The sequence below is a fragment of the Camelina sativa genome, chromosome 19, assembly GCF_030686135.1.
Source record: "Camelina sativa cultivar CO46 ecotype springtype chromosome 19, ASM3068613v1".
NCBI classification, from domain to species: Eukaryota; Viridiplantae; Streptophyta; class Magnoliopsida; order Brassicales; family Brassicaceae; genus Camelina; species Camelina sativa.
The window spans coordinates 18198402-18269168 of record NC_141898.1 but is presented as its reverse complement, the minus strand read 5'-3'; the positions used below and the strand labels follow the sequence as shown (position 1 = coordinate 18269168).

Sequence of the window (70767 nt, the reverse complement as noted above, 5' to 3'; positions counted from 1 at the left end):
TTCCTCAGAGATACATTCCTCATAGGCTTTTAACCTACCAACAATATCCTCGAAGCTTACGGTATTGAGGTTTAACACCTGCTCGAGAGAAGCAACCATATGTATGAACTTCCTTCTTGGAAGACTCGATAAGAATTTCTTAACAAGTTTTGACTCTTCAATAGTTGCTCCGAGAGAAGCTGTTTTTGAGGAGATTGCAGAAAGTTTTTCTGCAAAATCATCAATCTTCTCTGATTCCTTCATCTTGAGTCTGTCGAATTCAGCCATTAAGGTCTGTAATCTCGCCTCTTTGACCCTCTCAGCTCCTACATGTCGATTCTGAATTGTTTCCCAGACTTTCTTTGCTATGCCTAAGCCTCCGACTTGTAGTATAAGAACTTCCGGTATAGATTGCAGAATTAACGCTATGGCTAGGTTGTTCTTATCACTATCGATCAGCTCTGTTTCGACTGCCTCCCAGACCTTGTTAACCTTAAGCACAAAACTCATCTTTATGGCCCAAACCGTGTAGTTAGTTGTGTTCAGCATGGGACATGATATTGAGGACGATGAAGATGTTCCTTCTTTTGGTTTGTCTTCTGTGACTGCAATCTGCTTGTCTTTGTTATCCGAACTCCCGTTGTCTGTCATCTTCTCACAGATTCCTGATCTTCTTGCTCTGCTACCAAATATAGAAGAAAAGATTAAGAACTAAGAACTAAGAAGTTTGAAGAATAACTCTCTTTATTAGCTCAAAGAAAATACCTCAAAACTTTAAGCTCTCACAAACTCTCAAACTTAATCTTTCTTAGGTTCTGCTACATCTCAGCATCCCCTATATATATAAGTTCTTAAGTATATTCTCCTAATCTTAAATGGAAAACATCTTATTCCTATTATATCTAGATATCTCCTAAATATAATCTCCAATTTCCATTTCTCTTTGATTAGCTTAGTCTCCAAGCTTTACTTCAAGCTTACACCAACAATCTCGACATTCGTTCTTACACGTCCGACATGCCTTCTTAAATTTTGGCTATTCGTCTGTTACTGTCTCATAAGCTATTAGTTACCGTGACTTCAAGTTGTGACTCTATATTTGAATCAGGAACCTTGAAAAATATACGTTAGTTTAGAGAGGTTAGAAGAGTATAAAAGGTTATTTGCTTCTTCTTTTTTTTTTTCATTAATCCGTGATTAACTAAGGGGATGTATTTGATCAAGGATTTAAAATAATTTGTATCAAAATGACAAATTTTTCTTTTCTTCTTCTGAAAGCATTAAAATGACAAATTTTATGTTATTCATTTTTAAAAATATTCTTTTAACATTCATTGTTATTGGAGTGATGTTTTAAAAATATGTTACCAATCCACTGTTATTGTAAATATTTTAAGTTGTGGTCTTTACTTAAATTTTGAATGACTTTAAGGTGTTTTGGTGGATTTTCATAGTTTATAATAGGGATATTGAAATCTAAATCTTATGGTTTTTGGTGAGATTGCATGTAATTTTAAACAAATCATAATAACTTTCCTAATTCACCAAAAAATCATTTTTAAAAACACTAAAATTTCAAATCCTTCAACATATTTGCAAATTGGTTCAATACACCACCTAAACATTTCGGCAATAGCAGCAAAAACTTGACAAGGTTATTATGGGTATCTTATTTTGAGGTACTAAGCTATGGACATGATTCGATGGAATAACTGAATAACTGTAGAATAATCATAAAAAAACTGAAAAACATATTTTGATCTTCCAAATTATATTAAACACGCTAATTATATGTAGTAAATCACTTTAAAATCGTAAAACGTTTTCAAAACATTTGTTTAATATTACCAAATCAGTGAAAAATCTTGAATCAGTTTGTTCTTCTTCTTTGGCAATCCAATCCTCGACATGATGACCATTTGCATATATAACCGCCATTTGACATGTTCCTATTAAGTATTCTTTGTTTGGACATGTTCACTAAAAATCAAACTGGTTAAGTGGGGTTTACAAAATTAGAGGAATCGAACACGTTAGTTACTACATAAACAATATTGCAGTCTTGTATCCGGAGACTTTTTTTTTCCACAAATGAAATATATTGATTAAGGTAAATATTTACAGAGAGAGTTATTTAGCCAATCTGGCTTTGAAACAGAGTCAGAGTAATATTCTTTATCAATATTCAATACAACCAAATTTTGCTAAACTATCTATTTACAGAGAGAGTTATTTAGCCAATCTGGCTTTGAAACAGAGTCAGAGTAATATTCTTTATCAATATTCAATACAACCAAATTTTGCTAAACTATCTGCTACACTGTTACATTCTCTTTTTGTAAAAACAAAAAAAAACTTGGTTTAATTTTGAAGACCAGATACGTATATCAAGTAGTAAGTTTGTTAATGAAGCATGTTGCGTTTGACCATTAACCAATTTGATTAGCACCTCAGATTAATATCCTCTTATCCATGCTTGTTGTATTGCAACTAAAAGGCCCTTTGTCTCAGCTTTTAAAGGTGATCCTGTATAACTCAGTCTAGTAGCACCCCATACTTGAGCTTCACCTTGATGATTCCTAAAAATCCAGCCACCTGTTGCCTGTTGGGTATGTATATTATAAGTTGCATCAAAATTACATTTAAGAGTCGGATGCTCTGGAGGTGACCATTTATTTGTACTCGGTCGTGAATGTTGATTGATCACCGGAGGTTTGACATTACTGATCCATTCTTTTGTATTCGACTTTGCCTGTAGAACTGTTTTAGTTACACTTTCACGAAAGTTATTAAAGACCTGATTGTTTCTTGCTTTCCAGATTTGCCAGAGAAGGATAAAAGACATGTTAGAATCGAAAATATTATTAGTTCGTATGGAGAATGATATCAGTTGTGTGATAGTATCCTCTACAGATGGTGGAATATTATTGATATCTAGGGAATGAGTCGCGGCTAGTCGCCAGGCCATTTGAGCGAAGGGACACGAGAACAATGCATGGTGTATTGTTTCCTCTGTTTGGTGACATCTTGGACATAAAGTATCTATATGCATGCCTCTTGTTTGCAATCTTGTTGTAGTCGGTATAGCTCTTGAAATTATACGCTAGAGAAAGTGTTTGATCTTTGGGAGAAGTTTAAGTTTCCAGATTTTGTTTTTGAGTTCCACTGAACCATGTGGTATGTTAGGTATTGCTCCTGGATCAAAGGGAAAGTGAGTGATAAACCAGTATCCGGACTTAACCGAATAACCTCCCGATCGTGTATAGTTCCACATGAGTTTGTCAAGGGTTTTTGAATGAGAGCCTGCTCTTCCATTTGAACCAGAGTGGTTAATTTTTGCGCATCCCATGAACGAACAACACCATTTTGGAGATAACACTATCTAAATGTGTAGCAGAAAGCGGGATTAAAGTGTGAACTGGTCTAGGTGGATTAAAGGGTGTCGGTCGATGCAGAGCCTGGTTTGTTTGTTGATTGTTGTTTGATGGTTAGAGTATCTCTATTGCTTGTGTGTATAGCCCAGGAGATGGGAGGATTGCCTTACTGAGTGTTTATAAAATACTCATGCATTGCAATTTGTGTTTGTGGTGCAGGTAAAGGAAAAATATGATCGTGGAATCAAGGCAATGAAGAGGAGGATGTTCTAGTGGTTCGCTTGGTTGTCTCGCTTCTGTTAGGTGGCTAGAGTTGAGTCCTAGAATATTGTCTAGGATTGCTGGTTCTCTGGTTTATGCTGTTTGGATCATTAGGTTATGATTTGGAATTGATGTTGGTTATTGGTTATTATTTATTGGATATTGGTATCTGTTATTTCCGCTGTTGGTTGTGTTTGTGGTTAGGTGGCTAGTAAGTATGGAACCACTAGTTGTACTTATTTACTATTATTATTTATTATTTATTAATTTAAAAAAAACAGGTCAGGTCGTTTCAGTTTGGTATCAGAGCCCTTACGGTTCTAGGTTTGGGTTCACTAGGTTTCTGTTGTGATGTTTGGGATTGCATGTCTTGATTGATTATGTGAGTTAGTCAATTGTGTGTGGCATCGAGTCCTAGAACATCCTCTTTGAGCCTACAGTGTGATTCCACAGTAGTGCAGATGGTTAGAGAGGATGCTGTTGCTGGTCGTGGTCGTGGTCGTGGACGCGGACGTGGTCGTGGTAGGGAGAGAGCCCTAGTGGTATGACAGCAGAGGGTGTTGACGAGTCGCAGGGTGTCCAGGGGGATTCCGTGAGTGTGGCCCGAGGGGGCGGTTTTGATGCTCCAGTAGCCGGTGATGTTAGGGCCCCAAGTGCGGGTGTCCCAGTGGTTGGAGTCTTGGGTGTCGACCTTGCGGGTTTGCTGGCACAATTATTAGAGCGGTTGCCGCCAGTGGCACCAGCTCAGGCTCAAGTAGTGCCACCAGTGGTGGCGGAGGAGCGGCAGCCAGTGGCTGCGGATGTGGGGGTCCATTCTCGTTATATCAGTATGCTAACAGAGATGGGTTGTATTCGTACCGAGCGGTTTTTGGGAGGTACTGATCCTACCGCTGCGGAAGCGTGGAGGGCGAGTGTGGAATGTAACTTCCATACTCTGAGATGTCCTGAGGAGTTTTGGGTGGACATTGGGGTCCACCATTTGACTGGTGATGCTCAGTTGTGGTGGAGTTCTGTGGCAGCCAGGAGAGTGCAGAGGGAGATGTCTTCGACTGACTTCGTCTTGGAGTTCAACCGCAAGTATTTCCCTAGAGAGGCACTGGATAGGTTGGAGGTGCAGTTCCTTCAGCTAGCTCAGGGAACTCGGTCAGTGCGGGAGCTTGACTTGGAATTCAATCGACTTCTGAGGTATGGGGGTCGGGATATTGAGTCTGAGGAGGCTCAGATCAGGAGGTTTTTGAGGGTCCTACGTGACGATTTGAGGGTTCACTGTAGAGGGCGGAGTTATACTACGCGTGCAGAGCTGGTTGAGACTGCAGCAGGGATTGAGGAGGATATCCGGGCACAACCAGTGGCGGCTAGCCCAGCAGTCCAGCCTAGCAAGGCTCAACATCAGGGAGGTTCTAGCAGGGGCGACAAGCCTGCGCAGGGAACCAAGAGGAGATGGGAGGGTACACAGAGGCCGGGTGGTCCGAATTGCTTCGGGTGTGGAGGCAAGGATCACAAGGTTGCTAGCTGTCCCAAGAGGAGTGCTCCGACGGCAGCAGATCGTGTGTGCTAGCAAGGCTCAGCATCAGGGAGGTTCTAGCAGGGGCGACAAGCCTGCGCAGGGAACCAAGAGGAGATGGGAGGGTACACAGAGGCCGGGTGGTCCGAATTGCTTCGAGTGTGGAGGCAAGGATCACAAGGTTGCTAGCTGTCCCAAGAAGAGTGCTCCGACGGCAGCAGATCGTGTGTGCTATCATTGCAGGGAGCCACAGCACATCAGGCCCTATTGTCCCAAGTTGCAGCCGGTAGCAGTGGCAGCATTGCAGCAGGTGAAGCCGGGAGGGCAGCAGGTGGCATGGATTGAGCAGGCGCCACGGGTTTACACGACTGTAGAGACTGGTGGAACCAGTGTCGGGGTGATCCCAGGTATAAATTCTGGTACTTAGTCTTTGTGAGTTCTTAGTAAGTTCAGATTTTATGTTGTCCTGTGATAAAGTGTTAGGTTCTCAACATATGAGGTTTGTGTAGGGACCTTGTTGGTGGGAGGGTTTAAGTCCCATGTTATGTTTGATTCTGGAGCTTCGCATTGCTTCATTACTCCAGAGTGTGCAGAGAGCGCGGGAATCAGAGGGGATTCCGGAGAGCGTACAAGAGTTGTCAGAGTTGCGGGAGGCAAGTTCCTGAGGGTTATTGGACGAGCCAGAGGAATTGATATTTAGATCGCGGGGGAGTCGTGGCCTGCGGATTTGCTTATCAGCCCAGTGGAGCTGTATGACGTTATCTTGGGGATGGACTGGTTGCATCGACATATGGTTCATCTGGATTGTCATCGGGGTAGAGTGGAGTTTGAGCGGTCAGGAGGGAAGTTGGTTTATCAGGGGATTAGACCGACTTCGGAGAGTCTCGTGATCTCGGCCATTCAGGCTGGGAAGATGATCGAGAAGGGTCGTGAGGCTTATTTGGTTATTATATCTATGCCAGAGTCAGTGGGCAAGTCTACGGTTAGCGATATTCAGGTTGTAGAGGAGTTTGAGGACGTGTTCCTGTCATTGCAGGGATTACCACCTTCTTGGTCTGATCCTTTTATGATTGAAATGGAACCAGAGACGACACCGTTATCCAAGGCTCCTTACAGGATGGCTCCAGCAGAGATGGCAAAGCTGAAGAAGCAGCTAGAGGATTTGTTGAGCAAGGGATTCATCCGTCCTAGTGTATCACCGTGGGGAGCGCCGGTGTTATTCGTTAAGAAAAAGGATGGGAGTTTTCGCTTGTGTATTGATTACAGGGGTCTCAACCGGGTCACTATGAAGAACAAGTACCCTCTGCCGAGGATCGATGAGTTGTTGGATCAGTTGAGGGGTGCTACTTGGTTATCCAAGATAGATCTGGCGTTGGGTTATCATCAGATTCTGATAGATGAGGCGGATGTGAGGAAGACTGCTTTCAGGACGAGGTATGGGCATTATGAGTTTGTGGTGATACCGTTCGGGTTGACTAACGCACCAGCTGCGTTTATGAGATTGATGAACAACGTCTTTCAGGAGTTTCTGGACGTGTCTGTCATCATTTTCATCGACGACATCCTGGTTTATTCTAAGAGTCCTAAGGAGCATGCAGTGCATTTGAGGCCAGTTCTGGAGAAGCTGCAAGAGCAGAAGTTGTTTGCTAAGCTGAGCAAGTGTAGTTTCTGGCAGCGTGAGATGGGTTTTCTGGGTCACATTGTGTCTGCAGATGGGGTTTCTGTAGATCCGGAGAAGATTCAGACTATCAGGGATTGGCCTAGACCGCAGAATGCCACGGAGATCAAGAGTTTTCTCGGGTTGGTAGGGTATTACAGGAGATTTGTGCAGGGGTTTGTGAGCAGAGCACATCCTATGACAAAGTTGACGGGGAAGGATGTTTCTTTTGTTTGGTCACATGAGTGTGAGGAGGGCTTTGCAAGCCTGAAGGAGATGTTGACTACTGCTCCGGTGTTGGCTTTACCTGAGCAGGGAGAACCCTATGTGGTTTATACAGATGCATCCAGAGTGGGTTTGGGATGTGTGTTGATGCAGCATGGGAAGGTGATTGCCTATGCTTTGCGGTAGTTGCGGAAGCATGAGGACAACTATCCTATTCATGACTTGGAGATGGGTGCTGTAGTTTTTGCCCTGAAGATTTGGAGATCTTATAGGTACATGTGTTTACAGATCATAAGAGCCTGAAGTATATATTCACTCAACCCGAGCTGAACTTGAGGCAGAGGCGGTGGATGGAGCTGGTGGCGGATTATGATCTGGAGATAGCCTATCATCCTGGTAAGGCTAACTTGGTTGCAGGTGCTTTGAGTCGGAAGCAGGCGGCTTCGGCTCAGGAGCAGGATATGGATTCTCTGGTAGGAGAGATCAGTGCGTTGAGCTTGTGTGCGGTTTCTCAAGAGCCGTTGGGCTTGGTTGCAGCTGATAGAGTTTGCTTACAACAATAGTTATCAAGCAAGTATTAAGATGACTACTTTTGAGGCTTTATATGGGAGGCTGTGTCATACACCGTTATGCTGGACTAAGGTGGGGGAGAAGAACATTTACGGGGCAGATTTTGTTCAGAAGACCTCAGAGAAGATTCGGGTTCTCAAGCTAACCATGAAGGAGGCTCAGGATCGGCAGAAGAGTTATGCCGATAGGAGGAGGAGGGATCTTGAGTTTCAGGTAGGAGACAGAGTGTACGTCAAGATGGCCATGTTGCGGGATCCGAACAGGTTATTGACTGAGACTAAGTTGAGTCCAAGGTATATGGGTCCGTTCATAGTGATTGAGTGTGTTGGACCAGTGGCTTATAGACTAAAGTTACCTGAGGTTATGCGTGCATTCCATAAGGTTTTCCATGTTTCTATGTTGAGGAAGTGTCTCCGTGAGGATGATCAGATGCTAGCTAAAATTCCTGAGGATCTTCAGCCTAACATGACTTTGGAGGCGAGACCAGTGATGGTCCTCGAGAGGAGGATTAAGGAACTTCGGAAGAAAAAGATTCCTTTGATGAGAGTCCTTTGGGACTGTGATGGTGTTGAGGAGCAGACTTGGGAGCCTAAGGCGAGGATGAAGGCAAGGTTTAAGAAGTGGTATAAGAAGTAAACCGCGACTTGAGCTTGTCTAGCCTGGTCCCATCTTTAATCCATGGCTGGAGCGGGAATTGAGTATTCCAGCCCATCTCTCTTTTTTACTTGGTCGCTTGGGGTGGTTGGTTGTGCGACTAAGTAACAAGATGAGGTGGTGCTCGGGGTACAAAGTTTCCGTGAGGTGGGGTTTTTGGAGGAAAGTTTCCTAAAATGGAAAGTTTCCAAAAGTGGAAAGTGGTAAAAGTGGAAAGTTTTATGTGAGTTAAAATTTGTCCATTTTAGTGGCGGAATTTTTAGTCATTGTGTGGCCTTAGTGGCGGTCTTTCGAGATATTGTGTGGCCTTTGTGGCGGACTGTTTAGCCAGATGTGTGGCCTTTGTGGCGGGCTGTTTAGCCAGAGTGCCTGTTTAGGCGGTCCTTCAGGACAAATGGTTTTTGTGACGGTCCTTCGGGACATTTGTGTGGTCTTTGTGACGGTCCTGTTTAGGACATTTGTTTGGCCTTGTTGGCGGTCCTGTTTAGGACATTTGTTTGGCCTTGGTGGCGGTCCTGTTTAGGACATTTGTTTGGCCTTTGTGGCGGCCCTTGTGGCAGTGAGATGATCCATGTGTGGTCATGAGGTATCCCAGTGAGGGGATATGTGGGTGGTAGGACATTGAGATTTCTTACGCGAGCCACGGGAAGGAAACCTGGATAGGGATAGGACTTAGACGTGTTCAGAATTGTTTGCTCGCGACTCTTGGGGGACTTAGGTTCTCCTAGTACTGCCATATTCTGAGACTTTGTGGCTTGGGAGTATGGTTGGTATATCGACTTCGGATGACGATCCGGGGGCGCATTGTAAGGTGGCAACCCGAGAGACAAATATTGGATTTTTCCTTATATATTATGGCATGCGGGCTTTGGCCCGATGAGGAGCCAACATTATGGCATGCAAAGTTAGGTCTGATGAGGAGCCAATAAAAACTCAAGGTTTAGGCTTATGAGTAAAGGAAAGTCCAAAAGTCGAGAGCAAATAATGCCTGGCGCGTGAGTCTATCGCCTAGAGGTGACCTTTCGTATATCGGTCAGAGGAGTGCGGGCCGTGGAGACGGTAGCACGGGGGTCCTTGGCTGAGTGTTGTTCGAGATTCGAGGACGAATCTAAATTGGTGGGGGAGAATTGTAACATCCGTGAACCGGAATCCCGGTTTGGGATGTGCATTGATCGATGTTGTAGGAGCATCGGTCGATGCTAACTCTTTTTCCTGCGTTTTGACTTAAGTTAAACGTTGCGTTTTGGGCAAAAGGGAAAGGAAAACCCTTAAGTCGTTCCTTTTGTCTCATTAGACGACTTTGGCCGTTTTTGGAGAGAAAAGAAGGGAGAAAAAGTGTTCTTGAGTGTTCTTGGTGATACACCTGTGATACCTGGTGTTTGGAGGCATTTCCTGTAGAGATTTGTAGCTCGGATCGTTGTAGGAGCTTCCTAGGAGCGTGTTCTTGATTGTTTAAGGTTCAGAAACTTCTTGGAAAAGATAAGTGCATAACCATGGCTTATCTAAGCGGGAGATTACTTTGATCTGTTTGTTTTTGTGTTGTTAGGCTTGCTAGTATGTTATGTGAGGCGTTAGGAAACTTTCTTGTGGCTTGGGATCGATTATTGTGGTTGCAGGAACGAAGATCCGGCGAGAAGCTTCGGGGAAAACAATGCTCAGCATGAGCATCGGTCGATGCAATATGTGCTTCGGTCGATGTTAGTGCGAGGACGGCGCGGATTGACCTAGGAGCGTCGGTCGATGCCAGGTGGAGGCGTCGGTCGATGCGATTAGGGTTTCCGCGTGATGTCGAGCATGTGTCGATCGATGCAAGTGGAAGCATCGGTCGATGCAAGTGAACCTGGTGTCGACTGATGCATACCTTGTGTCGGTCGATGCTGGTCCCTGATGGTGTCGGTCGATGCAATCTTTGTGTCGGTCGATGCAGAGCCTGGTTTGTTTGTTGATTGTTGTTTGATGGTTAGAGTATCTCTATTGCTTGTGTGTATAGCCAAGTAGATGTGAGGATTGCCTTACTGAGTGTTTATAAAATACTCATGCATTGCAATTTGTGTTTGTGGTGCAGGTAAAGGCAAAGTGTGATCGTGGAATCAAGGCAATGAAGAGGAGGATGTTCTAGTGGTTCTCTTGGTTGTCTGGCTTCTGTTAGGTGGCTAGAGTTGAGTCCTAGAATATTGTTTAGGATTTCTGGTTCTCTTGTTTATGTTGTTTGGATCGTTAGGTTATGATTTGAATTAATGTTGGTTATAGGTTATTATTTATTGAATTATTTATTAGATATTGGTATCTGTTATTTCCGTTGTTGGTTGTGTTTGTGGTTAGGTGGCTAGTGGGTATGGGACCACTAGCTGTAGTTATTTACTATTATTATTTATTATTTATTTTTTATTTTTTTTAAAACGGGTCAGGTCGTTTCATCTGACCTGTAGAGTTGTTGAAAAATGTGACATTTGGAGATTAAAGACAAACAAATAAGTAAAAAAAAAAAAAAAAACCTAGCGCCGCTCTGAGATAGAGAGAGGAAGAGTCGCCGCCGTTAGTTTCGCCTCTCTGGTTGCCCTTCCGGCGCCGGAGAGGACTCCGTCTATTAGTTTTCTCTTTGTAGCTTATTTCCTGTTTTTCCCTCTCCTTGCTATCCTCTCGCCGTAGGTTGGGTGTTTCTCGATGTGGTGGTTCCGGCGATATCTCGGCGCGTGAAGCGAAGCTCCATCGGGTGGTGGTTGCTGGTGAAGGCTTTGGTGCTGATGGTGAAAGACAGCGTCGAATCTTTGGTCAGATCCGGCGGATCTGGGTTGGCGATTTCGCTTGCCATTTTGTCTCCGGCGGTGTGTTGGCTCCGGTGAGCAATGAGGGATGAAGCTTCTCTTTCAGAGCTTCAGCGGTCGGGTTTGGGGTTTTCTTCAGACCTTAACCCTCATTCCAACCACGGCGGTGTCTTGAAGCAAGGAGCGGTGTCAGTACATGGCGATGTCATTTGGTTTCAATCCGACCAAGGTGTGCCTCGAAACTCGGCGGATGTGATGTAGCTCTTAGAATTTGCACTGTGAGGTGATGATATGCTAATATGTGCCTCAAGTTTTAATCTTTAGATGATTAGCATTCTGGTTATTATATGGTTAGTTCGGAGAAGCATCTATTTTGCCGGTTTTGCTTCATGACTATTGGTCGGTTGCAGTCTGATATATTGTCCGTTTTAGGTTTAAGACCGGAACAGTGAAAGCCAGAGAGACCAAGCTCTTCTGTTGATGCGCCTTTGGGTGTTGAAGCTTTGGGACAAGTTCTACATGTCTATCAAGAGGTTCTCCTAAATGGGATTTGATCTTTTTTTCAGTATTAGTTTTGGACTTCTCTGTGTTAGTATTTGTTTTCGTGTCATTAGGTTAATTTAGGTGGTTTAAGAAATGATTTCATTCCGAGTCGTGGAGTGTTATCTATTTCACTGTGGTTAAAAAATGCAATGGTTATCGATTGGGTAGCGTTGAATCTGCCTAGTGTTTCAAGGTTGTACTTGATCAACTATTGCATTTGTTTTTGGTGCAAATCTATAGAGGTGAATGTAATGTGACTTTGATTTGGTTGTAACTCTTTGGTTAATGATAAGTTGAAAAAAAAATAAATAAATAAATAAAAAAAAAAAAAAGACAAACAAATAAGTGAGAGAGAACAAAAGAGTCATCATCTCATGTGCGAGAAACCGCGTGGAATGAGGTCTTCAGGAGAACATCTCGTTAATTCCCCAAATGTTTTTTTTTTATGGTCTTCTTATATAACACATTTATTTTTCATGTATAATATAGATCTGTCACCAGCCTGTTTCCCTCTTTCTCTTCGTTTCCTATCACAACTTTATTCCTGAAAATATAACAACAATTGAATGATCCAATTAATAATAATTGTAAACATGTGAAACGGTGGCTCAAAAGATAAACTAATCTCTGTAATTTATAAGAAAGAATCATTATTTAACTCGCAATACAGTCTGTATCTTACTTACTTTGTTTTTAATAGATAACATTCGGAATGTATTCTTTTCATTTGTAAAGTACAGATGCAATGCTAGTATATTGATTTATAATTATAACAAATCAAAACGACATTTCTTTTTGCTCAGTGTTGTTGTGACAGATTAAAACTATGTAATTATTATTATGAATAATGAATACATAAAAATGTAAAATGATTGTAAGGAGTAGTGTGAATTTTCGTACGGTATTCTTAGACAAAAACTAAATAGCAATAACTGAACGAGTTGATTTTATTTAATAGTACTAAAACATAATTAAAGGTATGATACTTGATTTCTATTTAAAAAAATAAATGAAGAATTTGGTAGCTTTGCCTATAAAAGGGCAATAGAGAGACCACTAGAACAATAGAAACTTGATACTTGGATAGAAACTAACCATCATCACGACAATTAAAGAAAGGCAAAGAAAAAAAACATGAAGATAATTGTCTCCATCTTGGTTCTAGCTTCACTTCTTCTAGTCACTTCATCTCTTGCTTCTGCTACTGTCTCAGGTTTGTTATAAATCAATTCAAGACTCTTCTCTCTGTGTTTTTCTTTTCTTAAAATTAATTATGACATATTTAGTGTAATCGGTTTAGGTCATAATGTTTCTTTATGTTTTTCTTCTCTCTGTGTTTTTATCATATAACTAGAACATCATACATAACATGCAAATGAAATACAAAAGTTCATTGTTATATGATAAAAAAACAATCATATATGTACACAAATTTGGGATGAACAGTTTCTTGCGATGGTGGTGTAGAAGGATCTAGAAGATGAAGATCCACAATATCCATTAGTGGATCATCTAGATCCTTTTACATTGATAAGTGATGAGATGTTGCTCTTTGATGTTTGTTGTACTAGAAACAATTATATTCATTCTCATAATCATAACCCTTAGGACATTTTTGGTAGAGTGAAGTAGTTTAATTTTTAAAACAATGATAGATACAAAATTACAAATCTAGATATTATATGTACTACTTTTAAAAATGATCTTGTGTGGATCTTGTAGATGCTTTTGGTAGTGGCGCAGCAGCCCCGGCGCCTCAGATCAAAGGTGGACCGGCATTAGAGACATGGTGTGGACAGAAGTGTGAAGCGAGATGCAAAGAAGCGGGGTTGAAAGATCGGTGTTTGAAGTATTGTGGGATATGTTGCAAAGACTGTCAGTGTGTTCCTTCCGGCACTTATGGGAACAAGCATGAATGTCCTTGCTATCGTGACAAGCTCACTAACAAAGGCACTCCTAAATGTCCCTGATTCTACTTCTTTAATTCCAACCAAATTTTTAATTAAATAAATAATCTGAAAGATCCAGTGAAAATAAATGGATCTTTGCATATGAGTTATTTTTAATGTTTTTTTTCTTGTGTTAATTTGGTTTTAGTGATTATAATGTGGAATTATATATTTATCACAACAATCAAAGCTATCTCATGATAGACATGTTATTTAAAATGTTGCTTTCTAAAGAATATTTTTCATAGCTTTAACAAAAATTTCTTTGTTCTTTTGTAGTAAGTTTAAATTAATGAAAAATGTTAAAATTATTTGCCAAGTGATCATGTTAGTGAAGAATATAATATAAAAATGTTAAAGAGAACTTTTTAATTCTAAATAAATAATTTTCTATCTAAAAGTTTGTATTGTACAACGAATGAGATGGTTCTATGAGGACTAGGAAGATAGAGAAAAGAAGATACGTGTTTGGTAAATAATTATGATGGGGCTGAGACTAGAGACAACTTTTACGATGTTCTTAAAAGACTGAGTAACGTGTTAGGTTCACCACGTGCTTCAACTACTTCCTTGTCTGTGTTTTTTTTTTTTTCTTTTTTCTCTACAATAATTTTGGGCATATCAAAGAACCAATTTCTATAAATAACTTAGTTAGGTAACTATTTATCAGAATTCGTTTATTAAAAGTATATTTGTGGGTTCTAATTAAGTGTCAGGAATTTAATGTTAAACCTTTTTATAGTATTAGGAGAAGCTGAAAGTCTTAGGAATAAGAGATTCATGCTTGATGGCTTCAACTTAAAAAATAGAGTTCACACGTAATAACAAGATCACCTATTTCTCTAAAAGTATACAAGGAAGTTTGATATAGTCCAGTTGCAATGTGAGTGTGGAGAGTAGCCGCCAGTCTCTAATCCTACATTCATGAAACTTTTCAAGTAGTCGAGAACTGCTTATGGAGTTAAAATGTGTTTCAAGTGTCATGATTTTGGTTATTTGCAGATTAAGTATCCAGGCTAGAAGGTTTATGATAGTACAAACCTTTAAGAGATTAGAGAGGAGATTAATCAACCATCGATGGTGAAAATTCTATTAAAACTGAAGAAGTCACAAATGTATGCTGATCGAAGTAAACCCTTGTGCTGCAAGTGAGAACCCTAAACAAAGCTCCAAAGGTATTAAACAAAGCTCCAAAGGTCCTAAACAAAGATAGAGATGTACACTATGTTCTCAAATTTGTCAACAAGAAGGTACACTATGTTCTCTAACACAACTGACAACACCAGACGGCTGTTTTCTTCCAACGATTTATTCAAAATACACAAAATTGTACACTTCATGAAAATTGGAAACTCTAGGTTCTAGTTTGAAAAATCATGTTTATCTAAAGGAAATGGTGGGTTTCGTTTATGGGCTCCTGCATTCAAAAACCGGCGAAAAAATAAACGAAGGTAACCTGTTGAGCCAAGTGCAGAAGGGCCAGGTCAAATGAACCCACTTGACACTCCTATTTCTGAGCCAAAAATTGCAGGACGAACTATACTTAATGACCAAACGAGTATATTCCCAATTACAATTACACTTAGCTTTATTGCTTTGGAGGTCCAATCACACATACTGCAATACGAAAAATAATTTTAGCAGAAGTAATTTTCTTATGTTACACTTTACCTCGCACATGATTTTCAGGCCAACTCCAAGTTGCATGTATGTGCAAGAGCTAAAGCCCGAAGGCTGGCCTGTCTCCTAGTCACTTGCACGCTTTGTTGGTTTAAGAATGTCAAGGCCGGTGATATCCATGTAAGACAATGTCGGGATATATGAAGATAGCTTCAAGCAACATTCTCAGTTCCATTTGCATCGCACGTCAAAGAAAGAACCTCCATCAGTTCCATTCGATATTCCAAACCTCTGAGATAATGTCCCAACAGCATGGACCTTTTAATAGAAAGCAGACACCATTGTATAAGATGTCTATGAAAAGAAAAACAAGAACACTATAAAGTTTCTTTTGAGAGGATTTATTTGTGCATCAATGGATTTAGTTATATATATGAAATCCATGTAAAGCGTAGCAAGGGACTGAGAGAGTGAGCAAGGCAGTTCTAACCAGAAAAGGAGACGAGCAAGGTAGTCTCGAGTCAGTGAGATAAGAGGCTGAAACTGCAACGATGTGTTCTCTACAAGTTCAGCACAATCTTCATCACTTTTTGCTTTTACCGTTTCAGTAGGTGGGACTTCTGATGCTGGGAACTTGGAGTGCATCTTCGGTGATAGGGTTGCCAAAAGACCATGAACAACAGAATGAATTGTCTCTTTCACCTCGGGAGCCGCAGGTTCTGACAACTCAGCTACCTGTTTGAAATAATGTTTAGGGGTCAGAGAGAACCAGAAAGAGAAGCAAATATATCTCAAAAAGTTCAAACATGGCTTCAAAGAGTTTTGCACAAACCTTCTCAGGTTGCAAAGATCTTAAGTAGTCCAGCAAATCATTCTTCTCTTCGCCAACAAATTGTTGCATTTGAAGGGCAGCGTTTTTTCGCCTCACTTCTTGTAATTCCTATAACGCAGTGACCAGTGAGATCAAAACCAAACAAGAAAAGTTCCTAGTGAAGAAAGTGACATATCTGCGACAACTCATTTACCATCATGTTGAATAGAAAAAAAATGACTACATTAGAAACTGTACCTTTTTCACAGAAGACAATTGCGACTGTAAACGGAAGATGTATTCTTGAGCTTCAGAAGATACTCTGCCCAAACCTTCTTCATCAATCATTTCAGTAAGGCTCTGAGTTAAGCTATCCCTAGTGGATGAAACATCATTCTCATCAGTCCCTTTCAAATCGTATTCAGTATGTTCCGGTGTGTGGCTTTCCAAGTCTTCTCCATGCATATCAAGATTCTTTTCAAGAAAAAGCCGATACTCAGCATTCCGTAACGTATACCTGCAGATGTGTATCAAAACATCAGAAAAATGTACTCTCGTACTCTCTCATTCGAAGAGACAATCCCTACAACATACAAGATACCACTACTATGTACTTATAAAGCTAATTTGGTATTACCACACCCAGTCAAGCTGCAAATGTGATATCATAAAAGCAGAAACACAATCTAATTCAATTCGAAACAGGCTGCGTAGATTCAGCGCTACAACAAACCGTACACTATGCGAGAACAAACATCACAATGTTCAAAGAGAACATATCCTCTAATCCTAGCTCTTAAACCCATTGTAGTCCACAACTAATAGAAACAAAACAGAGTTGAAACTTAAATTACAAATGAAATAGTATTGATGAGAACATACCCAGTCATCATAGATGAAACCAAAAGCTTAGACAAAGGTTCCCAAAGCGACTCAATATGAACCTGAAACCTATCAGATGGAAGAAGCCCCAACATGCCTGAGATTGTTCTTTTCATTGCATCCAAAGTAGTCACTGGAACATCCTTCTGAATCAAACTCACATCTAATGGTTCAATCTCTTGGATAAGATCAGAAAGGACACATTTTTTGGAAGGATTAGGTGATCGAGAATCAGAATGGACAGTGAAGTCGTCGAGAGAGAAGCCATCGTCGCCACGATTACTACTGAAACTGTTCGAAGAAGTTGCGGAAGAAGCAGTGATAGTTGTGAGAGCTCGGAATCTCCGATTGAATCGAGGTAGAAGGAAGATGAAAGGAAGAGGCTTTGTGGGTTTACGGACAAGTTGAGGAAGAGAAAGAGAGAAGGAAGATATAGTCGTTGTCGCCATTAATGGCGGAATTGTACGAATTTATCTTCTTCTTCTTCCTCTTCCTCTTAGCATCAAAACAAACCCTAATTCCTATTTTGAACTCTCTGTTTTATCGTCAGCCACAAAACTAACCGGAACGTGACAAAAACGATGAATACGATAAAAACAACATCGTCAACGGACACGGTTTGGTCCTGACCGGTTTAGTGTAGTGCCAGCTGCTGGTCCATTGGTGAACCTGTGGGATCGCGGTTTTGTCAGTCCATGTCCGGTTAAATGGTTGCTGTAGTAATTTCTATTTAGAAATGAAGCAGGAACAGCTTGAAGTTGTTCAAAATTGAAAACTTGGGACCGATGTCAACTGAAAGTAAAAAAAAAAAAGGATTGTATTTTTTTTTTTTGAACATATATAGGTTTGTATATGGATGTAACCTTATGGAATCTGTTTGATTTGGTTTTATAAAACAAAAATTTTCTTTCGACGTTTCTTACCAAATTTTAAAACTATCAACCGAAAAATACACTCTTACGACGGTAAATAACAATTTCAGCGATTCATTGAAATTTTCAGCAAAACCTAGTTTTTGTTGTTGTTGTTGCTATGTTTATATTTTCGAATTAAAACTTTAAAACATATTTGTTTTTGACTGTAACAATGGAGTACCAAAACATTCAGATCTTTTATTTTTCTAGTAAGTTGTTCTAGTTGGTTGAGCGACAAATAAGATAACACTCCCTAACTGTAAAATTATTTGTTATAGTTTTTTTTTTTTTTTTTGGTCAAACATTTCATTTTCATTACAATAAAGAGTGTCAACCTCTAGCAGGAGAGGAAATATATCCAAAGCAAAGGAAATAAAGGCAACAGATGCCAAAAAAACACCATCAAAGGGTGGGTAAACAAGGGATAGATAAGATACAAATCATAGGAAGAGAACATAAGAGACCAACAAAAGAGTGCAATCTCAACAGTTTCTTGATAGATCGCATCTATAATAGCCGGAAGGGCTACAAACGCTATGACATAGATAGAAATGATTGCATCAAAGCAATAAGGGTGCTGCAAGAGAGCACTAAAGTAGACACAACAGTATCTAAGCCCGTAACTTCATCCAAATTCCACAAAAACAGAGCCACAAACTCAACCAACATCCAATACCTTCCCATCTCAGAAGAAGATTTAGAGGGCAAAGAGTAAGAGCATACCTGAGGGAACATCTGGTGAGGTAAGATGAGGGCGTCAGCCGGCGACGGAAGACAAGGTGCGGAGGAAAGAGGAACGGCGAACGTGTCACACACTCTGAAGGAAGAGGGACTCAGCAGCTGGGCAAGAGAATCACCAAAGGAGAAGCAGATCTGAAGGTCAGGTGGATCCGGTGGTTCAGGTGGAGTCGGCGGAGTAGGAGGCTCCGGCGGTGGTGCAAGAGGGGGCCTCAAAACGAGGAAGGCGATCGAAGACATCGGTAAGTGACGAGAGTGGCTCGAAATCGACAGAATCAAGGAAGTCATCTACTGTGAATAACTCACTGGAAAATGGTTACGTTACCGGAAGAGGAGATCCACCAGAGAGAGATCCCACCTTAGCAAAGCGAAAAGATCAGGAGGGGAGATTGCCGGAGAAACATCGCTGGTGGAAGAAGCTCATTTTGTGGAAGGAACGGCTCCTTGGGTTTCGTGCCTGAGAGAAAACTAGGGCGAACACATCACAGCCACAATATTTGTTCTAGTTTTGATGTTCCTTACTCCTATTGCAATACAGATATAAGCATGAGATGTTTGAGGGAGTTAGATCCATAACCTATACCAACATTTACAAATCTAGGTCACGTTAAAAAAAAGCTTTGATTACCGATTGACGTTTTAAAATATTTGATAAACAGCGTACATGAAGAGAGGGAGGTATTGCACTTAATATTTTAAAGGATTTTTTTTAAATCTCTTATTATTCAAAATATCACAACTTTTTTTAGAATGCTAATTTGAATGATTTTAAGAGACTTTTTTTCTTCTTTTTAGTTGAAAAATAATGTTCTCAAAATCATACCCTTTAACATAGAATTTCGAAGGATTTCGTCTAATCCAAAACCAGAGAGCGAGAAAAGCTCCTTATCTTCTTCTTCTTCGTTTCCAATGTCGAGAGGACCAGGTCGTTTAGCACAGTTCGCGATTCTCAGTCCAATCAAGCTTCTCTTGTTTCCTTTCACTCTTGCCTTTGACATTGCTGGCTTTGCACCTCGTGGCTTTGGCATCCCTGAATTCGTCTCAAAACTTTCTTATCTCTCTCTTTTTGTGAGTTGTTTTCTCTGTTCTTAGCTATTGTAAAGAAACAAACCATCACCATCTCTATTCTCTCTCTTTTCAGCCATAGAAACCATCATCACAATCAGTAAGCTCTCTCTCTTTTCTCCCTCTAATTTGAAAATCTCTCATGTACTGCAATTTGCAGTCTGTGCAAGAAAAAACATGCTGAAGCTGGAAGGTGGAAGCCATGATGAACGTAAAAGACTCGGCAACACAAAAAACAGTGACCGTGCAGCTTTTTATCTTAATTACTCTGTTTTTGTTTTTGTTTTTGTTCTGGTCTAGATAGAAAGTTCTTCACAAATAAGCGATTAATAAAAATCTATAGCAAAATATTTCAAAATCACACAAAATTTAGTAATAAAATCTCATAGAATCTCATACAATTACATCTCATTTTCTAAAAAAAAAAATATATAAAAAATCTAAAACACAATCAAATCTCCTAAACATCTCCTAAATCTTACAAAATTCTAAAATATTAAAATCTTCCAAAATCCTTATCAAAACAAGTTGAATACCCCCCTCGAAGAATAACTTTATACGAGTTTTTGTGTCTATGCTTTTGATGCTGATTTCATTAGTACGTAATGTCATTTTTAACAGGTAATTTATGTCGTTATTGAAGTCAAACATTATGCCAAGTTCAATGTTTTGAGATAAAACAATATCTTTTGCTGCTATCTTTTAAAATCCACCCTCCAAAACAAAAACTTTTCCTCAATATAATTTTTAGCAATCTCAATAGATTGTTCCATTTATCAATTTATAAACAATGCATATGAAAATGATGTTTTAGAATGTTATCATCATAATCAAATTATATCATGCTCAGATGCATATTATGGCAAACCGTCTATGATCACAGTTTGGTCAAGGATTTCTTGAAGTCCGGTTTTTATGGTCGAATCTGTTATGGTCCCACAAGATTTTTCAGATACTATTCATTTGAAAAACTCATGGAACCACTATCTTTTATTATCTATGTTATTTTTTAGCTTTGGTTTGTATGAACTCCTATCTTTTGAGTTTTTAAGTAATGAAAATTCTTGGTTGCACTAAAAAAAAATGAATGCTGTCAAAGTTATGTATATGCAAATAAATCAATAGTAAAAAAAAGTTGATTATTGTTTCCTTATATAGATACCAAATCTTATATAATATGAGAATGTTTTTCTCAACTTTTGCTAAAGAGATGACATTTGGCTTACTATATTTTTGACACCTTTATTTTTTTGTTTGGATCTAATTAACTATAGTTTAGACCTAATTAACTACAAGCCCATAAAACCAAAAAAAAACATCTACATTTCCTTTCTCCCTTCTTTAATCAGAAACATATGCAGCCCCCAAAATTCTAAAGCCACCTTATATCAGTCTGTGGTTGATTTCATCTCGGAACTATACCAACATTAAATGAAATTTATAGGTTTGAATTCTTGTGTTTACTTTTGTGTTTGAATCTTATATAATTTCACGAGCACAAACAGAATCAAATTTAAGTAAGATGGTGGGTAGGTATTATTTAAGTAAATTAGTTTAAATTTTCAAAAAATTGTTTACATAAAATTAAAATTTTGAGTTTACTTTCTGGAAAATCACGTAAGATTGTGAGATGGTTTTGATCTAATTCTATAATTACTTGGTTCGATTCACAGTTATTCTTTCAAACGTCATGCTATTTTTGAATTACATAAAATTTATAAGTTTTCATATTAGGAATTTCAGAATAAATTATGAACATAATCATCTTGAATATTTTTTCCAAAAATGTAAATTACTTTAGTATTGTTCATCTTTTGATGATTTATGCAATCATTTTAAAATATTAAACTAAAGTATGTTTTATATATAATATCTAAATAACTAAATGAGAATTGAATATATTTTTTTGATAAAGAGATAACTGTATATATTTCTGTTTAAAGAGAGAAGTGAATATATATTTAATTCATGATTTGATTAGCTAAGATGCCCGTTCATAGATCTATATTTATAATATATAACTCTTGAATATATATTTAAAACAATAGACAATAAATGTATTTTTATTAACTTTTCTATTCTGTCTAATCAATCCCATATGTTGTACTAATTAACTCTCATTTTTGTAATTTTCATAATATTTACAGTAATGCAATGAATGGTTAATAATAGTATTTAGAAATATTTCATATATAAGAAAATATATTATATTCTATAACTCTCACAAAGTTTATGTGACTCCTATAACAATGAAATACTCCCTATGTTTTAATTTAGTTGTCGTTTTAGGTATTCAATGAAAATGTTTTGTGAATATTCCAGTTTTCTCCCTATTGTTTTAAAATTTTGACCACTGAAATATTTATAAAATATATTAATAAAGAGTAAGATAATTTAATAGTTTTTTTTATTTGTGTGAGAAAACCTTAAATGACAAGTAAAAAACCGAAGAAAATATAAATTACATTTATCTAATTGATATAAAAATTAGTGCATTTATCCAATTAAATAATAAATTTCCCATATGCTCTTAACTACAATTTCTCTTATAAATAGAAAGATACACATTTTACTAACCCTCATATCTCAAATCTCACATAATATTTTTATTTAATTAATATTGTTTTAACTAACAATCTCCAAAATTACAAAAAAAACGACACAACTACATGTATTGGTTTTTTTTTGTCTGGCTTCGAGCATCCTATCTGGGGCCTAAGAGCAATGCCCTAGCCCTGTTTGTTATCACCTCTTCATGCAGAACTAGAGGCTTTATGTTGGGCCATGGAAAGTGCTCTCTCTATGGGATATGATATGGTTCATTTTGAGACAGATTGTCAAGAGATTTTAAGTGTCATAGATGAGTTAAAAGATTGGCCAGCGTTTGCTTTGGAATTAGATTCTTTTCAGTCTTATCAAGAAGGTTTTCTATTGGATGTATACCTAGATTGAACAATGTCCGTGTCGACCGTCTTGCAAAAGCGGCTTGAACACGAGGATCTTTCTTTTCCTATGTAAGTTCGCAGGTTCCGGAATGGTTAGCTTATGAAGCTATCTTATTTGAACCGGCTTAATAAGATATGGTCTTTTTGAGATAAAAAAAAAGATGCTGATGATCAAAAAAAATATTACAAAAAAAATATCCAAAAACAATGTAAACTAAATCCTATAGTATAAAGATATACAAATGTCTATAAAACACAAAACTGATAATTTCTTGTTCCTGGAACTTTAAACAATTTGAATAACTTGAGCAATCTCCTAGGAAATAATTTCACACATACGATACGATGGTGTTTGACAGTTTGTAGCTTCAAGAGAATATTGATGAACACTAAACAAAACATTAAATTTTCTTAAACAAAGAGAAGCTGTTCGAATTGATTCGCTTTCAAGAAGGTTCACTATGTTCTTTACACTTAACACCCATACATTCTCATTTTAAATTCAATCAAATCAAATAAAAACGTTACTGGTACTTCTTTCTTTTGTTATTTTTTTTCCTAGGAAAGAAAATAATGCTTCTATTAAAAAATGCAGCGGTGGCTAAGGATAAATAAGTCGCACACACTAACAGTTTCTTATAGTTCAATTGATTTGAACTCGACACCAAATTAAAGGAACAAAAAATGAAAGCTCTTTCCTGTATTACTGTTATCATCATAACCAAATTATAAAAGTGCATTACATGGAAGCAATCACGCAAATAATTCCAATAAAATGGCAATAGAAAGTAGAAACAAAAAAAATATCCCGAACCAAATGAAAAAATATAGCAGAAAATCAAATGAAAAAACAAAGCGGAAGAAAAAGAAAAGACAGAGATATAAAAAGATATGAAGTAAAGGTAAGATACGTTGATACGTCGATCTCATATAGCTTATCATTTCTGAAAATAGGAGTTTTGTGTGCGTTTCACGGCTTGGCCCTTTTCTGTACGTAGGCACGTTGCCTAACCTAACTTCTAAACGCCACTTGTAGCTGTCTGCACATTCCATCGAACAAGCGTATACAATAGTTGAATCTGACTCGGAAGTAGCCTTAAGAAACTGAGGGAACATGCATCGGTTTTGGCAAACTATGCATAAAGGTCTAAGCATACCAGTATTTGGAACAAGTTCACCTCCCAAGTACTCTTTCCCTGGCTTGAAGTGATACATGTCTCCAAGTACACACTTGATATGGAGTGTGACCCCACAATCATCACAACCATAAAACCATACATTTGGATCTGTCTTTCCCTCACAAATATCACACCACAACTGACCGCTCGAGTTTCCAGCGCCATGATTCAAAGATAAAGAATGATCGTCGCATCTATGTTTCACTTTTCTTGGTAACGTGGCACACTCCATGCCTAGAGCAAACTCGCAAACAGTACAGCTCAAGACATACTTTGACTCTTCACCACATGCTCCACACATCTTATGCTCTCTCGACGTGCGGTACAAGGGATGGGGATGCAATTCATGATGAAAAGGCTCGCAAATGGTACTGCACCTCAAATCTAATAGAAACCCACTCTTTTTACAATAGTGAGACTGACAATAGTACCTGAAGCCATCAAAATGTTGAAGACAATACGTACATTTGAAAGGCTTATCCGCCTTATCATCAACCAGTAGACTAAGCTTGTGGCTGTGAAAGATATTTCGTTTCATACGAGGAAGTCTAGAACATATTTGATGAATGGAGAACTCACATTGCACGCATTTGAAGAATGGATCAGAATTGATGGGAATGACGCAAGCGTCGCACACCTTTTCAAAATCAGCCGCATCAAAACCAGCATTATCGAAGAGATTATGTTCATGACTGAAATGAATGATTTCGTGGTTGCTATTGATGTATTTGTAAGAACGTTCAATTTCTTTATCTTTCGGCTTATCTTCAAGTTCCTCTCCATCCCACACATCTTCTCTTGTCGCACACTTTGAATGTACAACATATTTCCTACAATACAAGCAAGAGAAAGCTCCAAATGTCCAATCTACCCTTTTGCGACAAACTCCACATTCCCAATCCCCGGGACTAAGACGATACGAGCGACTGATGCGGCATTCGTGACGATTGATGTTCATGACTCGGGGCAGATCGACACAATCTCTGTGCAGCATGAAATCACATTCAATACAAATGTAAGGATTACGGTCACCAATCATCCCACATGCATTACAAGTGAATGAGACCTTTCTCGCTAGAAGGGTGAATTCATGGTGGTGGCTCTTCGGTTGATATATAGTACGCGGTGGCTGAACTATCGAACAGTACAAATCTATACTAAAGTTACATAAGAAACAATGATATATCTGATCACCAAGTTCCTCATCACAAAAATTACATACGTCAACGTTATAGTCAACTGTCTCGGCCAAGACTTTCTCGAGAGGATGTCTAGAGTGGCAGATGAAGTTGACGATGTCTGGGAAGTCGATGCATTCTTCATGTGCCCCAAACTCGCAGCTTGAACAGTAATAGCCAAAGCCAGATACTTTACCGCATCCATCGCATTCGTGTGATCGATTTGCCAATGACCGAATTTGAAACTCTTTGGCATACTTCAATTCTACGACTCTTAACGGATGATTGCAAGGAATCTTGACTCTATGACTTTTTTGATCCATAGTGGGTCTGGAATCAGCTTGATTTTTCTTTGGTTAAGTTGAATAATCGAATATCAAAATGCAGAAGTTTGTATTTTTTTTTTTTTTTTCTCATACTTGGTATTTGAATTTTGTGTTTGAGTTCAAAACATGAACCATGTGACCCGTGCATTGTTGTCAGGTCTTATAATATTTTCATATTATCCAATTGGTCTTACCGATACTTACCGACGTTACCAAGATAACTAGCGGTATTACCGAGAGCTATTGACCTTACCGAGACTAGCTCCTCGTACCTCATGCCAGAATACACATATTTTTAAAACAGTTATAATCTATGTCGAAGTTAAATTTTCCACGGTATGTTCAAATATCAAATTTGCAAGAAATCATTTTCATTGATTGAAAGAAATTTGAAACTTTATAGGAGATATCTTATTAAAATATTTTTAGTAGTTTTTATAAATTATAATATTTCTCTTAAATTTTTTTATTAGTTATTTTAGACTATCTCTAATGTATATTTCTATTTTTTTCTCTAAAATAGAATAACTCAAAAATAGAATATTGAGTTATTGAATTAGTGTAAAAAAATAGAGGTGAAAATAGAGTTCCTCTATATATAAAGTAATCTGGAGCATATGTTGCCTATAATAGAGTTTTGACTCTAAAATAGAGTAGAGTTCGAGATGCCCTTAAATCTATTTTGTTCCATACCATATATTTTTATTGGCATAAATAACCAAACAAAACTTATAATTAAGTTACTAACCGAAAAAACTAATTACATGATATTGTTTTACTGATATTTTTTTCTGTTTCTGAAAGAGTGATTTAAAAAAAAATAATTACTGAATTTCTTTTTTACAATACTAAGTTTTGAACCCACGTTACGCGTGAGTTTATTTGATATATTCAGATTAAATTATATACAATTGATAGTAATTATGAAATATTATCTTATAAAAACTTTAAATTACTATTAAAGCAATCATTTTATTTCAAATACACAATTAAAAAAAATATAAAAATCAATTGTGTTTAAAAATCAAATCTAATCAAAAGAATCATAAACCAATTTTGTTTTCTCACATTCAATTGAATGCCACCATTTATGTCTTTGTGTTTTTCATTTACTCTTCATATTCTTTCTCTTCATCTTCATTGTCAAATTTGCATGATAGTTGTCATCGTTACTTTCATTGTCCGCTTTTTCTTTATCAATTTTGCATGATATTTTGCATGATGGTTGTCATCTTTATTGTCAATAATCATTCAAAACATTTTTTTAAGAATACCACACAACTTACTTTTTGTTTTAAATTACATGCAACTTATTCCCAACAAAGTCCAAGAAAAAAATCGTTGCCTCTTTTCTTGTAACATTTGTGCAATTCATGAAAACCAACATAACCACCACATGTACTTAGTTATTGATTGATACTTTTACTCATACACTCGGTTTTAGATCCACACGTACTGAAACTTCTCAAACCAATAATGATACTTAAAATTTTATAGAGGTTAAATATTTATAGTATTTTAAACTATCTATAGAGTTTAAATTTTTATAGTAGTTTAAACTATCTATAGAGTTTAAATATTTATAATATTTTAAAACATTCTATAAAGTTTAAATATTATAATATTTAAACTTTCTTGATGTTTCAATATTTGTAATATTTTCAATTTTTAAAAACTGAAAAATTATGATATTTTAAAACTTTTAAAGTTTCAATATTTTTAATATTTTATTTAAACTATTTTAAAATTTAAATATTATAATATTATGAAACTTTTTAAAAGTTTTATTTGCTCAAATAAAACATCGGATTAAACCGTTCAATTTGGATGCTTGCTAAATCAAGCTTTCATGCTCATTCGTAATTGGAAACATATTAATTTTATTTATATTGGTTATGATCATTGTCTAAACTTTTCTAGCCGATGTGGGATATTGTACATATTTATATTGATTTAAGTTTTTTTTTTAAACATCTTAATAATATTTAAAACTACTATATTTTCAAAATATTAATTAGTAAGATGTCTAATTCCGATTAGTTATTTTAAATCTCATTTGGATATCCTTAGAGGTTTTATAGCTTCAACTTTTTATTAGTATAGATGTCATTAGTATAAGTAGAGATATCCGTAAAAAGCCTAGTTACGATTAGGAGTATCAAAATGAGCAATTAGCTCACGAGCAGGCTTAGTTCAACTCAATTTTTCATGCGCGCGAGCTCTATTTTTATGGATAAGCTAATGAATGAGTTATATGATCGAGCTTAATTTAGATCACGAGTTATATGAGAGAGCTTTAATGAACATGAGCTAGCTCATGAGCTTGACAATTTTTAACAACTAAAATAATATATATATATATATATTGTAAATATATAGAAAAATTGTAGCATATATATATATTTTCCATTAAATTAAACAAAAATAGACACAAAATAGTTTTTGATCGCATTATTATTTTTAATTAATTTTAGCTTAAGTTTTAGTAGTCGGTTTTATTTTAATATTTAAGAATTGAAGCTAATTTTATTTGGATTTATTTTCAATATTTGACTTTTGCTGAAACGACCTGACCATTTTTTGTTTTAATTTGGGTTGATTACTCACTAACAACCTAACCACATTCAAACCAAACAGAAGAAATAATCAACATTAAACCAATAAATTAAATAATCAATAACGAATAAAACAATAACATTCATCCAACAATGCCAATAATATGAACCAAGTCATAGAACAAGGAACCGACAACCTAAACAATCGTTCTAGATCACTACATTCCTATCAACAATATAGAACAAAACATCTGAGCCTCTAGAACATCCTGCTCTTCATCGCCTTGATTTTACAATCACACTTTGCCTTTACCTGCACCACAACACAAATGAGATACTTGAGTATTATCATAAATACTTTATGAGGCGATCCTCCCATCTATTGGGCTATACACATAAGTGAAAAGACAAACACAAGCAATCCACAAAAAAAAACAAGTAAACCAGACAACTCTGAACACACGCATCGACTCTGCGCACTTGCGTCGACCAATGGACCATCCTTGCATCAACCGATGCACACCTTGCATTGACCAATGCAATTCTTCCAAATCCCTATATGCATTAACCGATGCACTCCTTGCATCGATCGATGCAGTCACGCGGAGCATCACCGCAAATCGATCTTCCTCGACTCCTCTTGGCTAGGTGAAGCCATAAACATCCTCCAAAGTCCACAAAACTCATGACAAACACTCACTCATGAGCACATAAGCATTTAACAACCAAAATAACACAAAACAAGTATCTAATCGCTTAGATCAGTCATGGTGACGCACTCACCTTTGAGAATGACGAATCTGAATCTAAAACACACGAAATAACCTCCTAGCAAGCTCCTCTCTCGTCCTCGGCCTCAGATATCCACTCCCACAGACAGATCTCTCATAAACAGGAAAGAAACGTCACCGAAACTCATAGGAAATACTTTATGGAACTTTTAAAGCTGTAGGGACGAAAAGTGACTGAACCCCTACAAGAACATTGAGTTTCCACTTAAATACACGAGCCTTAGGTTCCCAAAACCCAAAACGCGTCAACCCGTGCGTTTCACTTAAGTCGTCCCGCAAAAACAGACCTTGCATCGCCGATGCACAATCTGCATCGATCGATACACATCCCAAACCGGGATTTTGGTTCACGGGCGTTACATCTGTATTATGTTATTAGATTTTTTTTTGTTTTTTTTAAAAGTTTTGAATTGTTGTTATTAGCTCATATAATAAATAAGCTGAGTTGAGGTAGCTCATAAATTATATGAGTTTATCATGAATTGAGTCAAGCCGAGCCGAGCAAGCTGGCTCATTTTGACACCCTTAGTTACGACTGTTTCTTTCTACAAGTGTACGAAGGTTGTAGATTAGTTGAGAAGTATGCCATGGGATTGAGACAGTGGCTTAATGTTAGTTTGAAGAAGGTAAAAATATTTGTAGTGATAGATCATAATAACACAAAATTGGGAGGGAGAAACAAACAAAAACACAAACGTTTAACTGTGTAATTAAGGTATTTATCTCAATAAACAGTAAAATTTCATTCATTATTTAGTTTTACAAATAATAAAAAAATGAAAATAGGTCACAATTACATCAGTTTCTTACAAAAATAACTCTAAATAAATTTAATTTTTGGTACTGTAATAAACTTGTATTTTTTTTTCTATACATGAATATATCATTTGATTAGATACCATATATTTACCTATTTCGGAAATATAATTAACAAAGATGGAAAAGAGAGTTAAAATTCAATACTATAGCTAGATGAAGCAAAATTTCTCCAAATTCCTGTAAAACATATTTAAATTTTTTTAATTCATTTGTGATATGGTTTGAAAAACATATTAAAGATTTGCAAGCTTTTTGGAATTTGTAAAGCATACAATAAGTTTTTTTGCTGCTTTTGAGAATCTGGTGGTGCAAAGTCATGTAAGTGACATTATTAACTCTATTCGTACATCGTACATGTTACATGGATTTTTTTAGTTTAAGTACATAACATCTACTGATGTACCTCTGAAACAGAGATTCCGGTTCGCGGATGTTACCATAATAATTATTAAAATATGTACGTACATATGAACACATAAATTATTAGTTATTATTGTGTACGTACATATGTATGATTGTTTGTCTTGCCTCCTTATTTGGGCTCAAACAAGATTGAATGACATCATTTTAACTATACATATATATAATGTTCTACAATAAATATAGATATTTAGAATATTTATTTTAAATTTTAAAATTTTTATTCCCCTATCATCTCTTTTTTATTTTAAATTTTAAATATAATGAATCATCATATAATACATAAAGTTAATAAAAATGTATATTTTCTGCATATATCATGATTTGAATTTTTTAAAACAAACATATATTACTCAATTAATACAAATTGTATGTTCAAAATACATATATAGTAAATTTATCGCATATAGTAAATTATAAAATTTTAAGAACTTTATAAATTGCATATATCTAAAGTAAATAAAAATTTTAAATTATGATTATTTAAACATATGAAAATTTTAAAATAACACAAACGAATTATATATTACATGACGGGTTATATATGACATAACATGATTAAATTGATAATACTAAAAAATAAAGTATCGTTAATATGATACTTTAATACGGGTTAAATCCTCATTTACTATTTTAACAACACTAATATAAAATATGTCGAATCAAACTAATTTAATTAAGATTGTATTAAACAAAAATAGTTGTACGGTATACCGCGGATTATATACTAAATCACTAAAATTAACAAAAAGTACATTAACAAAATTAGTATTACAATAGTACATTAACAAAACAAAAAAAAATTTGCCCCGCAGTATACCCGGGTCATAATATAGTTATTAATACAAATAATAATTATTAAAATGTGTACGTACACATGAACACATAAATTATTAGTTCTTACTATGTACATACATATGTGTATGATTGTTTGTCTTCCCTCCTTATTTGGCCTCAAACAAGATTGAATGACATTATTTTCCCTATCATGATCATATTATCTTGTTTTTCACATACACTGTACTCTTGTAAGTTACTATTTTGAATGTTTTGATTGTATGTTTATTGTATATTTGTAAACAAACATGTTATAAAAATTGTTAATACAGATAATAATTAATAAAATGTGTACGCACACATAAATTATTAGTTATTACTGTATACGTACATGGTAAATCTAATAAAAAATAGTAAAATAGATCTTAAAAGATAGACCAAAAAAAAATTAAGACTCTAACTGTAAAAAAAAAAATTTATCGTCATAGTATAAAAGAGAAAAATTAGAAAATATAAAATGGTAAAAATACTAAAATTACATTTTTTAAAACATTTAGTTCTCTTTCACTAGTCATATACAATCTCATCTAACTGAGTCTTAACTAAACAATACACGATCACAATCCCATTAAAGGATATTTTTGTCAAAAATATTCATGTGGCTATTGAGTGAAAACTGTATCTCACTTTATCCACATGCACATAGGCTATTCTATACAAATTACCTTTTTTTATCTTCTTTTTGAAGAATTAAAATCAAACTTCTTGCAATACAAGAAAACAGGTCATTTGCCACTCCTACTATAGTCGCTCTTTAGTCGCAAATAAGGGTTTTGCGACTCCTTCGCGACTCTTCCTGATGGTCGCAAAATATGTTGGTCGCAACATGGTCGCTTATTTGCAACTGATTACGGACTCTTTTATATAGTCGTATATTTGCGACAAAACTGTGACTAGAGTTGGTAGTTGTACATTTCCGACTAAACCGCAACGAAGTCTACTTAGGGACAATTTTGTGACTATATATAACAGTCCTATGTTTACGACCGTTTTGGGATTAACGGTAGAGTCTGGGTTTAGCGACTGATTAAGGACGACCTATTAGTCCCAAAAGAGTTGCAAAGTCTGTTTTTAGTTTAGTAGCAGTTGAGTCGCAAATTAATCGTTTATTATTTGCGACTATGTTAAGACTCTGTTTTTGTAGTCGCTAAGGAGTTCGTGTTTAGTAACTATTGTGCCACTACTTTGTGAATTGGTTTAGTCACAAAATAGTCACATTATTTGAATTGATTTAGTCACAAAATAGTAACATTATTTGAATTGGTTTAGTCACTAAATAGTCACATTATTTGAATTGGTTTAGTCACTAAATAATCACATTTTTTTAATTGGTTTAGTCACAAATACGTTTTAGCAATCCTAAATCGGAATTTCAAATGCTAATAATCAAAAGGAATGATGATTTAAAGTACCACACAAGCAAACTTACCATCCTAAACAAAAAGATCATCCTAAACATCCAAGAAACAGTATTCAAAAGCAAGTTCATACATAGAGAAAAGGGGAATTAGAAGTTTAGTTGGAAGAAGTATTAGAGGTAGGGGAATTGGCATCTGGTGTTGTGCTTCCATCGGTGGGTTGTGCAGCTGGACTGGAGGCTGGTGTGGTGCCTCTATCGATGGGTTGTGCAGTGGTTGTAGGCGCCGTAGCTGGTTGGAAGGCTGCAGGAGTAGAAACCATAAATTCTGAGTATTCAGGAATTTTTTCAGAGATGAAGAAGACAAGCTTGTTGATCACAGCTTGAGACTCTCGGTGTTCCTGATCACGTCGTGCATTCTCAGACTCATGTTCAGATATCTTGCGCTGAAGTTGATCTTGAAGCTCCGCAAGAGTTGCTGCAGAAGAGCTCGCATAACTCTCTTTCCTTTTTCCTTTCCTTAGTGTCTCAGCAAGTGATCCAAGGCCAAATGGGTTACCTTTGGTATCTGTTTGAGTACACTAAACCAAAAGATAAACATTCGGTAATCAGCACAAACCAGAAAACCAAATGCAGAATCAACATCAAATATTCTAGGTTCCTAAGCATAGTGAGTTAAACAATTTTAAGAAAACCAGGATACTGTTAATCTAAGAATCAACATCAATCATCATTCACATTAAGAAACCAAAATTGACAAAGAAAAATCACACACAAAAAACATAAACGAATTACCTGAAAGAAGATTTCATTTCTTTCTTCAAGGGAAAGAGTTCGATGTGTTGAACTCTCTGAACCATCTGGACCATCATCGTCCGTTTCAGTTTGTCTCTCTTCTATGGTCTTCTCATAGGTCTCAGCAACTTGTTTGGCTTTTTGATCCACAAATGATCCATCGGGCCGAGTGTGTGTTTTAAGAAACACTTCGACCATTGATACAGGACGCCCCAGCTCTTCCTCCTACAATGATAGTGAAACACATTAAATGATGGAAATTTTAGAAAAACTTTGAGGTGAAGTGGATGGAAAGAGTAGTGTTACCATTTCTTGATGAATTTGTACATATGATTTCTGACCAGATAAGTGTTTGTGCACTCCAAGGCCTCCACGGTCCGAGTTTCTACAATGTGAAGCATTCTCACTCCTCTCAATGGCATCAGGGGTGTTCCAATATTCGCACATGATAGGCCATAATTTATCACCAATCCATGGTGGTTGTACACCACTCCTCCTAACTTGACTGACAATGCCTTTCATCATGGTGTTTGCTATCTTCAAGAAACCTTCTTTAACAAGCTCAGTAATCCCGATATCCCAATTATACTTCCGCTACAATAACACAAAACAGTTTAGTTAGCAAATTGACCAATTCATATATATATATATATAGTTAAGTGTTTAAAGCATTGTCAAAACTATAATTTGACTTACCGCAAATGTCCTGAAGTATCGCTCTTGAATGCGTTGTGGAGTAACCTTCCAACTGTAGTAAGGCCCATCAAACTTTCTCCTTAAGATTCCAGCAATGACTCGAGAAAGCTTTCCTTTGTGCCGGTTAAACCTGTTACATTAACTGAGTAAGTCTACTTGAAAATATGAACCAATGACCTATTGAAACTATTGTTGAATATCAAATAACAACCAATTAGTGAACCGCAAACTATTACCGCAAACTAGTGAACACATTCATGGTTTCAGTTTCTATTTTTTGCAAAACCGAGTTTGAAATTTGACATACACTTATAGACACTTAAAGCGGTTTAGACTTAAAGCAAAGACAATTTAAACTAAACTTACAAAAGGAGAGAGTTTTTATACCATAACGTTTCGACTCCAGGGATAGGATGCTGAGACAGGAGTGGTAGATGTTCTCGGCCTGGAAGAGCTAGCAAACCATCCAACAGTTCTTGGTAGTAATCGACATTTGGATTAGGGTTTTGCTGCTCTTCGTTTTCTTCTTCTTCGCCATTAGCTTCCTCTGGAACATGCTCCGGTTGAGGTTGAGGATGAGGAACAGGTAGAGGCACTTGTTGAGGAATCGGAGGCGGGGTAAGTATCCTCCGCGGTGGAGGTGGAGGTGTACTCGACTCTGGATTTGTCCTCGACGGTGGAATTCTTCTCGACGGTGGATCTGTAGTCGGCGATGGACTCCTTATCGGCGTTGGATTTGTAGTTGGCGGAAACTGTGAAGGACGGCTCTAATGTGAATGGCTTCCAGACTGAGTCGCAGAGTGTGTCGGTTCAGAAGGATTCGACGAATGAGAAGAGGATCTAGGGTTAGCAGTGAAGATTCGGACACCGATGGCTGTTCTGGCACTGCGACCTCTGGAAGAAATCTTACCCTTAGGAGGCATTAGATCGAGAAAGAGGAAAACGATTGAGAGAGAGAAAAAGTGAGGGTTGAGAGAAATCGATTGAAGATTGAGAGAGAAGGAGAAATCGATTTAGAGAAGGAAAAAGATTTAGGGAAAGGGGAGGATTGAGGATAGATTTCTCTGATTTGTTTGAGAGAGAACTGATAGATGTTTGTGAGAGTAAACCCTAGAGGGAAGACGAAGAAAAAGAAATATCGATGTTAAGTGTTTGTGAGAGTGAAGAAAAGAAATATCGTTTAAGTGTTTGCTTAGTTATTAACGAAATTGAGTCGCTAAGTAGTCGCAAATGAATCGCAGATTATTTGACTTTGGGGAAAAAAAACGCGAAACCAAATGATTCTCAAATTTCAGTAAATTTGTGGTGGGAACATAAACCGCCAAAATACCAAATTGTTACTCTTTTGTGACTATTTGAGAATAGTAGCAACCAAAAGTTTGATTTTCACACATTATGATCTGATTTGCAGCATAAATCACTCATCTTAGTAGTAAAAAGTATATACAATAGGAAGAGTTAGTAAAGCTTAGGTTTTAAAACACAATATTTACATTTATGTAAAGATCTACACATTATACCATTGGTAACATGTATTAGTTAAGATAGGTTTTGAACATATGCATGTTTGTATTGTAAACATTGAAATTTAAACTTTGAAAAAGTATTAGTGAATAGATTCAAGCAAATACAAGGATAAATGTATAACTAAGGATGAAAATACATCTCAAATATGATATTTAAGATACAAAAATATCAAGAGTGGGAAAAACGTCGTAGAGTAGTGGCTAATTCAGGTGTTAGTCGCTAAGTCATCGGAAACTAGTGGCAAAGTAGTCTCAAATTGTTACTCTTTTGTGACTATTTGAGAATAGTAGCAACCCAAAAGTTTGATTTTCACACATTATGATCTAATTTGCAGCATAAATCACTCATCTTAGTAGTAAAAAGTATATACAATAGGAAGAGTTAGTAAAGCTTAGGTTTTAAAACACAATATTTACATTTATGTAAAGATCTACACATTATACCATTGGTAACATGTATTAGTTAAGATAGGTTTGGAACATATGCATGTTTGTATTGTAAACATTGAAATTTAAACCTTGAAAAAGTATTAGTGAATAGATTCAAGCAAATACAAGGATAAATGTATAACTAAGGATGAAAATACATCTCAAATATGATATTTGAGATACAAAAATATCAAGAGTGGGAAAAACGTCGTAGAGTAGTGGCTAATTCAGGTGTTAGTCGCTAAGTCATCGGAAACTAGTGGCAAAGTAGTCTCAAATTGTTACTCGTTTGTGACTATTTGAGAATAGTCGCAAACTGTTACTCTTTTGTGACTGTGTTTTTAATGATGGATATTAATCTTGCTCACTAATCGAAATGGAGGCCTTTGATTTTCAGAGTAGATGTACGGTACCAAATTGCCAGATTAATCAATCAAGTAAAGGTTACGATAATTTAAATAAGTGTCAAACTAAAAATGTTTATTTTATTGTACATGACACAAAGAGACAATATTTTACAAATTAAACCTCAAACACATTTAGTCTTCATATGCAAGTTCTTCATCTTCATTTTCATCATCAGATGTTGACAAGTTACATTGAAATTCGTCTTCTCCTTCAGCATCTTCGATCTCAAAATCGATTGGTTCATCTTGATGACTCTCGTCTACTAAACTCTCAATGATGATTTCTTCAACCAAAGTCGGAGTGACATCAATAACAGTTTGTTGCAATATAACCAAGTCATTTTCGTTAAACTTCCCTTCAACAACATTCCTCGGATTGACTTTGCACACTGTAAGCCATGATTTACGAGGTCGTTTAGTGTATGGATATGATAGATAACACACTTGATCAGCCTGAGAACCTGTATAAAGAAACTTTAAAATTAAATTAATATATATTTAATAATCCGTATACGTACTTAGGTAAATTGAATATTTAGTGGAAGAAATTTAACCTAAAATAATGGTTCATAATTTCGGTATTTTCTTGATGGAAGCACGTCTACAATGCCTCCGTTTGTCATGCGGATACCTTTGCCAACCGTTGGATCAAACCAGTCACAATAGAAAAGTGTGATCTTTAGGTTAATAATGCCAGGATACTCGAGCTCGTATGTTTTCCACGGTCCCATAAAAATCATCCTCTATAGATGCTTCAGAATAATTTTGGCCTCGGACACATACCCCATAATTCATTGTCTTTTTGGTCTGCCCGTGTTCCCGCGTGTGAAACATGTAACCTCTTGTAAAATACATGGGCCACGACTTGACTTTGTTTTCTGGACCTTCAACCACTTCATGAACCCAAGGAGGAAAACTTTGAACACGGCTCATTGTATACACCTACATAACAAAAAAAATTATAAATAAGTGAATTGAACCCATTCAGTAAAATATTTGTTTTATAATAATTTATTTACATATACTTACATATTGGCGAACCCAATCGCTAAAATCTTCATCTCTTTTCGATGTGACTTGATCATCGGTGAGTTCCGGATATTCATTCCGTATTTGAGCGTCTAACACACTATTTTTCCAACATATATAAGACAATTAATCCATAAGATATATTGAAGATAAATCGCTATAAAAATAAATCAGAAATATATACCTCTCAAGGGGACGAAAGTAGTCACAATTCCGCAAAACATATGCATGTGCGCATTTATGATCTTTGTCAGATAGCCAAAACTCTGTAATTTGGCCACTAGGACGACCGACTTGAGTGAATATATCTGGTACGGGTACTGGATACACAGGAACTTCTTCCGCATCATATCGCAATGACTTGAATAATATATAAAAGTTTAGTTAGCTTTTCATTTTAGTTTAAAAGACCCTTATATATTATTACTGTAAGTATGAAATACCTCATTCTACTAGCTGTAGAAATGTTTGAAGCAAAGTAGTGTTCTGAGAAGTAAGATATCTCATCATTAATATATGATTGAACGATTGAACCCGCTGGATATCTTTTGTTCTTCGCCTTCCCTTTCAAACGTTTAAAAAACCTTTCGAAGGGATACATCCACCTATTGAACTGGACCACCAAGTTCGGCTTCATATGGTAGGTGTACAGGGAGGTGCTCCATGACATCAAAGAACGAAGGTGGGAATATTTTCTCTAAATTGCACAAAATCATCACAATATTCGCTTTCACCAATTGGACATGACTTAGCTCCAACGATCGACTACTTAAGTCACAGAAAAATGATCCGATCCCTACAATAAATGAAATCATTAATTAATTTGACATATATATAAAATTAAATTGCCATATATATATATATATATATCAAATTTTTACCTGATATTGCAAGATGGACGTTACGTGGTAACAACTCTGCAAACACAAATGGAAGCAATCGTTCCATAAAGACATGGCAATCGTGGCTTTTCATTCCTGAAAACTTCCCATCCTTGATGTCTACACAACTAGCTAAATCAGCTACATACCCATCTGGAAATTTAACATCTTCTTTGACCCATTGAAGTAGGCTTTTTTTCCCTTTCGCACTCAATCTCCAAATAGGAAAAGGAGCTGTCCCACGAGCATCAACATGTAATTGACTTCGATCACAAAATCTTGCAACATCCAAGCGGGACCTCACATTGTCTTTTGATCTGTCTTTCACATTCATAACAGTGTACATGAGATTATCGAGAATATTCTTCTCAATATGCATCACATCAAGATTATGTCGTAAGTTAAGATCGGTCCAATACGGGAGCTTCCACAAGATGCTTTCTTTGTGCCAATTATGCCAACTTCCATAGCCATCCACTTTATTTTCATGCCCATTTCCTCCGCAGTCAGAAGTCTTTGGCGGCTCGGCATTTCTTATACGCTCATGTAAGACCTGTTCACCCGTCAAATCTTGCGGTGGATAGTCGTTGACTGCGTGTTTACCTTTGAGAAAGTGTTTTTTATCCTTTCGCATTGGATGATTAGCAGGAAGAAATCTCCTGTGGCAATTAAACCAACATGTCTTCCTACCAGCTGGCAATTGAAATGCATTTGTATCGTCCATACAAATTGGGCAAGCTAATCTTCCGTGTGTTGTCCATCCTGACAACATGCCATATGCTGGGAAATCGCTGATAGTCCACAAAAGGACAGCTTTAAGGTTGAAATTTTGATCTAAGGACACATCATATGCCTCCACTCCATTATACCATAACTCTGTTAACTCATCGACCAATGGTTGGAGAAAAACGTCAAGACTAGCTTGTGGATGATTCGGTCCTGAATTCAAAATCGTCAGAAACAAATACTCCGTGTTCATGCACATCCCAGGAGGCAAGTTGTATGGAGTCAATATCACTGGCCATAACGAATGGTGTTTCGACATCCCAAAAGGATTGAAACCATCTGTACATAATCCAAGATAAACATTGCGCGGTTCTGCTACAAATGAGGGATGCGATTGCTGAAAATTCTTCCACTCAGCCGCATCTGAAGGATGACACATTAATCCCTCCTCAGAGCTGTGCTCAGCGTGCCATCTCATAAAAGCTGCAGTCTTCTCAAATTGGTACATTCTCTTCAGCCTTTCCGCAATGGGTAAATACCACATCTTACTGAACGGTATTCTTGTTCTTCCTTCACTAGCCTTATACCTTGGTTTGCCGCAGAACTTGCAATGCTCCAACTTCTCATCATCTTTCCAAAAGAGCATACAGTTATCTATACATACATCATATGTACGACACGGTAATCCTAGCTTTCGCATCAAAGTCTCCGTCTCATAGTATGAACCGGTTGCCTGATTACCCTCTGGTAAATACTCCGTAAACAGTCCTGTCCATGAATCCATACAATTTTCAGACAAATTGTAGTCGACCTTATTGTTCATGAACCGAGCTGCCAACGATAACTGCGACTGCCCTTCCCGACATCCATCATACAATGGAGTGTTTGCAGCAGCTAGCATATCATAAAACCGTTTTGCTTCTTGGGTGGGTTGTTCATGAACATGATCATTTCCACTTTCATGTTCATGATACTCGTTATATGGTACAAAACCATGAAATGCATCATTCACCATCCCAGCATATACATTCTCCCCAGCATATACATTTTCCCCATCAAATCCTATTGGTTCACTAGCACTAGCATAATCTGTATTATTAACATTATGACTACTAGTTCCTTCCCCAACAACATCATAATCTTCACCATGTTCATACCATACATAATAGTTAGGCGTAAATCCTCTACTTAGCAAATGACTAGAAACTGAGACAGCTTTCAACGACTTCGAATTCCCACATACTACACAAGGGCAGTAAAACCTACCAATGCTATTTTGTGCATGACTACTAGCAAAAGCGATGAACTCTTCCACACCCGCCGAATAATCCAATAAGATATGATTAGTGAATGGATCGATCCGGTTGTACATCCATGCTCTTGATTGATTGTTCCACATTGTTTTTTCTTCTTTTTTTTTTAAATCTTTTTTTTTCTTTGTTCTTTCCTTCTTCTCTCGTTTTTTTTTCTTTGATGTCGATGTGAACTAGAGAAGAAGTGTGGTTGCATATATATAGGAGATATTTTGCCACTCTTTTGCAACTAATTCAGAAAGAGTCACAAAATATCAGTACACTAACCCACATTGATCACGTTTTTTTGCCGACATGGAGCGACTCTTTTGTCACTAATTCAGAAAGAGTCACAAAATATCAGTACACTAAGCCACATTGATCACATTTTTTGCCGACATGGAGCGACTCTTTTTCGACTGTTTTTCATGGAGTCCCAAAAGTTGGGTAAATCTACCTTTCACATTCTCAACGTTTTTTGCCGACATGCCGCTACTACTTTGCGACTAAAAGATACTCGAAAACATTGTTGCAAATTGTCGCCATATTGCGACTAATTTGCGACGACTCTTACAGACCAGATAGGCAGTTGCAAAGTGGTCACAAAATATATCTTTTTTGTGACGAAATAATTTCAGTCACAAAAGAATACGTATTCAGTCGCTAAATTGAGACGAATTTGCGTCTGTTTTGTTTAGTCGTTAATAAGCGACGCTTTTCCTTCCATTTTTCCCGTAGTCGTTAATCAGTAGTAAAACAATCACAAAGTCGTCGCAAATATTTGCGACTATTTAATCAGTCACAAATGGTAGTCCCAAAATGCATGTTTTCTTGTAGTGTTAGTTTATAACATCTCTTGAAAATAAAAAAGTTTAAAACCAAATAAATTATTTAAAAGTGTACCAAATAAAACATAAAATCACAAGACTTCAAACTATATTATGTTGTTGAGCCAAAATATGAATCTGCTTCAATGCATAAAAGTATTTCCTTGCCTCAGTATCTGCTTAATTTTTTCTGTTCATCAAGATAAATGTGCAACACGAAAAGATGTATGAGATTAGGAAGAACTTGAGGGAAGAAGGAAAGATGGATATGAAGATATTAGGTTGTTCAAGGAGATAAGTGATGGAATTATACAAAATTTTAAGTATCATAAACATCATATGAGACTTGACGAGAAGACCGGTACAACATTTGACGAAAAACATTTTCAAGCATACACACTTTCAGATAAAATGAGGAAATTGTATAAGTCAATGATCAAAATTGTAACCATACATTAATGATTAAGCCAATTAGGCTACTGGAGATTTATGGAAAAAAAAACAGCGAGACAAATATATATTATATCAAGGGCCACAAGAATGAGCTTCACCAGCTTGTTGCCATGGCTGATTTTAGATACATGTTGTACTTCAATAGTTTAGCCATTGGTTTATCAGTGTATGTCTTACATTTAAACCCCAATTTGAAAAAATCTGTTCAGTTTACTATAAATCTCAAGAAGTTGTGGAGAATGTCGTTTTGTTGTGTGTTTTGGATGTGCCACTTTACCTAATAAGCTAAGGGACAAACATGATGAACATCTTCTCATCTTTTCTTATGAAGAAGATGTAAGTGGTCAATATTTGTGTGAAGTTTGTGAAAAAGAATCCAAAAAATGGAATTTATATGCGCAGAGACTGCAACGTTTCACACTTACACTGCCTATTCAATGTTTACTTGGAGAGATAACATGTATATGATGCTTATGGAATAGTCGACATTGTTTTTCTTTTTAATAATCGTATTACCCGCAACTTATGTACGGATGGCAATCGTTGAGTGGAGAAAATAGTCATTGAAACATATAATAGAGAGTTATAATAACCAAATCTCTTTGGTCCGGTGGTAAAATGAGGTAATTTCTGCTACCTGGGTTTGAGTAACATTGGCCGCATGATTCAAAATTTAACATGGTTTCTCCTATACCCATGAGATTAGTTTTTGGGTCTATATGGAAAAAAAAATATATATATATATATATTGCTCTTTAAAGTAGATTGGTAGTGTAAATAAATAGTAGTGTTCTTTGTGTTCTTTATTTCCCTTTTCTCATCTCGTTCTTTGCTATCTCTTCATAGTTCCTAACAAATGTTTAGTTGGAGCATATAGGAACTATTTACATATTACAATAATTTTCAAAATCTTTTTTTAAGGAAAATTGAACGATTGCACAATGTCCTATAGCACAAGAGGGCTTCGAACAGACCTAGTAAATCATACTATAATTGTATTTAAATTCGACATGAGCTTTATGAAATTTACAAAATGAATTGTATTAATCAGAAACAAAGTACATCTGTACTATCTTTGCAATTCCAGAACTTATCCACATAGGGACTACCAACTACATTACAAGATACCGAATTAGCTTGTAAAATACAGGGCTGTAGCCAAATCGATGCATAAAGTGTCAGAAATGGTTCCTCAACGTTATTCTGGTACAACATGTGGTCGCCAATGGGTAGGCTAATTGAAGTGACAGGGACAAGGGGAGTCATCGGCTTGGGTACCTCACTCCAAGCAATTGTTGGAGAAGTATTGCAAACGCATCAGATAAGGAGGCATCATACTAATTCACTAAATGCCATTGAGGCAGAGATTCAGGCAATCTATCACCGTCCCAGATCAGAGGCAGAAGATACCCCACTTTGGAGATCTTCGGGAGACAAGTACAGGAAAATCTTCACCACCAAACACACTTAGCCAAATCTGAGAGTTGCTTGGTATAAAGGGGTATGATTTACCTACTCCACTCCAAAATATTCGTTTATGATGTGGCTTGCGTTACATAACCAGCTGTCCACAGGCGACAGAATAAAACAATGGCACTCTGGACAGCAAGTGCAAGTGGCATGTAGCTTCTGTGACAATGAGGAAGAGTCCACTGATCACTTATTTTTCTCTTGCCCGTTTGCTGAAGGAGTGTTAAGGGACTTAGCACTGCCTCTCCTTAATGCAAACTACTGGATAGAGTGGAGCCAATTGGTTGCGTTACTCACAAGCCAGTCAATCCCATGACTCCAACTATTTCTGTTCAGATACTTGTTTCACTCCACCCTGTACCATCTGTGGCAGCAGACGACATGGTGAAATCCGAGATCCGAAAGCTTTACTCATCAAGTGCATCGACAAGAATATCCGAAACCGTCTCAGCTCAATCACAACCATAGTAGACCAACGGTATGCCGACGACCTACAACTTTGGTTCTCCACTCGACACACTTCGTAGGCAATATTTTGATTTATTTTCCAACTATTCTCATCACTCAATGTTTCTCTCAAACCAAATTCAAACAAACTGAAGCATTCATTGTACAAAAATGTTTTTTGATTGAATACAATTTTACATTCAATTCAAAAAAAAAAAAAAAAATGAGCACACTTGCCTGAAACTCAACAGTCTGTCATTATTTTTCCTTGCCAATAACTCAACAAGGGCACTAAAAATCATTGATTGGTTGGTTCGCTTCTCTGTTCAGCAACTAAGTAGCAACTTGGGCGAAGTTCAACTAATATTTTGCTATATAGGTCGCAGTCATATCAATTAACTATGCAGTTATAGAGTACATCATAACGCAAATCTTCCAACAAATTTACTAATTGAATGACAATATTGATTTCCATCAAAGTAGACATGGTCTCTGGGAATATAAAAACTTCTCTAGTAAGGATTTCTTGTCCCAACTAGAGAAAAAAAACAAATTACACACAGAGATTCCACAATGAAAAGAAAAAAAAACGAGAAGAAAAGAAACACTAAGAAGAAGAAAATAATGAAAAAAAAAAAAAAAACTAAATCACCAGGGTGGAATCTAAATATATTACAAGACCAAAGTGCTAATTAATTTTAAGCCTTTGACTTCACGAGATCTCCAAGGAAAAAACATGTGCCTGTCCTTATCTTCTCCTCCTCTCCGGCGTCCAATGCGGTAAGGCTGGGCTAAAATGCGCCGACACAACCCTAGAATCTAGTAACTCCACAATAGGTGTGAAGTTCACGCACCTTGGTACCTTGTACTGGTTAATTGATGCGCCTCTTGAGATTGCGTAATCCATCAGTTCCTCAAACGTTCCGTTTCTCACCACCCTAATCTCCAACGGTCCAACCGAGTTGTCCGCGACTCTGCTTTGCCTGTAAACCGAGTTTAACGACTCTTCCATCTCAAGGCAGCAACGAGTCAGGGTCTCATGACTTGGCTGCCTTGCCCCGTCCCTCACTAACAACTCCCAGTATAAGACGTAGTGGCCTGGGATCGTGCTTGTGTCTGCGTAGCTAGTGTACTCGGCTACGCGGCTCCCGCACTCTTCATGAAGCAGCCTCGATGCGTTCTCCACGGCCTTTTGAAGCTCTGACTCGTCGGTCTTGTCCGAGTCGATGCTGAGGAGAACGTTTTTCCTCCTCACGAAATGAAACTGAGGTGCGGAGTTGTGGAAACCTGTGACTCTGAGGATGTCACCGACTCGGTATCGACAAAGACCCGCATAAGTGGTAACAACAAGTTCATACTCTTTACCAATCTTTACATCAACGAGTTCAACAGCCTTGGTGCCCCCGAGAGGGATGAACTCGAAGTAGGCCATGTTGGGCATGATGGTGTAAGAGACTTCTGACGGTTTGCTCAATGGGTTAAGGTTCAAACCAAAGTAACACTCGGAGGAGGCGTACATGGTGCAAGCCATTGGGAGACCTCCGCTATAGTATTCCAACGTTGGAATATACTGAGCCATGGCTCCAGTTACGATGACGTCAATGTACTTAGTGTTGGGCCATATTCTGGTGATGATTCGTTCCCAATATTCCGACTTGCACTCCTGACGGATGAACTCCGCCAGGGCAGGATCCGGTTTAATAATTCCGGACATGCATTGTCTTATAGACCGGTCAGTTATCTCGAAGTCGAGACATCCAAACTCGATGTCATGGGCGAAACGAGACCAGTGGAGCTGGAGAAAGCGAATTGCACGGAGTAGACCAGAGGCAAAGACTGCGCCAACGCGGACGACAGAGAGGCGGTCAAGGAGGCCACAGAGCATCTGAGTGTACATGCTTTGAAATGAGTCGGGACAAAGTATTGCTTCGTTGGGACTTGTGTACACGTTATATGGGTCGTATGGTCGAGACCGGAAGTGTTCACTCTTGTAGTAACTAGTCAAGACTGGTCGAGCCGGTAGCCCACCCGGTGTCTTTGTTTCGGACTTAACGAACAAGAAGTACAATCCTTTTCCTTTGTCTAAACCTGGCACATACCTGTTACAGAAATGAGACAAAATTGTCAACGCTTGGAAAAATGATAAATAATGTAATTAACAAACTCATACGTCACCACATATATTTTTTTAGTTATATTAGAATTGGTCTTCTGTTCCGCATTCTAACCAAGCAATATTTGAGTTGGCTAACCCAATGATTGAGCTAGGTTCTAATCCATTTCAATCTCACAGTAACTTGTTTTTAATGGAAACCAAAAAAAAAATTAATGGTAAAAATGTTTTAGCAATGGGAATAACTTACAAATTCATGACAGGCATGAGGAGACTGTAAAGAAGTTGACGACGATCAAGCTCTTCTCTGATGGTCGGCATGAGCTTCCTCTCTCCGGCTGAGGTTCCAGAGCTGGAAAAATTATAAGCAAAATTAATACCAATTCTAAAGTTTTACGAGTGTTATCGGTATATGGATTTGAATGATTTAGAAATCGAAAAAGGTAAAAATATGAAGCAAAGTATGGTGAATGAACCTAGTGAGGAACTCAGAGATGGGGTGGGCAGATAAGATGGGAGAGCGGTCTCCATCAGCAATGCGTTGGATTTCCGGCTGAAGATCTTCGTAGGTAATGATTGGAATCTTCGTTTTAAAGGTATCACGGTCGGTGGCGCCGCCTAGGTTGAAGCGGCGTAGGTACTCGGTGTTTGAGTTACGAGCAAGAATCTCGGCGAGAAGGTTTTCTTGAACGGTGTCTGCGTTTCGGGTCATTTCCTCGATGAAGCGGAGGGCTTTTGCGTCCTTTTCACACGCTGGAGGTCCTAACGGCGAAGAGAGGTTGGAATCTACTGCCATTTTTCAGTCTTTTTGTTTCTCTTTGTTTTCTTTTGGAGGGGAAAAAACAAATAAGGAAAGAGATATTTTGGATGAGAGGAAAGAGACAGAGAATGAGTTTATGTTTTGTACTTTGGTAATGGAATGGATATGTTTTGGAATGAAGAGCCTGTTGGGGTATTTATATAGAGGAAGGTGAATAAGCTCCTTAAGTTACTTCTTAAGTGCCACGTCATACGGCCAAACAAACGTTGGCTTCTGACAATAACATCAAATAATCTAATAAGTTTATTACTTTCCAATCTCAACTAAACACTTTGAGTTATTACAATTCAACGCATTGAATACATTTTTATGTGCAATTGATGTCATCATCCTAAGTTATATAGTACAATTTCACGACTTGGAGTTACCATAGTAACCTATATATTGTTTCTCAATATGATAGAAACGATACATTACATAGAAGATTGGAACAAATTAAGAAGTAAACTTGACGAGGAAAATATTGGCTGAACTAGAATATAGTAAAGAAAGTAGCTTTGTTAGCGTCTTCACATTTTAATCGTGATTGTAATAATATTTGTATAAAAATTGATAGGGTGGACTGCGGACCGTGGTAAAAAGAAACTGCAAAAAAAAAGGTATATATGTGTTATATGGTGAATGTATTATTTTAATAGAATAAAAAGTTATCTTGGATATTATTGCGTAAGACAGTGGCCGTGAAACTCAAATATGACATGTGGAAACATAAATAAGATATACATAATTATGAATTAAAGTCGGTCTTTTGACAGAAAGGAGACTGGAAAGATACTTGCTGGAGAATTTTGTTGTGGAGGAAATATAAAAACTAAAATAAGTTTGAAGTAATATTAAAAGAAGAACACAAGAAATGAGGCAAGAAAGGAGGGGATGTTGAAGATGAAGGGGACATGTAGGACCAAGAGAGAACGTCAACATGGCACGATAGGAGGAGGTCGCATGTGGGGTTAGGCCGTAGCATGTAAAGCTTATACCACCTTACCACCTTTGGTCTACGCGTTTCCCATCTCTCCCAAACTTCTGCTTTATTTGTTTATGTATTTATTTGTTTTTGTTTAGGAGAATATGGTAGTGGCGGCTGTTTTACTCTGAGTTACCGTGGTTTGTTGAAGGGCTTATTACGCTTTATTTGTTCTTCTTGAGAATTAAGATTACAAAATCTTATAAATTGTAATATTCCTTTTATAGGTTCGAGTCTTTTATCATTCTCGGCCAAGCATTATGTTGAGTCTTTTTATAATTTTCTGAAAAATAGCACAAAGCCGTATATATTTATCCGGAGTCTACAAAATTATTCGAACTCTATTTCTGATAAGCTTGGAAAATGTTTTTGAGTTCTCAGAAAATCTAAAAAAATTGGTTTAAAACGATACTTTTGGGATGGAATATTAGACCTCAATTTTTTTTGCATTTGAGGGTGGGTGTTTCTCACTGAGTCGAATCATGCCTTGTGCATACGGAATTTATTTCTGAAGGTCTCAAGAGGTAACTCTCTTATATGGTGTGGTGCGATCATGCACATGTATTTAAAGCAAATATATATGTATAGTAAGGCTTAATCTATGAAGAGACAATTGTAACTTCAATCCTAATCACTTCATCATTATTCGCCTAACGTTCCAAACAACAATCCACCACATGTAAATGAGATTAACAAAAAGGATTCACCAAAGCGTGTATTTTCACCGTAAATCTTGTGCACCAAATCGACAAGCTAGTACAAAACAGATTGAGCTTTCCTTAATACAAATGTCAAATCCGTGTGGTAATCATCCGTATGCCTAGGCCACTAGGCGTGATTTAATCTGTTAACAGTGTTACATCTATGGTTAACTAACTATTCTTTATTAAAAAAAAGGATAATAAATTAAAGAGAGTGAAGAGAAACGAGAAACAAAGCAGCCTGACAAAAGGGATGTGTGTTGCCGTGTTGGTGGTCGAAAGCAATGGTCTAATGGGCACGTGAGACAAATGCCTAAATTCCATGCATGCATGCTTTCTTGCCTCGCCATTTCCACTAATAAAGATAGATTAGTTCTCTATAGTTTGGAGGAATATGTTTTGCTTCACTATACTCAATAGTTCCCGCTTCCAACAAGTTCTTCACAGCATTAACACCTACTTTTTCAATTTAAAAATTAGATAACATTAGGTCTTCCTTTACTCATTTTGGTGGCCTTTGGAAATTAACAAGTTTGTAATGGTTGTAAATCTATATCACAAAATTTTGAGAACCAAAAAATATCCACATACAGTCTTCGTGTTACATTATTTTCTTGTACTTTCCTTAAAAACATACTATTAACTGACCCGCACGTACATGCACGGTGTATTTATTTATTTTTGTTTATTTTTTAATTTTATATATTGTAAGTTTTGATGAAATAAAATTTTTATTATTCAATATTTGGCAATGGTCGAAAAAATTAATGGGCCAAAAATATTGAATTGAAAATTATATAGTTGATAGGTTTCCAGGTCCATTGGCATTCTATTATAATTCCCTAAAACAATGTATGTTTGCGGAAAAAAAGACAAAAACAAATAAAGAACGTGAAGCGACAAAAAGAGTGGTCTCCAAACCAAAAGTCAAGTCAGACAAAATCGATAAGATTCAGCTGATAATCTCTCAGACAATTCCGATTTTCCAGTTCGAAAACTCCGTTTAAGATCAATCATCAATCTGTTTTTTTGGATTTTTCGATTTCATCTTGAATTGATAAGGAAAGTAATACTTAGATATGTTCTTTCTATTTATGATTATAGTTATGTAACATCCGTGAACCAAATTGTAGATAGTGGAGATGGGTGTCGATAGTAGTGTCGATCGACACCAACAATTTCTGGTTTGACCAGATTATTTTAAATTGTCGAATTGGAGCGGTTTGATTTAAGTGAAATCTCCAAATCAAAGTATTTAAAGGGAAAGTCGACCTAGGGTCGTGGGTTTTAAGAGTTTAGCCGTTCCTGAGAGTTTGTGAAAAGGAGAAAAAGTGTTGGAGAGTATTCTTGAGAGTTTTGGGAGTTTCTTGGCTTGGATTGAGAAATCTGTTGCTGTGGAGTGAAGATCTTGTGCTAGAAATAAAGGAGAAGCCTTCTAAGGGTTGGATTCGTCGTTGTTGGGTCAGAACTTTCTGCAAAAGAGGTGAGTGCATGACCATGACTGATCTAAACCTGAGAATCCTTTGTTTTTCTTGATTTATGGCTGTTTGTGGTGTTTTCTTGTATGTGTTTGGTTAGGTTGTGGTTCCCATGAGTTACCTGGTCAGGGTTAAATTACTTTCAATAAGACAATCATTTGACACAACAATTGGATTAAAGTTTGACTTATAAGAAACCAAAGTTTTGGATTTCTTTTGCCTTACAAGTAGTTTCCAAATTAAAGATAAGATACCAAATCTTTGTTTAGTTTAATAAAAGTTGTATTTTTCATTTGAATAAAGTCTAATGTCAAACTTGTTTTTTTTCTGTTAGGGTAATTCCTGTTTTAAGTATAGATAATCTATACTTTCAAAATAGAAATGGAATTACAAAGAAATCTATTCTATATCCCGGTAAGTTATTCAAATTCAATAGATCTTTCTTTATATTTTTTGCTTTTCCTATTCTATGTTATTTGACAGATTACTACCGTAAACTTATTTTAAAAAAATAAGTAGTTTCTATTACCAATTTCTCAAATATTACCAAAGTCTACATTTTAAATTTAAACAAAGGCTATTTTAAATAGTATGGAAAAAAGTTTGAAACTAAACCATAAGATGATACTTTAGGTTTAGTTCAAACATGTAACATCCGCGACCGGAATTCCGGTTTAGGGGATGCATCGATCGATGCAAGGTCGGTTATGTGCGGTTAACCATAAGTTTAACGCTGCGTTTTGGGGTTAAGGAAACTCTTGAGTCGATTATAAAAGGGAGACTTGTCGTTTTGTGGCCAAGTTTGGCCGCTTTTGAGAGAAAATAAACAGAGAAAAGAAGTTTTTGCTGTTTTTGAGAATTTTTGGGAGATTTGAAGCTGTTCCTGTAGAGATCTGTAGCAGGGATCGTTGTAGGAGCTTCCTAGGAGTGTAGATCTTCTTGTTTGAGGTTCAGAATCTTCTTGGCAAAGGTGAGTGCATGACCATGACTTATCTAAGATTGAGATTTCTCTGATCTGCTTGTTTATGTGTTGTTTGGCTTGTTAGAATGTTATTTGGGGATTTGTGAAGCTTTCTTGTGGCTTGGGATCAAGTTTTGTTGGTGTAGGAACGGAGATCCGGCGAGAAGCTTCGGGGAAAAACGATGCTCGGCATGTGCGTCGGTCGATGCACTTTGTGTGTCGGTCGATTCATTGCGAGGACGTCGCATTTTGACCTAGGAGCCCATGTCGAGCATGTGTCGGTCGATGCAATGTAAGTGTCGGTCAATGTGAGTGGCGATGTCGAGCATGCCCTGGTTTGTTGTTTGTTTGTTGATTGTTGCTTGATGGTTAGAGTTATCTTAATTGTTTGTGTGTATAGCCAAGTAGATGGGAGGATTGCTCATTGAGTGTTTATCAAATACTCATGGATCTCAATTTGTGTTTGTGGTACAGGTAAAGACAAAGTGTGATAATGAAATTAAGGAAATGAAGAGGATGATGTTTTAGTGGCTCGATTGGTTGTTGTCTGGCTTCTGTTAGGATGCTAGAGTTGAGTCCTAGAATGTTGTTTAGGATTACTGGTTCTTTGGTTTTATGATGTTTGGATTATTAGTTTATTGTTATGAATTAATATTGGTGGTATATTGGTTTAATGGTATTGGTTATGTTATCCGCTGTTGTGTGTTTGTGGTTAGGTGGCTAGTGGATACGGGACCACTAGTTTAAAATATTTATTATTATTTATTAAAGATTATTTTTTTAAAAACGTTCGGGTCGTTTCAAAACATAAAAAACCATACTAAATTATTACAACATAATCCTTATTATCAATCCACGATACTCCTTCCAAACAAAGTTCCTGTGCAATAACTTTCTCATCCTCAGAATCATCGACAGTGTTTTCATCCTTTCTAAACATCCTATAATTAGACCAGAAATTGAATAATGTATACACAAATATTGAGAAATTTTAAACCATTGCTCTAGTCAATACGCATAAAAGAAAGAAAATAATAGTTACCTTGCCAAAACATTTCTCTTATCTTAAGCGACTCATTTCAACTTCTGAAACACTTCTTTGAAAACCACATTCATGATTTCCTTCTGAGGTTTTCCTTCTTTATCCACAATCAAAACCTTTAAACCTTTTTTAGAAGTCACTCTTGAAACTGCAACATAAAGCTGACCATGTGAAAAACATGGCCTAGGCAAACACAATCCAACATAATTTATTGAGTGTCCATGACTTTTGTTAATAGTCATTGCAAAAGCAACAACTAAAGGTAGGTCTTCGACGCATTTTAAAAGGTAATTTAGTATCTGAAGGAGTAAGCAATATCCTTGGTATGAGCACTTTGTCGCCTACTCTAACTCCTGTAATCACAATAGCTTCCAAAACAAACTCAGCCAATTGTGTGATCTGAAATATTGTACCATTCATTAGACCTCCCCTTGGATCTAAATTCCTTAACAACATTACTAGACAACCAACCTTCAGTCTTATCCTATGATTTGGGATTCCAGATACCTTTAAACTATTCAAGAAATCAGGTGTTAGCACTGGATTGTTTTCAAAATGTTTATAAGCTGGATCTATAGAATTTGAACTTAGGTATGTCCTTTTCTCACCTACAAACAGATTTAAAATGTTTTTTTTTTAAATTTAACTATATAATTACATATTTTCGAAGCATGGCTTTATTGGACAAAAGGAATTTAAAAAACAACGAAAAATACTAACCTTCTAGCTGATCAATCATATATTCATTGATAATGCCAACATCCTCATTGGTCGGACATAAGATTGCTCTTTCTTGAAAGAACAGAGGATCTTTTTTATCATTCAATAGGATTGTCTGCTGATATGATTAAAAACTCCCGTGGATATCTATCATCACTTCGCCTTCATTTGGTTCTGCAATATTTCCATCACCAACTTTCAGTATCCAATCTGAGAATTCCTTGATTTCCTTTGCAGCCGTGGGATTCAAATTCTTCGCAAGAAGCCTCATATTCTTTGTCAACCTCAATACTTTACAATGGTCCCATAAATAAGAAGTATTTAGTGCACTCATACATATTTCTGCTCTTCCAGCATTCGGGATGATGGGTACCACTTGTCTGAAATCTCCTCCAAATACAACAACTTTCCCACCAAAAGGTCGATTACCTTCTCCTTTTATAATATCCGACAAAATTCTATCTAACGGTTCAAAACAGTGTTTGCTCATCATTTGAGCTTCATCCCATATAAACAAAGATGCTTTGGTCACCAGTTGTGCTTGATCTGATCCATGAGTCATTGTACATTCAATATTTTCATGAGGATTAATTAGAATTTCGAACCTAGAATGTGATGTCCGTCCTCCTGCTAGCAACAGAGAAGCAATGCCACTGAAGGCAACGTTTAAGACAATGGATCCTCACGCTCGTAATGCTGCTGAAAGAGTCTTGTAAAGAAAGGTTTTACCAGTTCCTCCAAAATGATAAACAAAGGACACCCCTCCTATGTCATTAACCACTGCTTCCATGATCTCAGCATATATTTGTTTTTGCTCGTCTGTCATAGACTTTATCCATGTATCATGTTTTTCTTGCTGCTCAGCCCGATCATAGTCTTTCTCATCAACAATCAGTAGATTAGTATCATCCATGATATCGTCTGGTAGCTTAGGCTTTGTTGTAAAAGCTGACAAAGATGTTCCATTGCTTTTTAATATGCTGTCTATATCTTGTAAGCCAAACTTCTGTTTATCCTTATCAGATAGAGTGAGATATTTAAATATATATATATATATATATATATATATATCATAAAGATTAACTTATTCAACACAATCAATATAGACTTTATTATATAAAACGAATGATGTTTTACTTGGTCGGTTAAAGTAATCTCTTTGTCTCTTCTCAATATCTTCCGTTAGTAGTTCCCATGTTTTCCCCCAAAATACTTCTAGTTGAGATAAACTAAAAGATTGTAGCATGACCACGAAGAGACGACGTAAGAAGTTACCTGTACTCCAAAAAACTTGTTCTGACTATATCATCAATATATTCCTGATCATTGTCAAACAACCCAAAAGCAAAGCATGCCTCTTTGTAAGTTTCACAAACGACCCCTTTAACAGTTTTTATGTCATCAAATCATTCGGGACATGTTTGACTGTTAAGAATGTAACATCCGCGAACCAGAATCCCGGTCTAGGATGTGCATCGATCGATGCTGGAGGAGCATCGGTCAATGCTAACTCTTTTTCCTACGTTTTGACTTAAGTTAAACGCTGCGTTTTGGGCAAAAGGGAAAGGAAAACCCTTAAGTCGTTCCTTTTGTCTCATTAGACGATTTTGGCCGTTTTTGAGAGAAAAGAAGGGAGAAAAAGTGTTCTTGAGTGTTCTTGGTGATTCCTGGTATTTGGAGGCATTTCCTGTAGAGATCTGTAGCTGGGATCATTGTAGGAGCTTTCTAGGAGCGTGTTCTTGATTGTTTAAGGTTCAGAAACTTCTTGGGAAAGGTAAGTGCATGACTATGGCTTATCTAAGCTGGAGATTCTCTGATCTGTTTGTTTTATGTGTTGTTAGGCTTGTTAGAATGTTGTATGAGGCGTTAGGAAGCTTTCTTGTGGCTTGGGATTGTTTCTGGTGTTTGCAGGAACAGAGATCCGGCGAGAAGCTTCGGGGAAAAAAAATGCTCGACATGTGCATCGGTCGATGCACTATGTGCGTCGGTCGATGCAGTACGAGGACGGCGCGACTTGACCTAAGAGCATCGGTTGATGCCATGTGGAGGCGTCGGTCGATGCAACTAAGGTTTCCTCGTATTGTCGAGCATGCGTCGGTCGATGCAAGTGGAAGCATCGATCGATGCAAGTGAACCTTGTGTCGACTGATGCATACCTTGTGTCAGTCGATGCTTGTCCATGTTGGTGTTGGTCGATGCAAGCCTTGTGTCGGTCGACGCAGAGCCTGGTTTGTTTGTTGATTGTTGCTTGATGGTTAGAGTATCTCTATTGCTTGTGTGTATGGCCCAGTAGATGGGAGGATTGTCTTACTGAGTGTTTATAAAATACTCATGCATTGCAATTTGTGTTTGTGATGTAGGTAAAGGCAAAGTGTGATCGTGGAATAAAGGCAATAAAGAGGAGGATGTTCTAGGGACTCGATTGGATGTTGTTCGGCATTGCTAGGTTGCTAGAGTTGAGTCTTTAAAACTTGCTAGGTTGCTGGTTCCTTGTTTCCTGTTGTTTGATATTGGAGTATTGTTATATTTGATTATTGGTTATTAGTTATTGGATTATTGTTTGGATATTGGTATCTGTTATTTCCGCTGTTGGTTGTGCTTGTGGATAGGTGGCTAGTGGGTATGGGACCACTAGTTGTAGTTTATTCTTATTATTATTTATTATTTATTATTTAACCAAAAAAAAAAAAACGGGTCAGGTCGTTTCAGTTTGGTATCAGAACCCTTACGGTTCTAGGTTTGGGTTCACTAGGCTTTGTGCTATAGATGTTTGGGAATTTCATGCTTTGATTGATTATGTGAGTTAGTCAATTGTGTGTGGCATGGAGTCCTAGAACATCCTCTTCGAGCCTACTGTGTGATCCCACGGTGAGTTTATGTTTCTGTGTTATAGAATAAATTGTTTGCTTAGTCTTCTGTTCATGGTAGTGCAGATGGCTAGAGGTGGTTCTGTTACTGGTCGTGGTCGTGGACGCGGACGTGGTCGTGGTCGTGGACGCGGACGTGGTCGTGGTCGTGGACGCGGACGTGGTCGTGGTCGTGGACACGGACGTGGTCGTGGTGGGGGCAGAGTCCCAGTGGTTAGTGAGACCGAGGACCAGAGTGTGACAGCAGAGGGTGTTGGCGAGTCGCAGGGTGTCCAAGAGGATTCCGTGATTGTGGCTGGAGGGGGCGGTGTTGATGCTCCAGTAGCCGGTGATGTTAGGGCCCCAGGTGCGGGTGTCCCAGTGGTTGGAGTCCCGGGTGTCGACCTTGCGGGTTTGCTGGAACAGTTGTTAGAGCGGTTGCCGCCAGTGGCACCGGCTCAGGCTCAGGTAGTGCCACCAGTGGTGGTGGAGGAGCAGCAGCCAGTGGCTGCGGATGTGGGGGTCCATTCTCGTTATATCAGTATGCTGACAGAGATGGACCGTATTCGTACCGAGCGGTTTTCAGGAGGTACTGATCCTACCGCTGCGGAGGCGTGGAGGACGAGTGTGGAACGTAACTTCCATACTCTGAGATGTCTTGAGGAGCTTTGGGTGGACATTAGGGTCCACCATTTGACTGGTGATGCTCAGTTGTGGTGGCGTTCTATAGCAGCCATGAGAGTGCAGAGGGAGATGTCTTGGGCTGACTTCGTCTTGGAGTTCAACCGCAAGTATTTCCCTAGAGAGGCACTGGATAGGTTGGAGGTGCAGTTCCTTCAGCTAGCTCAGGGAACTCGGTCAGTGCGGGAGCTTGACTTGGAGTTCAGTCGACTTCTGAGGTATGGGGGTCGGGATATGGAGTCTGAGGAGGCTCAGATCAAGAGGTTTTTGAGGGCCCTACGTGACAATTTGAGGGTTTATTGTAGAGGGCACAGTTATGCTACGCGTGTAGAGCTGGTTGAGAATGCAGCAGGGATTGAGGAGGATATCCGGGCACAGTTAGTGGTGGCTAGCCCAGCAGAGAGCGCGGGAATCAGAGGAGATTCCGGGGAGCGTACAAGAGTTGTCAGAGTTGCGGGAGGCAAGTTCCTGAGGGTTATTGGACGAGCCAGAGGAACTGATATTCAGATTGTAGGGGAGTCGTGGCCTGCGAATTTGCATATCAGCCCAATGGAGCTGTATGACGTTATCTTGGGGATGGACTGATTGCATCGGCATATGGTTCATCTGGATTGTGATCGGGGTAGAGTGGAGTTTGAGCGCACAGGAGGGAAGTTGGTTTTTCAGGGGATTAGACCGACTTCGGGGAGTCTCGTGATCACGACCATTCAGGCTGGGAAGATGATCAAGAAGGGCCGTGAGGAAGTCTACGGTTAGCGGTTTTCAGGTTGTAGAGGAGTTTGAGGACGTGTTCCAGTCATTGCAAGGATTACCACCTTCTCGGTCTGATCCTTTTACGATTGAACTGGAACCAGGGACGACACCGTTATCCAAGGCTCCTTACAGGATGGCTCCAACAGAGATGGCAGAGCTGAAGAAGCAGCTAGAGGATTTGTTGAGCAAGGGATTCATCCGTCCTAGTGTATCACCGTGGGGAGCGCCGGTGTTATTCGTTAAGAAGAAAGATGGGAGTTTTTGCTTGTGTATTGATTACATGGGTCTCAACCGGGTCACTGTGAAGGACAAGTACCCTCTGCCGAGGATCGATGAGTTGTTGGATCAGTTGAGGGATGCTACTTGGTTCTCCAAGATAGATCTGGCGTCGGGTTATCATCATATCCCGATAGATGAGGCGGATGTAAGGAAGACTGCTTTCAGGACGAGGTATGGGCATTATGAGTTTGTGGTGATGCCGTTTGGGTTGACTAACGCACCAGCTTGTGAGATTGATGAACAGCGTGTTTTAGGAGTTTCTAGACGTGTCTGTCATCATTTTCATCGACGACATCCTGGTTTATTCTAAGAGTCATGAGGAGCATGCAATGCATTTGAGGGCAGTTCTGGAGAAGTTGCGGGAGCAGAAGTTGTTTGGTAAGCTGAGCAAGTGTATTTTCTGGCAGCGTGAGATGGGTTTTCTGGGTCAAATTGTGTCTGCAGATGGGGTTTCTCTAGATCCAGAGAAGATTCAGGCTATCAGGGATTAGCCTAGACCGCAGAATGCCACGGAGATCAGGAGTTTTCTTAGGTTGACAGGGTATTACAGGAGATTTGTGCAGGGGTTTGCGAGCAGAGCACGTCATGACTAAGTTGATGGGGAAGGATGTTCCTTTTGTTTGGTCACAGGAGTGTGAGGAGGGCTTTGCAAGCCTGAAGGAGATGTTGACTACTGCTCCGGTGTTGGCTTTGCCTGAGCAGGGAGAACCATATGTGGTTTATACCGATGCATCCAGAGGTCGTTTGGGGTGTGTGTTGATGCAGCATGGGAAGGTGATTGCCTATGCTTAGCGGCAGTTGCGGAAGCATGAGGACAACTATCCTACTCATGACTTGGAGATGGGTGCTGTAGTTTTTGCCCTGATGATTTCGAGATCTTATCTTTATGGTGCAAAGGTACAAGTATTTAAAGATCATAAGAGCCTGAAGTATATATTCACTCAACCCGAGCTGAATTTGAGGCAGAGGCGGTGGATGGAGCTGGTGGGGATTATGATCTGGAGATAGCCTATCACCCTGGTAAGGCTAACTTGGTTGCAGATTCCTTGAGTCGGAAGCGGGCGGCTTCGGCTCAGGAGCAGGATATGGAGTCTCTGGTAGGGGAGATCAGTGTGTTGAGCCTGTGTGCGGTTTCTCAGGAGCCGTTGGGTTTAGTTGCAGCTGATAGAGCAGATCTGTTGAGCAGAGTGCGGTTGGCACAGGAGAAAGATTTGGGGCTGGTGAATGCCTCAAAGGATGTTGATTCTGAGTATCATGTTTCGGCTAATGGTACTATTCTGGTGCATGGGCGGATCTGTGTGCCCAAGGTTGAGGAGTTGAGGCAGGAGATTCTGAGAGAGGCTCATGCTAGCATGTTCTCTATTCATCCAGGAGCGACTAAGATGTACCGAGATCTCAAGAGGTACTATCACTGGGTCGGGATGAAGAAGGACGTGGCTAGTTGGTTTGCGAGGTGCTATGTGTGTCAGCTAGTGAAGGCTGAGCATCAGGTACCAGGTGGTTTGCTGAAGTGTCTTCCCATTCCAGAGTGGAAGTAGGACATGATTACGATGGACTTCATGGTTGGGTTTCCAGTGTCCAGGACGTTTGATACTATTTGGGTCATTGTGGACCGGTTGACTTAGTCGGCACATTTTCTGGCCATTAAGAAGTCTGATGGAGCAGCGGTCTTGGCTAAGAAGTATGTGAAGGAGATAGTCAGGTTGCATGGGGTGCCAGCGAGCATTGTGTCTAATAGGGATTCCAAGTTCACTTCGGTGTTCTGGAGGGGCATTTCAGGCTGAGATGGGCACTAAGGTGCATATGAGTATATCTTATCATCCCCAGACAGATGGACAGTCAGAGAGGACGATCCTGACGTTGGAGGATTTGCTGAGGATGTGTGTATTGGATTGGGGTGGCCATTGGGCAGATCATTTGCTGAGTTTGCTTATAACAACAATTACCAGACGAGTATTGGCATGGCTCCTTATGAGGCTTTGTATGGGAGGCCGTGTCGCACACTGTTATGCTGGACTCAGGTGGGGGAGAGGACCATGTATGGGGCAGATTTTGTTCAGGAGACCTCAGAGAAGATTCGGGTTCTCAAGCTGAACATGAAGGAGGCTCAGGATCGGCAGAGGAGTTATGCTGATAGGAGGAGGAGGGATCTTGAGTTTCAGGTAGGAGACAAAGTGTACCTCAAGATGGCCATGTTGCAGGGTTCGAACAGGTCATTGACTGAGACTAAGTTGAGTCCGATGTATATGGGTCCGTTTAGAGTGATTGAGCGTGTTGGACCAGTGGCTTATAGACTGGAGCTACCTGAGGTTATGCGTGCATCCCATAAGGTTTTCCATGTTTCTATGTTGAGGAAGTGTCTCCGTGAGGACGATCAGTTGTTAGCTAAGATTCCTGAGGATCTTCAGCCTAACATGACTTTGGAGGAGAGACCAGTGAGGGTTCTCGAGAGGAGGATTAAGGAACTTCGGAAGAAGAAAATTCCTTTGATGAGAGTCCTTTGGGACTGTGATGGTGTTGAGGAGCAGACTTGGGAGCCTGAGGCGAGGATGAAGGCAAGGTTTAAGAAGTGGTATGAGAAGCAAGTCGCGACTTGAGCTTGTCTAGCCTGGTCCCATCTGTAATCCGTGGCTGGAGCGGGAATGGAGTATTCCAGCCCATCTCTCTTGTTTACTTGGTCGCTTGGGGTGGTTGGTTGTGCGACTAAGTAACAAGATGAGGTGGTGCTCGGGGTACAAAGTTTCCGTGAGGCGGGGTTTTTGGAGGAAAGTTTCCTGAAATGGAAAGTTTCCAAAAGTGGAAAGTGGTAAAAGTGGAAAGCTTTATGTGAGTTAAAAATTGTCCATTTTAGTGGGGGAAGCCGTGGAGGGGCTTGTGTGGCCTTAGTGGCGGACTTTTTAGCCATTGTGTGGCCTTAGTGGCGGTCTTTCGAGACATTGTGTGACCTTTGTGGCGGGCTGTTTAGCCATTGTGTGGCCTTTGTGGCGGGTTGTTTAGCCATTGTGTAGTCTTTGTGGCGGGCTGTTTAGCCAGAGTGTGGCCTTTGTGGCAGGCTGTTTAGCCAGAGTGCCTGTTGAGGCGGTTCTTTGGGACAGATGGTCTTTGTGACGGTCCTTCGGGACGAGTGGCCTTGGTGGCGGTCCTTTTTAAGACATTTGTTTGGCCTTGGTGGCAGTCATGTTTAGGACATTTGTTTGGCCTTGGTGGCGGTCCTATTTAGGACATTTGTTTAGCCTTGGTGGCGGTCCTGTTTAGGACATTTGTTTGGTCTTTGTGGCGGCCCGTTGGGCAGTGAGATGATCCTTGTGTGGTCATGAGGTATCCCAGTGAGGGGATATGTGGTTGGTAGGGCATCGTGTTGTCTTACGCAAGCCACGGAAAGGAAACCTGGATAGGGATAGGACTCAGACGTGTTCAGAATTGTTTGCTCGCGACTCTTGGGAGACTTAGGTTCTCCTATTACCGTCATATTCTAAGACTTTGTGGCCTGGGAGTATAGCTGGTATATCGACTTCGGATGACGATCTGGCGGTGCGCCGTAGGGTGGCAACCCAAGAGACGAGTATTGGACTCCCTTATATACATTATGGCATGTGAGCTTAGGCCCGATGAGGAGCCAATATTATGGCATGCAGGCTTCGATCTGATGAGGAGCCAATAAAAACTCAAGGTTTAGGCCTATGAGTAAAGGAAAGTCCAAAAGTCGAGAGCAAATAATGCCTAGAGCGTGAGTCTATCGCCTAGAGGTGACCTTTCGTATATCGTTCGAGGAGTGCGGGACGTGGAGACGGTAGCACGGGAGTCCTTGGCTGAGTGTTGATCGAGATTTGAGGACGAATCTAAATTGGTGGGGGAGAATTGTAACATCCGCGAACCGGAATCCCGGTTTGGGATGTGCATCGATCGATGTTGGAGGAGAATCGGTCGATGCTGACTCTTGTTCCTGCGTTTTGACTTAAGTTAAATGATGTGTTTTGGGCAAAAGGGAAAGGAAAACCCTTAAGTCGTTCTTTTTGTCTCATTAGACGATTTTGGCCGTTTTTGAGAGAAAAGAAGGGAGAAAAAGTGTTCTTGAGTGTTCTTGGTGATTCCTGGTGTTTGGAGGCGTTTCCTGTAGAGATCTGTAGCTGGGATCATTGTAGGAGCTTCCTAGGAGCGTGTTCTTGATTGTTTAAGGTTCAGAAACTTCTGGGCTAAGGTAAGTGCATGACCATGGCTTATCTAAGCTGGAGATTCTCTGATCTGTTTGTTTTATGTGTTGTTAGGCTTGTTAGAATGTTGTATGAGGCGTTAGGAAGCTTTCTTGTGGCTTGGGATTGTTTCTAGTGTTTGCAGGAACGGAGATCCAGCGAGAAGCTTCGGGGAAAAACAATGCTCAACATGTGCATCGATCGATGCACTATATGCGTCGGTCGATGCAGTGCGAGGACGGCGCGGCTTGATCTAGGAGCATCGGTCGATGCCATGTGGAGGCGTCGGTCGATGCAACTAGGGTTTTTGCGTATTGTCGAGCATGCGTCGGTCGATGCAAGTGGAAGCATCGGTCGATGCAAGTGAACCTTGTGTCGACCGATGCATACCTTGTGACGGTCGATGCTTGTCCCTGTTGGTGTCAGTCGATGCAAGCCTTGTGTCGGTCGACGCAGAGCCTGGTTTGTTTGTTGATTGTTGCTTGATGGTTAGAGTATCTCTATTGTTTAGGTGTATAACCCAGTAGATGGGAGGATTGCCTTACTGAGTGTTTATAAAATACTCATGCATTGCAATTTGTGTTTGTGATGCAGGTAAAGGCAAAGTGTGATCGTGGAATCAAGGCAATAAAGAGGAGGATGTTCTAGGGACTCGATTGGATGTTGTCCGACATTGCTAGGTTGCTAGAGTTGGGTCTTTAGAACTTGCTAGGTTGCTGGTTCCTTGTTTCCTGTTGTTCACATGTGAAATACTCAGGGATTTGCGTATATGTTTTCTTTTTCACCAATGATCTAACCATATTCAACTCAAATCAAGCTAGGAACATAGAATTAACTAATCCCCCTATCCAAAGCGGTTTGGATTTCATCATCACCCTTGAAATAAATAAGGTGTTTCCCTTCTAGGTGGAAAGACAATCTTTGTACAGATATTGATTTGTAAGTTATTGGGTTTTTTAATCTCCAACCCGCTTCGCAAGCAGAAACATACCTGCCATTGAAATTTCGGTAATTAGACTAAATATTAGCTACAATAATAACTGATAATGTTTAAACAACTGTTAAACCTGATTTTCGAACATACCTACAATCAAAGAAATCTTTTATCTCATCAACACTTGTAACCGGTGTCTCCTTACTGTCTTGGTTGCTAGTAGGCCTTCCTTTCTCTACCTTTTTTTCGAAGATGGCTCAACAACAACAGAAACACGGTCCGCCATTTTAGTAATATACTTGAATAAGTATTTGATAGAACATGTTTGGTTGCACCCCTCAACATTAATGTGAGCTCGATAGCGTAGTAACAAAACTTTGTTATATGGTATAACATAACGATTGTCACACTTAAAACCATTCTTCTCAACAAAATGTATAGTTTTCCTTTTTCTGTAAACTGGAAAACCTTCTTTATCAACTGTTGTGTGATCAACATGCTTCTTGAGGAAAAACTTTGAACATTTTCCTTCTTCCATACATGGTGAATTCATGTTGATTGCCCCACATGGGCCGTGAATCATCATTCCCTTAACTATCTCATTCGGTCAGATTCCTTATGCTTATATGGGATTTCAGCAGATATCATTTTGTCGATGTCTTCTAATTTTGGTATCTTTGAATCTGGGTGCAACCACAATAAAATGTGCGCATAAGGAAGTTCTCTCTTCTAAAATTTGATTGTATATATTACTGGAAAGAATAAAAAATAACACATATTAAACAAAAAACTTTCGAATAAAAATAGAGTCATACAACACAAATAGAGTAATATGTAGTCTTACATGACACTCACCGTCCTAACATGTGTTTCTTTGTTAGATCATCCATTAGAGAGTTGAGCTTCATTTTGAACATTCTGCTAATAATCTCAGGTCGATCATTAGTATTCAAATTTGTAGCTGAACAAAACCGAACAGACTCAGGCCAGTTAGGGTTGCAAGTGAATGTAATGAACAGATCTGGAAATCTGTAACACTTACAAACTGCCATTGCATCTAGATACATATTCCTCATATATCTAGGTCCACCAACAAAAGAAGCTAGCAAATAAAATTTTGTCCCTTGATGTGGATTTTTATCGCTGACTATCCTTATGTGAAAACTTTTTTTAGGATTAGTATCTAGCCGCTCTCTAGCTGACCTAAAGTTTTCTACGTACGGATTGACATCATTTAGCATATTGATATTAACAACAATTACTTTTGGCCTTAACTTCTGATTTTTTTTTTCCAGACTTTTTTCTCTTTGCTGCAAATTAAAAAAGCTCCATGTGATCTACTACGCTAGCAGAACGATGGATGAATTTCAACAGAGAAGGAGCTACTAGCTGTTATCTTTGCATTTGAGAAGTTCATAAGCTATCTTATAGGATCAAAGCTCGTGGTCTCAATAGATCATGCTGCCCTAAGATACATCTACTCAAAAAAGGATACCAAGTCCAGACTTCTAAAATGGATTCTTTTGCTGCAAGAGTTCGACATAGATATTTTGGACAAGAAGGGGATTGAGAATGGTGTGGTTGACCATTTATCTAGGTTGAGAATTGAGGATCCCATTTCTGTAGACGATTTAATGCCAGAGGAGAGATTGATGCAAATTTATTTTCTAGAGGAAATGAACCACAAGATAGGACACACGATCACTCACTCGATACTTGATTCGATCGTACCGATCGAGTTAATTGCGATTGAGTCAGCTAAGCTACCCTGGTACTTAGACTTCGTGGGACCATTCAATCCATCGTCGTATGGTAACACATACATCCTAGTGACGGTTGATTATGTCTCTAAATGGGTTGAAGCCATTGCAAGTCCTACTAATGATCACAAGGTCGTGGTGAAGATGTTCAAAAACATCATTTCCCCAGATATGGGATCCCTAGAGTATTGATCAGTGATGGGGGGACTCACTTCATTAACAAGGTCTTTGATGGCCTGTAACACAAGTATGGGGTCAAGCACAAGGTAGCTAATGCTTACCACCCCCAAACCAGCGGGAAAATTGAAGTGAGCAACAGAAAGATCAAGGCAATCTTAGCTAGGATCATGGGGATCACAAGGAAGGATTAGGAATTCAAGCTAGATGACGTGCTATGGGCATATAGGACTGTTTACAAAACCCCTATTGACCCCATTCCAGCTCCTGTATGGAAAGAATTTCCACCTCCCGGTAGAGGTTGATTATACGGCTATTTGGGCTACAAAGCTACCAAACTTAAATATCAAAACCGTCCAAGAAAAGAGAGCAATGGATCTCCACGAACTTGATGAAATACGATTAGAGGCTTATGAAAATTCCAGGATATACAAGGAGAGAACCAAAGCCTTTCATGATAAGAAAATCCTGCAGAAAGATCTTAAGGCTAGCGACAAGGTGCTCCTGTTCAACTTTAGGCTTAGAATTTTTCCTGGGAAACTCATATCCAGATGATAGTAACCTTATTCGGGAAGGACGGCCCGAGTTTACTGTGAACCGACAAAGGGTGAAGAAATACATGGCTGACAAGACATTGAAGAGGGGTCATCTATTTCCCTCGCTGACCCCACCTCGGTTTGATCAGGTCCTAAGTCAAGCTTAGTGACTTTAAACAAGCTCACTTGGGAGGAAGTCCCAATCTTATCCATGTGTATATATATTATGTTTTGAATGCTTTAATAGGTCTTCTTTCATGTCTATGTCCCACATGAACAACTAATGAACTTATTCGATGCCTCACCCGAGCACCTACTCGGGTCCCTACCCCGAGCCTTATCCATTCTCATACCCAATGCCTTATCCGATGGGTTATCCGATGCCATACGCGGTCTACCACTCGCATACTAGTTTGAGAAATATGTCTGTGCGCATCACCGATCTTACTGATGAGCTAACCCCAGCACCCACTGAAGCTGGTAACGAGCCTGGATACACCCTAGAGAGCATGGAAGCTGCTACAACCTCCTTCTTCTCCAACCAATGAGGTACCACCTTTCATCCATACCATTGTTTATACCATTGCATTATAGTTAGTTTATTTTTGTGATTCTTGGACTCTTTTTCAGACTTTTACTTACACAAGGGATATGTGTAATCTAAGTTTGGAGGAGGGTCTGAGAATGTATTTAACATTGTGTTTTGTTTTCTTATTTCAAATTTTTGAATATTAGTTTTATTCATTTGAGTATGCATCTGTTTGCATAGAAAAACCCAAAAAACTTGAAAACTTTGAAAAAAATATATATATAAAAAAGAGTGTTCATGTAGTTGCATTAACATTATAGGATTGAGTCTAGATTTCTTCATATAGGATTGTTTGTATATGCATTGAGATTATGATGACTACAACCTTCTAAACTCGCTGATTTACTAGGATAAATTCAGTGCCCTTGTTATTAGCTGTCTGATGATTATTGATTGAGTTTGAAAAGTAGAACTAAACCACACCTTGAATACTTATATCTGCATTTAAAACTTAGTCGAAGGATGATGTGATTTGATGTCATTCCCTATATTATTTGAACCTAATCTTGACTAATAATTGTCTTGTAATGCATTGAAATTAAATTCATGAACTATACTCATGTGAAAACTTTCTTCAAGATTAGTATCTAGCCGCTCTCTAACTGACCTAAAGTTTTCTACGTATGGATTGACATCATTTAGCATATTGATAATAATAGCAATTACTTCTGGCCTTAACTTCTGTTTCTTCTTTGATATTTCCTGACTTTTTCGCTTTGCTGCAAATTAAAAAAATAAACTGAATTACTGTCTTGTTTAAGGAAATAAAGATTATTAAACAAAGGTGTTTAACATACAATAGAATACCAACTCTGTTTTCAATCTCATTCTCCTTATCCACGATATATAACTATGAAAACTTTGGGAAATCACCTTCTATAGGCTTCAAACTACCAAGTAAATGATAATTCTCTCCTTGTATCTGAAACATATTTGGACCACGACTCTTCACAACTGAATTTTTGCAACACCTACCTAGTAAAGTGAATGAAAATCATGTTGTTGGCTCTGATATTTTTCCTAAAATGTCTACTCAATTCATCATCGTTTGTTAGCAAAGCAAATAACAACTCAGGTTGATTGTGTAGAAAAGGCAACTTTACAAATCCTTGCAAGCAACATTGTGTGAAAGTAGGATTCTTATCCCTCTTGTGCCTGTTAATTCGCTCACCAAAGCTAATAATAGCGCCACAATATGTACATGAGTAGGTAGGATCACCATGATCAAGATACTCTACATAACATGTCAAAATTCGGTTTATAATTCAACTAATTAAATTATTTCTATAAAAAGAAAATAGAAACGTTTTGGGTTTACGTACAAAGAATAAATCTATACTATTAAAATTGTATAGACTACCTGTTACTTTTTAATTAGCTTTAGGTCTGAAATTGTTTTTTGGTTTGGATCCAAAAGCTTTGGTCAAGCTTTCATCTAACATGTCCAAAATTTGATACCCTATCATAATTTGAACAAGAACATCTTCTAGATCAGTGTCATCTTCTGACTTATTATTGTCTGAACTGCTGCGGCATTGGTATGTTTGTTGTTCTTCAGCTACATTCCTTATATGTTTTGATAATTAACTAAAGTTACTATTTGTAATTTGAGTTACATACAAATTAAAGAACATATGGATATAATGAAAGATCGTGAGTTCTAACCTATGTTTAGTGAATCTATTTTTTGGCAGTTGTTAGATCCATTATCTGTAATGTACGTTGGTGTTTCAAATATGGAAGGAGCATTGGGTTTCTTTTGCCTTGCAAAATTACCTTAACGATGTTTTCGGTCTAGTAAGTCATACTCCTTTCGATGCTAAATTCGAGACTGATATGTTACAAAAAAAAAATGATTACATATATAAGAGTTTAGCAAACTTACATTATATTTTTATCAAAATTTAATTTAGTACCTTGTTTGCTATTTACAGATGGAGGACTCAATTCTGTAAATATACATCTTGAATGTCTCCGTTCCGTAGGTGGTGTATATTTCGTATTTGCTAAATAATTGGACAACTATATCTCTTGCAATGGGTTTTCAAGTGATGTGATCCTAGAATTTTCAGTTGTTCCTGATTTTGTGTAACATAGGAGTTAATTTGTTACATAAAACTCAAAGGGAAGTAAATTATTTATATTCAGTGGTTAACTCTCTAACACAAACCTTGTTTGCAAATTCCAGATTGATGATTCTCATCTTGAAAATATTGATGTGTTGTTTTTCTCTTGCTTGGTGCTGCACGCTGGTCAGGATTGGCAAGGCATTGTACGTTTGTAACATCTGACAATACTGGTCTTGATTTCAGTGAATATGTAATAGTAGAACCTATTAAAATCTATACTATTAATTGGGGAGTAATCTTTGAAATAATAATAATAAAAAAAAAAACAAGTATTCCATATGTTGCCCTCACAAAAAAGAAAGGAAGAAGAAGGGGAAAAATCAGGGCAAATAGGTAATTATAACTATTAAAAGGATGCGGATCCAATCTGTCTGGCCATAATCTTATTCGGATCCTGTACATCTTGCAAGTGTATCCAAACAGTGTCTTCCTCCCAAACATTTAATTGAAATAAAATCCAAATGACATTAGATGCAATCATATATAAAAAAAAATCGGCAACTACTTGTAATACCCGCGAACCAATTTATGGATTTTTGGTTAGGGTGTCGATCGACACCACTTGTGGTGTCGGTCAACACCGTTTGCGGACGGTTCAATCAGTTTGATTTTAATCATCCGGTTTGCGTGGTTGGTTTAGGGGAAGCCCTAAACTAGAGTTTAAAATGAGAACTCGACTTATTTCGTCCTTTTAGCCGTTTTTGACAGAGAAACAGAGAGAAAAAGGAGGAAACGGTTTTGAGAGAGATTTGTGAGATCCTTGGCTGTTCTTGGGGAATCTAAGGCGAGGAGGGTGTTAGAAGCTTGCTAGGAGGGTTGGATTCGTTGTTGTTGGTCAGAATCTTCCTGCAAAGAGGTGAGTGCATGACCATAGCTGATCTAAGCCTGAGAATCCTTTGTTTTGTCCTGTTTGGTTGTTGTTTGTGTTGTATTCTTGTGTATTTGTGGTTGGATGTGGGTTTAATGAGTTTCCAGGAGTTTTGGATGAGCTTCGGATGATTTGGAGGATTTGGGAAGCAGTTCTTCGACTTTCGGTTTCGTGCAGAACGAGTTGCAGAGTTAGTGTCGATCGACACCAAGTAGGTGTCGGTCGACATCAAGGAGGTAGGGTCGATCGACACCATGTTGGTGTCGGTCGACACCCATTTCTGTCAGCAGCGGCTGATGTCTATTTTTCCTGGTTTGTCTGTGTTTGGTTGTTATTTCTTAAACATTGGTTTCTCGGATGCTTGTGTGTATAGCCCAGTAGATGGGAGGATTGCCTCACTAAGTATTTGTGATAATACTTACAGATCTCAATTGTTGTTTGTGGTGTGCAAGTATGTGACGTGGAATCATGGCGATGAGGAGGAGAATGATCTAGGCTCTCGTTTGTGTGATATTCGTTATATTATTTATGTTGGAACCTTGGTTAGAGTTATCTTAGGTTGATGGATAGAATGGTTAGGAATGTCATTGTATTGATGATGTATTGTTTATGTATTATTTGTATGTTTCCGCTGTGCATAATGATTGCTGCTGGTTTAATGTTGAGTGGTGGTTTGGGTTCGTTTAATTAAGTAGTATGAAATACTTAATTATATGTTGTATATATATATATATATATATATAAAATGGGTCGGGTTGCTTCAGTTTGGTATCAGAGCCCTTATGGTTCTAGGATGGTTAAGTGGATGGTTAGAGCGGTTAGGGAATTTAATTGGTTGAATTATTTTCCTGTTGCTTGATGTGTGATGCTGTGTGATGAAATTGATTATGAGTAGTTAGTCAATTTTTTTGTGGTATGGAGTCCTAGTATCATCCTCTTCGAGCCTTCAATGAGATTCCACGGTAAGATGTGTGTTTGTGTCAGCTTTTGAATTGTGTGCTTAGCTTTCTGTTCTGGGTAGTGCAGATGGTTAAGGGTGGAGCGGTTGCTGGTCATGGACGCGGACGTGGTCGGGGATGCGGTCGTGGTTGTGGTCGTGGTAGGGGCAGAGGCCCAGCAGTTAGTGAGTCGGTTGAGCAGAGTGTGACAACTGAGGGTGTTGGCGATTCCTAGGACTTCCAGGAAGGGTCCATGAGTGTGGCCGATGGTGGTACTGATAGGACCGTAGGCGCTGAGGGGGTCGGTGCGGGCGGTGTCGGTGCCCGAGTAGCCAGTGGTGCTAGGGTTCCGGATGTGGAAATCCCAGCAGGTGGAGCCCCTGTAGGAGGTGTGGACCTGGTGGGCTTGTTGGCACAACTGTTGGAGCGGATACCGGGAGTGGGTCCGGCTCAGGCTCAGGTAGTGCCACCAGTGGTGGCGGAGGAGCAGCAGCCAGTGGCTGCGGATGTGAGAGCTCATGCTCTTTATTTGTCTATGTTGAAGGAGATGCATAACCTTGATACTGCGCGGTTTTTGGGTGGTACGGATCCTACTACGGCAGATGCGTGGAGAACGAGTGTGGAACGTAACTTCCAGACTCTGAGATGTCCTGAGGAGTTTTGGGTGGACATAGGGGCTCAAAATTTGGTTGGTGATGCTCAGGTCTGGTGGAGATCAGTGGCTGCTAGGAGAGTGCAGAGGGAGTTGACTTGGGCTGACTTTGTGGAGGAGTTCAACCGCAAGTATTTTCCGAGAGAGGCGTTAGACCGATTGGAGTTGCAGTTTCTTCAACTATCTCAGGGGACTCAGTCAGTGCGAGAGCTGGATCTAGAGTTCAGTCAACTTCTGTCTTATGGGGGTCAGGCGATGGAGTCCGAGGTTGCTCAGATTAGGAGGTTCATGAGGGCGCTTCGTGAGGACTTGAGGGTCCAATGCAGAGGGAGGAGTTACGCTACGAGGGCGGAGCTAGTGGAGATTGCAGCAGAGATAGAGGATGACTTGAGGTCACAGGTAGTAGTGGTCAGTCCAGCGGTTCAGACGGAGGAGACTTTGGAGCAGAACAATCCAAGCAAGGGTAACAAGTCAGAGCAAAGGCTTAAGAGGAAGCGGGAAGACACGTCAGGTATGCAGCAAGGTGGGTGAGGGTGCTTCGGATGTGGAAGTAAGAACCACAGGTTGGCAGACTGTCCGAAGAAAGGTGATCCACAGGAATATCGTCGATCATGTTACCATTGTGGGGAGGAGGGGCACATCAGGCCTTTCTGTCCTAACTGGAGGCAGATGATTGAGGGTGCTGCACAACCGAAGGGAGGACCGGGTGCTCAATCCAGAGTTTAGTTGACTTCTGTTTCTTTTTATTTCAGCTATGTATTTTCGTTTGGATTCATAAACGTTTATTTCACTTGAGGATTTAATAAAATGGAGTTATTTGGTTTTTTTGAATTTGTGGATTTTGTGGAAAAGGAAATCACTCGGGAGTTCTATAAATGGAAAGTTGCCATAAATAGAAAGTTTCTAAAAATGGAATGTTACCCTTGCTGCAATCTCCACAAAAGGGATGTGAAATGTCTGGACTTCTCTATTTTTGGAAAAGGGATGTGAAATGTCTGGAGTGGCGGGAATGTGTAGAGGTTGGCCTGAGGAGTGGTCACAGTTGAGATGATCAGTTCTCAAGGATTTTTGTTTGATTGGTGGTGTCAGGTGTTAAAAGAATATGATATATGAGGGTTCTAAAAAAAAAAGTTTTATGATTAGTTAAAGCTTACCTATTTATGGAAAGTGCGGCTTGCAAAGCATTTGATGCGGTGAATCAGAATATGCGAACATATGGTACTTGTTTGTTTTATTACGCTCGTATTGATGATTTGCTGTGGATAATTGCCAAGCGGAAAAACTATTTTTGGAAAGGGTGTGTGTGAACATTAAAGTGTTTTGGATGTTTGTAGTGAGGCCTGTTGGTGGCCATGGCGGTGGTGTTATCCTGGGAGAGAGTATGGTGTTGGTAGGACATTGAGATGTTCTACGATGATCACGGGGGGTGTTCCCGGTTGTTGAAATGCTTATAGGCGTTATGACCGTTTGCTATAGGGACAGGGGGTCCTGAACAACTCAAGAGGAGATGGGGGTTCTCCTGAGGGGATGGGGGATTCCCTAGATACCGATAGCTCGAGAGACTGCGGTCCTGAGGGTGGCAGAGGAGATGGGGGTTCTCCTGAGTAGATGGGGGTTCTCCTGGTACCGAGATCCCGAGGGTGACGACCTAAGGGTGAGACGGTATGACTCGAAGACGGGGCTCTGAGAGTGAGATCGGTATGGCTTGAAGGTTGCGACCTAAGAGAGGATGAGTTGGTGG

The 70767-nt window shown here is 38.6% G+C and overlaps 8 protein-coding genes and 2 pseudogenes across 8 annotated transcripts; 2 read left to right on the top strand and 8 right to left on the bottom strand.

The window, feature by feature from the left end:
- Positions 1-12520: 12520 nt before the first annotated feature.
- Positions 12521-13741, top strand: LOC104766693 (gibberellin-regulated protein 7-like). The gene is made up of 2 exons (XM_010490631.3): positions 12521-12745; positions 13255-13741. The coding sequence occupies exons 1-2, from the start codon at positions 12667-12669 to the stop codon at positions 13500-13502; spliced, it is 327 nt and encodes a 108-aa protein (XP_010488933.1). The 5' UTR covers positions 12521-12666; the 3' UTR covers positions 13503-13741.
- Positions 13742-15006: 1265 nt separating this feature from the next.
- On the bottom strand, positions 15007-17734 carry LOC104766694 (uncharacterized). The gene is made up of 5 exons (XM_010490632.3): positions 16795-17734; positions 16171-16429; positions 15934-16041; positions 15592-15836; positions 15007-15419 (listed from the first exon to the last, which is right to left on the bottom strand). The coding sequence occupies exons 1-5, from the start codon at positions 17241-17243 to the stop codon at positions 15314-15316; spliced, it is 1167 nt and encodes a 388-aa protein (XP_010488934.1). The 5' UTR covers positions 17244-17734; the 3' UTR covers positions 15007-15313.
- Positions 17735-18242: 508 nt separating this feature from the next.
- On the bottom strand, positions 18243-18686 carry LOC147920755 (uncharacterized). The gene has a single exon (XM_087501216.1). The coding sequence runs from the start codon at positions 18684-18686 to the stop codon at positions 18243-18245; it is 444 nt and encodes a 147-aa protein (XP_087357342.1).
- A 4453-nt stretch (positions 18687-23139) lies between these two features.
- Positions 23140-25219, bottom strand: LOC104767990 (uncharacterized). The gene has a single exon (XM_019240942.2). The coding sequence runs from the start codon at positions 25133-25135 to the stop codon at positions 23210-23212; it is 1926 nt and encodes a 641-aa protein (XP_019096487.2). The 5' UTR covers positions 25136-25219; the 3' UTR covers positions 23140-23209.
- A 6856-nt stretch (positions 25220-32075) lies between these two features.
- Positions 32076-34331, bottom strand: LOC147920754 (uncharacterized). The gene is made up of 6 exons (XM_087501215.1): positions 34275-34331; positions 33796-34160; positions 33409-33538; positions 33019-33306; positions 32713-32937; positions 32076-32498 (listed from the first exon to the last, which is right to left on the bottom strand). The coding sequence occupies exons 1-6, from the start codon at positions 34329-34331 to the stop codon at positions 32076-32078; spliced, it is 1488 nt and encodes a 495-aa protein (XP_087357341.1).
- Positions 34332-35902: 1571 nt separating this feature from the next.
- LOC147920753 (uncharacterized) lies at positions 35903-37400 on the bottom strand (annotated as a pseudogene).
- A 4-nt stretch (positions 37401-37404) lies between these two features.
- On the bottom strand, positions 37405-38829 carry LOC147920752 (uncharacterized; annotated as a pseudogene).
- Positions 38830-43328: 4499 nt separating this feature from the next.
- On the bottom strand, positions 43329-45935 carry LOC104766696 (putative indole-3-acetic acid-amido synthetase GH3.1). Its single transcript, XM_010490633.2, has 3 exons — positions 45485-45935; positions 45259-45360; positions 43329-44994 (listed from the first exon to the last, which is right to left on the bottom strand). Exons 1-3 carry the CDS (start codon positions 45802-45804, stop codon positions 43644-43646), a joined length of 1773 nt encoding a protein of 590 aa, XP_010488935.2. The 5' UTR covers positions 45805-45935; the 3' UTR covers positions 43329-43643.
- Positions 45936-51821: 5886 nt separating this feature from the next.
- On the bottom strand, positions 51822-52256 carry LOC109130865 (uncharacterized). The gene has a single exon (XM_019240943.2). It carries the CDS (start codon positions 52254-52256, stop codon positions 51822-51824), a length of 435 nt encoding a protein of 144 aa, XP_019096488.2.
- An 11265-nt stretch (positions 52257-63521) lies between these two features.
- LOC147920751 (uncharacterized) lies at positions 63522-63869 on the top strand. The gene has a single exon (XM_087501213.1). It carries the CDS (start codon positions 63522-63524, stop codon positions 63867-63869), a length of 348 nt encoding a protein of 115 aa, XP_087357339.1.
- Positions 63870-70767: the final 6898 nt, after the last annotated feature.

Bases quoted from the DNA above. Each gene is read 5' to 3' on its own strand.
- LOC147920754 (XM_087501215.1), bottom strand. From the start codon at position 34,331: ATGCCTCCTAAGGGTAAGATTTCTTCCAGAGGTCGCAGTGCCAGAACA. The intron at 34,161-34,274 runs GTCCGAATCTTC...CGTCCTTCACAG, and splicing joins GTGCCAGAACAGCCATCGGT to TTTCCGCCAACTACAAATCC. The intron at 33,539-33,795 runs GTATAAAAACTC...TTAATGTAACAG, and splicing joins CCTGGAGTCGAAACGTTATG to GTTTAACCGGCACAAAGGAA.
- LOC147920755 (XM_087501216.1), bottom strand. From the start codon at position 18,686: ATGTCTTCGATCGCCTTCCTCGTTTTGAGGCCCCCTCTTGCACCACCG.
- LOC104766694 (XM_010490632.3), bottom strand. From the start codon at position 17,243: ATGGCGACAACGACTATATCTTCCTTCTCTCTTTCTCTTCCTCAACTT. The intron at 15,837-15,933 runs GTTTGTGCAAAA...TATTTCAAACAG, and splicing joins GATCTTTGCAACCTGAGAAG to GTAGCTGAGTTGTCAGAACC. The intron at 15,420-15,591 runs GTTAGAACTGCC...TTCTATTAAAAG, and splicing joins CTTGCTCGTCTCCTTTTCTG to GTCCATGCTGTTGGGACATT.
- LOC109130865 (XM_019240943.2), bottom strand. From the start codon at position 52,256: ATGACTCATGGATCAGATCAAGCACAACTGGTGACCAAAGCATCTTTG.
- LOC104766696 (XM_010490633.2), bottom strand. From the start codon at position 45,804: ATGGCAGTAGATTCCAACCTCTCTTCGCCGTTAGGACCTCCAGCGTGT. The intron at 45,361-45,484 runs GTTCATTCACCA...TAATTTTTCCAG, and splicing joins ATCTCTGAGTTCCTCACTAG to CTCTGGAACCTCAGCCGGAG. The intron at 44,995-45,258 runs GTAAGTTATTCC...TTTCTGTAACAG, and splicing joins CTCATGCCTGTCATGAATTT to GTATGTGCCAGGTTTAGACA.
- LOC104767990 (XM_019240942.2), bottom strand. From the start codon at position 25,135: ATGGATCAAAAAAGTCATAGAGTCAAGATTCCTTGCAATCATCCGTTA.
- LOC147920751 (XM_087501213.1), top strand. From the start codon at position 63,522: ATGACGTGCTATGGGCATATAGGACTGTTTACAAAACCCCTATTGACC.
- LOC104766693 (XM_010490631.3), top strand. From the start codon at position 12,667: ATGAAGATAATTGTCTCCATCTTGGTTCTAGCTTCACTTCTTCTAGTC. The intron at 12,746-13,254 runs GTTTGTTATAAA...TGGATCTTGTAG, and splicing joins TGCTTCTGCTACTGTCTCAG to ATGCTTTTGGTAGTGGCGCA.